The following is a 70970-nucleotide window of genomic DNA, read 5'->3' on the forward strand; positions in this document are numbered from 1 at the left end:
TCATTTCACAAAATGCCACATTGAAATTTCAAAACAATATTCTCCACGTTTGAAGCACAAAATCACAACTTTTTGGCTGGATTTGGCATTTCTTATTTTAAGGACTTATCTCTTTTCTATAGTTAAAAATTCATTATTTATACCGGCATTTTAACTACAAAAAAGAGATAAATCCTTAAAATAAAGAACGCCAAATGCAGCCTTAATATTATAACCTTTAACCACAGAAAAGTTATAAATAGTCTTTCTCGTTCTTCTATAACCTATAGCCACGGAGTTTTGGTTATAGGTCAACTTCAATCTTCTACAACATATAACAATGGATGTTAAAATCCGTGGCTATAAATATGTTTTAGCCACGGGCACAGTGACATTTAGCTACGGAAAAGTGACCGTAGGTAGAAATCAAGTTTTAGCCGCGGGCATTTCATTTCCGTAGCAATAACTTATGCTTTAGCTACGGTTTTTTATGTTCGTAGTTACACTGCAGTAGCTATAGACCCATTTTCTTGTAGTGTTGCATCACAATATTTTATCAATTTCAAATCATTGCATTGCTAGGTTAATTTATAATATTTACTCCTTGGATAATTCTTAGTATCCCTCTAATCACCTTCCAATGCAATTTCCAAGGTTATTTTAATATTAACTAGCAATACCTTTTGCATATGCTCAATTATATCAACATACCATATATAATGCTTTTTTTTTGCTTTTATATATATAATGCATTTGAGCATATGTATTTGTTTTCATTTTCTTTGATTTCTTTTTCATGGAGTCTTTTCCTTGCATAATTTTGTTCCCTTCTTAGTCGGAGTTCTTACCAAATTAAATATTTTCAATCAAAATAATTTTATCCAAGTAGGATTATTGTGAAAGAGAAGAATTCATCCATTTTATTTAATAACTAAGAAAAGAAATTGACATTACACATAATATCTTTCCTTTCAAATCTACAAGCTAACCATAATTTGGTTTTTCTTATGTAAGAACTCCCACTATTCTTATATATACATAATATCATGTGAGAACTCCCATTAATAAGTTTTCATATACATAATTCATTGTGAAAAGTGCAAGACCACTTTCTAGAGGCTCATTTTAATCCATATAATGCTTATTTTAATTTATGCATTACATACTCCTTTTTTTTTCCATCCCAGAATTTGTATTTTTTTAATCACTTTTGTACCATTTGTAACCCTTGGAATCTTCTAGGTACACCTTACCCTTTTATTACCTAGTCTTTTCTATATAAATAGGGTGTAACGTATAAATATTTTGAACCCTATATTTTTATATGTGATAGGTCTTGCTTCCTACCATTTCACCTTTCACAGTCTTAGTGGGTATTTTATTTACTATGTAAATTTCAATACTCAGGACTTCCCCAATATATTTCCCACTAAGGAGTGATTTAGCATATATCCTTTGTTTCATTTTCTCCTTATTTCAATACTTAGTATGGCCCAATTTTCCACAATAGTAATATTGAAACCTTTTCTTGAAGTTCTTTTTTTTTTGAATTATTTCACCATTTATTCTCTCCCTTATATTTTTCCTTGAATTTTTCATTTTGTTGAGGGACATCTTCATTTTCATTTTAGCCTTATTATTATTTGATATTGCCATCATTTCTTGTGATATTTTCTTTTTGTTTTCCCTCTCAGATTCAAGGGCAAATAAAGTATGGAAGTTTTGCATAGTTAGTGTTGTATCAGATAGATTTAATGTTATCCCTACAAGTTCTCAAGATTCTGATGGCTATATAATATGATGGATACTTGCATTTTCTAGGGCATAGGATTTTTGGTAGCAGCTAATTCCTTGGATATACATTCATCTAATTGATATGGTGGATACAACCATCTTACATGCATATCAATTAAAAGTTCTACAATGGTTTCAATCACTTTATCATATGTATCAATTATAGCTTCAAACATTGCTTTTTCATTTTCATGTTCCTCAAAAAATTAATTCTATATCGGGTTCCATAAAAGTTAACATGGCTAATATTGCCTTTTGATTATCTTTTCACAAACTTTTCATATTCTTTATTTGTCTTCGGAGATGTCTCATCTTTAGTTCTATTTAATTTTTCAATTTTGCTCAATTCACTAACTACAACTAATGATCCTCCCATGCTTCCCATTCCTTGTTCTTCCTTAATTAATAAGGATAGTAATTTCTCTATTAGTTTTTATTATTTTTAACTTTAGGAGTATATTTTCTACTCCTAATTCTACAATCATGATGGAGTATATGTATAAATTAGGGATTGAAGTGTGATATTCACTAAATCATCACTTTTATAAATGGATATTTTTGGCTTATCAACAAATTAGGGATTGAAGTGTGATTTTCACTAAATCATCACTTTTATAAATGGATATTTATGGCTTATCAACAATCCAACAACTAAAATTAGGGATTGAAGTGTGATATTCCCTAAATCATCACTTTTATAAATGGATATTTATGGCTTATCAACAATCCAACAACTAAAACGTAGGGTTCATATGCAACATTTTTTTAGTGATCTAAAGGAAATTTTATTTTCCAATCGTGAATCAAATGGGTAACAAAGGACAATTTACTTTGAGGAGAATAATTAGGAAGGATAAAATAAATGGAAAGACTAAACACTCCCAGTCCCTAAGCAATCAAAGTTCTAGCTATTAGTTTAGAAAGACAAAAGAAAACCAAAAATCTTTTATTCCCAATTCGTTGAATAATCAAAATTAGCTATATCACTATATCTGTTTGGAAAGTCAAAGAAGAAATAAGAAAACCTTTAAGATTTTTGTGTAAAATATAGCATAGGAGATTAAATGACGTCAAGTACTTATTGGCCCAAACAACCAAAATGTTCAAACTAAAAAAAGAATAACCATTTTAGAGGTCACCCAAGAACAGCCCAAATTTAAATGGATAGATGATCACACTTTGATTTACCTTTGAGAGTAATTTTATTAAAATAAAAAAAAAATCATTATAGCCACTAAAATTACTCTCATAAATACATTTTCATAATTTTCATAACCAAAGAAACGGACAAATTTAAAAGGTACCAATGCATACAACTCAATTGGGTATGAAATCTCAGTACACGATGCTTTGGCCATTTAAAAAAACAAATCAGGATTTTATTAACGACAATATTTTGGAGAGCCAAAAAAGAACACATGTAACATGTTAGTTATTTCAAAATCAATATCCACACAAAAAGAACATATGCAACATGTAAATTAAATCAATATCCACAAAAAAAATTAAATTCAAATCCTAAAATACAATTATTTCAAGCAATGTGGTTCAACTCTAAAATAGTGAGCATTTTAATTATAAACTCAAAGAAAGAAAAAAAAAATCTTCTCTACAAACCCGGTTGCTTGTGTTTCCTCTCCACCGATGAGCTTTGAAGTAGGCTCTGATACCACTAAAGGTTGTGATGATACAATGTGAAAGTCTAGGAACTCTTGCCAAGTTTGGACACGGGGCCCAAACTTCTACAACAGCCCAAAGTGTAGGCTATTTTCTACCACAACTAGAATTGCTAATAATCAAGAGAGATTAAGAGAGAGTGTTATGCTGAGAGGGAGAAATGTTCTTAGTAGTTCAAGTGCACTCCTCAATATTTTGGGTTCTATTTATAGACCCTTTTATGATTAGCCTCCATTGGGATGAGATCGACACTTGTCCCTGTTTGTCGAGACATTTTCTCAACCAACAACTACTCTAGTGGACCAAGTTTAAAGGAGATAAGTCAAAACAGATTTTATTTTATAGGAAAATAAATAAATAATAATAATAATTGAAAAGAGGTGTTGATTGTGTGTACATGCTGGTCCACATAGAGAAAATACTCCATTGATGTGTGGTTATTCCCGTAGGCCTACGGATAGTCCTACACGTCGAGGATGATATATATCGAGGGCCATAGGCCACTCGATCCAACAGCTTGGTCAAGTTCCAGTGGAATGTTCACCCAAAAAATGTCAATCTTGCAAGGTACATTTATCAAAATGGTACAACTCAGCCCTTCAATTTAAGACTAGAATTACTAAAATAAGAAAACAAATTGAAGAAATTCAAAGCGTTGATGTCAATGATGAAAATTTACAGAAGGAAACAGCTCTCAAAAAAGAACTTGAGTTATGGTATGACAGAGAAGAACTCTGCTGGAAAGAGTGTTCCATAAATAATTGGTTGAAACAGGGAGACCAGAACACCAGATTTTTCCACTTAACTGCCACAACAAGAAGAAAAAATTGCATTTACTGGCTAAAAGATAGAAATGGACAATGGACTTCTAATCTAGGCCAAATTGGGTTCTTAATAGTTCAGTTCTTCAAGAACCTTTTCTTAAACTCCCAGTGTGACTTCTCCAACGTGGATGCAACTCTGTTACCTTCAATCATCTCTTCACATGAAAATGATCTTCTTTGTTATGTTCCTACCAACCAAGAGATTAAATCAATCCTGTTCAATATGGCTCCTCTCAAGGCATTGGAGTAAATTTTGGGGTTAAAAAAAAAAAGTGATAATGGAATTATAAAGCTTCCCAATTCACCCCCTCTTGGGTTTCAAATCAGCCTAACATGTAGTAAGTATGCAAAATTATAAGTGGTGTCTAAGTAAATGACCTTTAAAACTACAAATAGGAGGTAAGAACATTTGAAGATTAAACAATTTTTTTCTTAATGAATGTTTACCAATTAATGTTAAATTTGATTATTAAAATTTAAATACTAATAAATATTAATAGAAATTATATTAATTTTCTAAAAGTTAATACACATTTTTGTTCTTTCATCATTTTTAGATAGTTACCAATTGTGCTCCAATATCTAACAATTTATATAAAATTTTGAAATATGATTTTGTATGTTTAAATAACTTATTTGTAGTCATATAAAATACATATTTATTAGTAATAATATTATTTTAATATTAATTTAAGTTTCCTAGCGTATCTATGCATATCTTGGTTTTTCATCTATATCCATACATATCCAAAGTGTATCCCAAAAATATCTCTTAAAATTGTCTTTTTGATACATAAATTTCCAATACTTAAACTTTACCTTTACATGGTGATGTGGTTGTGTGTGTGGTTTTGAATGGTTGAATGCAAATTTGTTTTTCCTTTACATGGTGATGCGGTTGTGTGTGATTTTGAATGGTTGGATACAATGTTGCAATGATCTCCTCCTCTTCCTCCATCTTTGTTGCCATAATTTCTTTATCTCTCTTGCATACTCTTTTTGGTCTCTACTTTCACCACAAAGTAGAGGACATTGTAGCCATTGCTTGGCTACTATTTGCTGGTGCAAAGTAAGCCATTTTAGATCTAACAATTAGAAAATTGAAGTGACTAGGGTCAAGCCACAGGGATGAGCATAAAGAACCTTGTCATCATTACTGCTACATGCCAATTGGGATCCATTTATCGATATTGCTCAAATGTGACTAATCTTGGTCCTTATATTACAAGGAAAAAAAAAAAGTAAGAAACACACATGCAAAAATCTCTACAGTCTCTCCCAATGTTTGTGAGAGATGATTTTAGGTTCACTTTGATCATCAACAAAATTGGGTTGATGAGAAAATGAATGTATGTTTTTTGAGCTAATTGTCCTGTGTTTGTTTGGAGCTAGATACATAGGAAAATCCATTTTCTGTGTTAGTTTACAGGTAGCATTAATTATTAGTCTTTTTACACATAAAGAATGCAACCTATTTATAGGATGATGTGGCTTGGCTCAAGATGCACGTGGAAGAATCAAAATGGGCATGTGTTTGACATTTTCCATGTGGGAATTTTAATTGACACGTATTTTATACATAATTTCTACGTGGTAATTGTTGGCAATATTATTTACTAGTTTCTATTAAAATCCAAATAATGACCATATTTTAATGGGAAACTCTTTATTGTGCAGTTTTGTTGTCATATGATGCAGCTAAGTAGTTGTAATCAAGGTTATTGCAAAGTATACGGGCCCAAAATAGTCTGATAATACATTTGATCATTTCAGTTCATCGTTAATTTCGTTAATATTTAATACCAAATCTCTCATTAATGTCATTACTCTTGTATTTAAGTCTAATTTTTCTAGTCAATTACTCCAAAGCAAATTTAAATATAAATTTGAATTTTAGCGCCTAATTCAAATTCTCTCATTAATTCCTTTAATTAATGATTCCCTTTCATTAAATTAGTTTTGTTAGTGTAAAAACTTCAAATTTTAGCTATAGCAAAATTTGAACCTTGGTCACTTGATTTTAACAATCACAAGTTCATCAATGAGCTACACATATTTATTTGCTATGAGCATATTTTTTTTTTTTAATTTTAAGTAAATTTTCACTTTTCTTAATGAGTGACAAGTGTTTATTCATAAATGCTAGAATTAATTATTAAAATTTATATACTAATAAATATTAAGATTAATTGTATTGGTTATTTGAAAATTGACATTCACATTTTAGTTTTTTTTTGTTTTTTTACATTTTAGTTATTCCATCATTTTTCAACGGTTACTAATTGTGTTCTGATATGTTACACTTTATATAAGCCATTAAATTATGGTTTTTTACATTTAAATGACTTATTTACAATCATATAAAACTTGTAAATATTGTTACTAATATATTTTTTTGGATTTATTTGAATTTTCTACTATAATTATGCGTATCTTGATTTTTTGTCCATATCCATACGTATCCAAAGCGTATCCTGATACATCTCTTAAAATTGTCTTTCCGGTACACCTTGCATTTTCCATGCTTTAAACCTTGGTTGTAATCCCCAATACAAATAAAGGAATGTAGAGGGGGCATTGGGTCAAATGGTGTCAATTCCTAATGGAGAAAGCCCAAGTTGCACATTTCATCAAGGGCCAAATTCTCAAAACAATTGGTGTCAACAAAATTAATGAGTGAGGTCCTCTGTGATGGGAGGAAGCCTAAGAATTTCAATAGTATTAATGGAGAAAACTTGTTGAGTTTGACTATGAACCTCTTCAATGGGATGATGTGTTCCAAAAGGAATTATTCACTAATGCCTTTGAGATTTGGTCCTCACAAGACCGTCTTCACAGCTACTTGTAGCTATGCAATGAGAATATCTCCCAAAGTATGAAGATGTTCCCAGTACACAATTTTAAAAAAGCTGTAAGGATGATGTAAGGACAATTTTGTGAGGCCCAATCCGGTCTCTCCAAGTATGCAATGGTGATATTGTGGCAAATGATTATGGGAGTATTTTATAGCATCGCAGGGGGATCATTGTAAGGCAAAGGCATTGAAAAAATTAGAGAACCAGAAGCATGGGATGGGTAAACCAATGACACCCAAATCCAATTTCTTCTTTAGAGAATAAACTTGAAGAATGAGAACTCAAAAAATTTTCAATAAAAGAAAAATCAAAAAGTACATCTTAAAGAAGAAAAATCCTAAGTAAGCTAAAAAAAACAAACATTATAATAATGTTTCCATCTAATTAGATTCTTGTTTATAAAAAATTAAGCTTATAATCTAACTTTTGTTTTAACAAAAATAAAGATAAAACAGTATTACTAGGCAGCTGACCATATGACCACTAATAAATAAGCATCCATTGCAATTTGTATTCATACCAATGTCATTTATAAAATGACTTATCCTCAAATATTGGCTGTTGAAGAGTTTGAAGGCACCTAATCAAATAAATTTATTTCAAAATTCATTGTTAAAAAAGCCACTTAACCAAAGAAATTCATTGCCAAAAAATGATATTGCAAATTCTCTAAAGTTGTTCTATGTTTATGACATCGAAGTAACAAGTTACAACTTTTAGTAAGCACACACAAAAAAAAAAAAAACTTCATTTACCAAAAGGGGAACCAGAAAATTATTAAGCCCTACCCAGCAAAATAAAACTATTAAGAAAATTATTAAAAATATGGTTTTAAATAGGACGAATTGGTGAAATAGGATTCATGGAGTCGACCCCATATAGTTGGGATTAAGGCATGGGTGATGATTAAGAAAATTATTAAAATGATAAAAATTGAAGAGATGGACATCATTAAAGTGGCGTTTGATAACACTTTTCAAAACTTGCTTTTTAGACATTGGATGTGTTTGAACGGTCACGTGCCTAACCTCTTATTAGAGGAAAAATGTCTGAATATGGTTAAACATCATCTCGTGTCTAGCCTATTTTAAATGCATTTCAGAGGTGTTAAACCATTAGTGTTATTTATTTATTAATAATAATAACTAATAATATTATTTAATATTTAATAATAGTAAAATTTTATTTAATAATAACATTTTTATTTAATAATAATTAAATAATAAAAATAACTATAATATTTTTTAATATTCTTTTTATTGTTTTTAATATTATCATTCAGTCAACTTCTGGTAAAACAGTAAATTTCACAATTTTAGATGTTGGGGAATTATTCCAACTCAAACAATCTATCTTTTCATAGCCTCTACCTAAAAAGTAAAAAAGCATTTATATTTCTTTTTAGATTTCAGACTTAAATGATAGATTTTTGACTTTCAAACATCAGACTTCAAAATTTCAAACGCCACCTAAATCTTGCAAATATTACCTTTTTACATCAAATGTTTGGGGTCTTTGAAGGTATCAAAAAGTCAAGGTAAAGTTTAATAGATTACTAAAAGGAGTGTTTTACAGCCTGAATGGCTTTGTTTTCATTTGTTTTTGAAATTGTAACATTAATTGTATTTTTGTTAGGAACAACCAAACAAGTTGGCTCTATTTCAAAAAAAAAAAAAAAACAATATAGATTTTTAAAGCAATTAGAATAATGTTTCCTAAAATGAAAACGAACTTTGCAACCATTAAAATTTAAAACCGTTGAAAACAAAAACGAACAATTCCCATAATCCCCATGGTTGGTTTAAACCAGAAATTCAATAATTCAAGAATATTATTTTGGTTTCAGTTTTCGGAAAAAAAAACTTTGAGTAAATTATAAATACCCCCTGTCTTATGGGATCAATTAGTGTCAAATACCCCTGTACTTTAATTTGCGACAAAGACTCTCTTGAACTTTTATCGTTTGATAAATACCCATGAAGTCAGATGATGAAATGCACTAAATTACCAAAATACCTACTTTAAATTTTCTTTTCATTGCACTTTTCTTTTAAACCCTAATCTAACCTACCTTCATTGTAGAGTGCATTTGATCAAAGTAGAATATGTCAGTGTTCGGATAATATTCCTCCTTGATCATACGATCAAAAACCCTAAAAGCAGAATCTATTTCACAGTTTCTGTAATACACAAGTATTAAAGGCGTGTACATGAAAACATCTGGGCCAAATCACACTGAAAAATCCAATTCAAAATCAACTTGGCTTCTTGGACCTTCCCCTTCTTACACAGTAGATTGTGCATTGCATTAAGCGCTAAAAGACTAGGACCCCATTTGGTTCGCAGGAATAGGGGTCTGGAATCGGAATCCGAATGGGCTATTCCGATTCCAGCTGTTTGGTTGGGCAGAATTGGAAACATTTTGTATTCCCCATTTGAGGGAATGACTATTCCTTGTCCCTCCCTTAGGAATGAAATCTCATTCATACTGATTCTAATTCCCATTTCCATTCTTACTGAACTAAACAGACTATCAGAATATGCCATTATGATTCTATTCAGAAAGATTTTGATTTCAATTCCAACTGCAAATCAAATGGATCATAGATTCTATCCAATTGCTCAACATCTGTTTATACGCATCTTGGGCAGCTCCAACCATGTCAAACTTGCCCACCTGATGAATCAGTAGAGTATTATAGGTATATAGTGTAAACCCGAATCCCTTAACACTGATCTTATTCAGAAAATTAATCACCCTAGCCATCTCTTCCTCAAAAATAGGTAATCAGCCATTGGTGTGGTCATTAGAATCCATGGCCATTTGGTGGGTGATGTCTTCTCACCATTCAAATAAATAAGAAATGGTATTTTAGGGATTTAAAAAAATCAAAAAAATAAATATTTTTTTCAAAGTCAAATGACAAAATGCTAATAAAACTATAAAAGGGATGTTTGTGCATGGTAAGAGTTTATGGGGTCTTTACATGGTTTTTAAAATTGACCCAGAGGCTGAACCAGTCAGGGGTCTGGTTATCAGGTCAAACGGTCAGCCCATTCTGACAAAAATATTAAAAAATTTAAAAAAATAAAAAATGGTCAAAACCATTCGAACGATTAACCAACCAGGTCAGCGGTTTGATGACAAAAATCAACGGTTTTTAGAAAAAATCCGATTTTAAGGGAAAACGGAAACCAATTCCTGGTTTTTCTAATCCAACGGTCCGGTTTTGAAAACCGGGTCTTTATCGCAAATTAGGGAGTCTTTGTAATTTGCCCAAAAACACTTCGGTTATCATAACCAAAGCAAGAACATAATTTGGTGTTTTGTTTTGTCGTTTTCAAACCAGCTAGTAGTATTTTGGTTTTAGAATTGGCACAAGAGAAAGTTGAGAAACAGTTGCTGTTGGAAACACCCCCAGAGTGAAGAGGTGTTTCGGATAATAACCCAACAATGAATGCACATTTCATGTGCCAAGAAAGAACGGTTGTTGAATAATTTATTGGGGGTGCTTAGGACTTCAGGTAAACTTGTTACCGACTTACAATCCCATTATTGTAAACTCGGGCTCGGATCGAATGGCGAGACATCCGATTTCGATCTGATTATCAAGCAGATCCCATCATCCTAATTGAAATATCTGAGTTCAATTCATTTATCTGTCTGGACCATCCGAGTCTGAAGTAATCGGATTGGATCTCGGGAGGATCAGCGACGAATGCTCTTGGATTTGGGGAGGAGCAAAAATCTCAGAGTAAATTAAGCAGTGCTCTTGGATCTGGCTTTAGAGGCGTGAACAAATTGGATTGAAACTCTAGGTTTTAGTTCTATTTCCTCTCGGATTGTGGTTGCAGTCAAAGAAGGAGAATTGGATATTGGTCTCTTGCTTTTGGTAATTCCTGCCTCACTTAACTCCTACTTTTGTTGTTTATTTAGGGTTTAACGGAAAACTTAGAATGTTTGTCTTGATAATTATTTTGTTTTTTCGATAGTTAAAAGTGTAAAGCGAAGATCATGAACGGTTTTGGATTTAGATTTGGGTTTATGGTTGTATTTGTTTCGGTGGTGGTGGTTTTGGGTGTTTTGCGCTTGAAATCAAGGTGTTAACCATGATGATAACGGTGGTTGTATTCTGTTCTGGTATTAGATTTTGGTTGTCTGTGTTTCTTCTTGTTGTATCTGTTCTGGCTTTCAATTAGTCGAACCTGTTACTGTTGTCTTACAAGATCAAGCCAAGGCGTCAATCTTGATCCACTCAAGAATCAAGATGCTTGATAATACCTACCGACCTTCGAATTGCATTTCTAAACTCTATGTGTTGCCATTCTCGCAGAAAATCGTTGTTTATACTTTTAGAATAAAATACATTTTATTATTGAAGTGTTATTTTATTACATTAAATGAAACAACTTAGTCAGTTAAGTTATTTAAGTAGTTATGGCTAGAAAACATCATCTACGCCTTATCCAGACTATACATCTACATGAACCCTGATTCACCATCATGTTCTGTTTAGTACTATATCCATTGTTAAATTATGAGTGCTTAAATCATTTCTTACTATTTCAACCCTTTTCCTTTTGGTCTGCCCCTAGCCCTTCTAGCCCCTTCAACTTGTAATAGATCGCCTCTTCTTACAAGTTCTGAAGTGGTCTTCTGTGCACGTGGCTGAACTGTCTTAGTATACCTTCTCTCATTTTATTACCTATTGGAGCTATTCCTATTAAAGTGACTTCGTTTCTGATCCTATCCATACACCCATCTTAGCTATACACATTTCTACCACATTCATTTTTAGGATATGTTCTTTGATTGCCTAACACTTAACTCTATACTAGTTATGATCAGAAGATTGGCAAAAAAAATATTATCTTCTTTTTAATATAAAAGATATACAAAGACTCAAATCTTATTTATATTTCATATTTTCCTACTTTTAAATTAAATTAATACTAAAGTTAACTTTGCTCAAAAAACATTAAACTAATATTAAAAGGCTTATGATTATTAGTATTATATGAAATAGCCATCCAAGTGCTTAGCTCAGGCTTGAACTCTTTAATCTCAAATCAAGTTTAGTTTGGTTTCCTAACTCAAATAAAAGTTCCAACACAAAGGCTCCCAAGACTTTGGGTCCCATGCAAACAAGGACTACATTAATTTAGCTCCCAACCCTTAGATTGGAGAGCTTTTTTCTGATCAATATTAGATTAGAGAGCTTTTATTTCAAACACGTAGCCTTGCACAAGGGGTAAATATATTTTAATTCTAAATAAAAATATAGTTAAAGTATTGTGAGTTCCACTCTAAAATCATATTATTTTCCCAATTCAAATTAAAAAGTTCTTATTCAAGTTAGAAAGTTATCTTATGTCCTCCTAGTTCAAGCAGTTGGGCTCCTTCAGTCCTGTTGAAGGTGGCATTTTTAGCTTGGTCAGCTGCATTCTGTAAATGCCTTTCTGCTGATAACCTTATTAGAAGAGGTATGGTTCTGCACAAACTACAGCGTTTATGTGTGCTACTCACATACAATATAGAAGATTCTAACCTTGGCAACATTGGGTAATGGCCTTTAACTTATAAGTTGGGGACATTAGTTCTGTTATACCGTGGGATGAATGGTTATTTACCAGAATTAGTAGTCTTTATTCCATGGGTGGTACTCGAGTGGCCTAAGAAGGAGTAAACTAGTCTCTGGAAAGAGTCCCAGCAATTTTGTGGTCTATTTAGAGTGAAAGAAATGCCCAATTGTTTGGGGAGCAAAGTCAGGAGGAGGTGGTGCTAAGGGGAAAGGTATTCTACCTATCACCAATCTGTCCGATAATAAAAAAAAGAAAAAGGCTTTACAGTTCTTTTTTTATACTGATACTCTTTCAGGGGGTGCTGGGTGATCAAAAACCATTTCAGGGGTGCTTTACAGTTCCTTTTTTATACTGATACTCCTTTTTTGAAGAACATTTCTAGTTAAGATGTACTTTTATTTATTCCCAGTGCCCAGTGCATTGATGTTCATTGGCTGATGTAATTTTTTGGATAGACCATTGTCAAAAACAGTTATAAAAACCTAGCACAATGGTTTTCAATACATTGCATTGATGTGTCACATTCTTTTAGATGTAGTGGGTTGTTCAATTAAAAATCAAACTTTATTTAGTCTCCTAAGTGAAATAAAACCTAGCCTAAATTTATCAATTAGCTAGTGGGTGCCAAAGAAGATTGGTAGGCATTGTTCACCAATAATTAGTACAGGTGGTAATTAACCAGTAAAACAACTAAAGCTGTGAGTATAACATATAAATATCCATTGTTTCTCACAACCTATTAGCTCTCATTCTCACCCTTCTTGTGTCTAACGGTCAAAGTAGTTTATTTGTCATGAAAGCTTTGGTATTTCTGATATCTATGCCTCTAACTCCCTTTTTTATTTATTACAAAAAAAAAAAAAAAAAACTCACTTGCAAGAGAAGTTCTACAATTATAATTCTTGGAGTGATTTCTAATTGTACAATTAAGGAACAAAAAACGCTGTGAAACATTTCCTACAATTCTAAAACCAAAGGTGACATTTGGGCAGGATTTAACAGGTGCCACATGGACTTTCTAATGGTGAGTGCTACATTAATGTTTCTACTTTAAGGTATAAATCTTTTTTTTTTCCCAATAGGTAAATGAATTATATTAAAATCAGAAAATCATAATACAAACAACCCAGGGAGAGGTGTGAGATTCACCTCATCCAATCAACAAAAAAGAAGCAGAACAATAAATTACAATTGAGCCAGAATAAATGACCCCTATTAACCCCCTGCTTGGCTAGAAAATCAGCCATTCCATTGGCCAATCTCCTCTGCCATTGAAACACCACTGAGAGGTTGGTAATAAAATGAGCCATTTAATCTTCTTAAGCTCATCCCTAAATTCCCATGTAACAGCCTCTGGATTTCGTGGACAGCCCACTGCAACCTTGGAATCTCCTTCCACAATTAATCTGTTAAAATTTAACTCCTTTGCTATCTGTAATCCTTGGACAACTACTGACAGCTCCGGCCTTATTGAATTTCCCACACCTGCTGGTCCAAAAAATAGAGCTACAACCTGTCTGTCTTTGTTCCTAATTACCCCTCCAATCCCGGAAGGGCCTGGGTTAAGTTACTTCCATCAAAGTTGAGCTTTAAGAACTCATTCACAGGAGTTCAAGAAACGACATCCCCCTTCTAGAGGAACTAGCAGCCACCTCACCCCAATTACTCCACAGGTTGTCAAAGGAAAATTGAGAGAGCAAGTCCAAGGTTTTCACCCAATGTATCACCTTTGCCAAAATGCATGCTTTTCAAGGCTCCTACACTCCTTTTTTGATGAATAAAGCGTCTACACTCCTTTCCTTCTCTAGAAAAATCCTTGCATTCCATTCTTCCCAAACAGTTCATAGCACTGCTGTCCTTGCGCATTTCCAAAGGATTTCCCCCCGCTTCTTGGGCCACTAAAAAGTGTTCTGCTCAAATAAATCTCTCACCTCTGTCAGTATAGTCCACCTGCTTCCAAAGAGACAAAGGAAATAATCCCAAAGGAAATTTGAGAGAGCAAGGCCAAGGTTTTCACCCAATGTATCACCTTTGCCAAAATGCACGCTTTTCAAGGCTCCTACACTCCTTTTTTTGATGAACAAAGCTTCTACACTCCTTTCCTTCTCTAGAAAAATCCTTGCATTCCATTCTTCCCAAACAGTTCATAGCATTGTTGTCCTTGTGCATTTCCAAAGGGTTTTCCCCCGCTTCTTGGGCCACTAAAAAGTGTTCTGTTCAAATAAATCTCTCACCTCTGTCAGTATAGTCCACCTGCTTCCAAAGAGACAAAAGAAATAATCTCAAATTTCTGCAACAAAGGGACAAGAAACTAAGAGATGGAAACAATCCTCTCCATTAGCCTTGCACAAGATGCACCGATTAGGGGACAAGCAAAGATAAGGTATAAATTTTTTATTGCAAGTCTTTAGCTTGAACCAAGGTTCGAGGGCTCTTTCTCTCAATCACTGTTGCTCTATCATTCTGACAGCTCTTCTTCATTGATAACATATATCTCTGTTATTGATTAAAAAAAAAAGCATATGCAAGGGAAAAATTGTATAGTCCAAGGTGACCCAACAATTCTACTTATGGAAATTGTTCTAGCTTTCTAGTTACTCTCCTTTTTTGTTTTACGTACAACCTTTCATATTGGAAATAAAATCCTTAGTTTTTGAACTAAAGTCTTTGTTTTTTGCATAATTGCAATGAGAAGCTCATCATCTAATTGATTTTTGCAAAACAAGTGAAAATTTCACAATATTTTGCCAAAAATTGGAATACTTATACATAACAAATTGAAGTTTTCATTACTTTACCTGCTTCAAAAAGAAAGAAAGAAAAAAAGAAAAAAAATAAAAGTTTCATTGATCTGGAAATTTTTTAAATATCAAGGTTAATATGGAGAGATTTTTGGATTTTTTAGGAGGCTTTTGTTTTGTCCCTTGGGGAAATGGGGGAATTTTTCTGTTTCTTTGAAATTGCTTACCACTTCAAATAATATTCATCTGACATGGTGAGCACAGCTATATTATCTGTTAAATAAGAACTTGAGGCATGGTGAACATATACACTCAAGAGGCAAGCGTCCTTCCTGAAGGACACTTTTCAATTGCATTGTATAGCTATTCTTCTAGTATAGTACATATACGTTTATTACAGTATTGTTAGGTTCATTCATCATCCTTCGTTTGATCTGATATACCAAGTTATATTTGTTGTAGTTACAGTTCATGTAAGGCTGGTAACAGCTGTAGTGACCAATTTGAATGACTTATTGCTTTGTCATTGGTAAATAAGTTATCAAAGAGGTTGAGAGAATCTTAATGGATGAAGCTAAAGTTAGGTTGATAACTAAACCCTCAAATACTTTATTTTTAATTATTTTATCCACTGAAAGAGAAAAAAAGTCATCCAGTTCAGCCAATTACACCATTACTAAAAGGCTTCTTAGAATTTTATAATGTTCGTGTCACTGAACAGAACAGAATGGTGAAATAGGATTCGTGCAGTGGACCCCATATTTTAATGATGTTTATATGTTTCTGTTATTCATGTAAGACCAAATTCAGATGTTTTACTAAGATTTTTTTGTCAGGTTCCATAGATGGATAATAACTAGCAGAAGCAGATCAAGTGTGTGAAATACAATCAATGGCGAGTGAAAGGCCTGGACCCCCCACTTACCTAGGAAAACCTACCATCTCACCATTTCCAGCTGCCCCACAGACAACAATGCCCTTTCTGTCCTCTGGGCCTGTGGTTGGATCAGAGGGCACAGGTTATAGAGCTAACACACCTTCTGGATCTAATGGTCCCCCTATGTCTTCTCCACCATCAACTTATGCCTCACCAAATGTAGGAGTTCATCAACGTTTTCCCAGCCAACAATATCCTGCACCAGTTCAACAGATATCCAATTTACGTGGTCCACCTGCTGGGCAGCCTGTTTTACCCCCACCAGTGCTTCCTTCAGCACAGCAAGTTCTACCTCCACCTGGTTCCTTTCGTCCACAGCCTCAGATTCCATCAATGCCTATGGGATCTCCACCTCAAAGTGCCAATCTTCAGCCACCAAGAGGGATTGTTCCCAGTTCACCTTTAGAATCATCATTTTCTGCTCCCAGGTCAGCATTGCAGTCATCTTTGCATGGATATCCAAGTAATCAAGCTAACCTGGTTTCACAAGTTCCACCTGTGCAGTCTCCCTCCTTTCTTGCTCCCCAAGGAGGTTATGTACCACCCCCACCCCTAGCAGCTCCTGTGGGTCTGAGTTCAAGGGAACAAATGCAGCATCCTGGTGTGGGACCTCCTGTTGGTGCCATGCAAAATTTGGTAGAGGAGTTTCAGTCTCTATCAGTTGGGTCAGTTCCAGGGTCAATTGATCCTGGACTTGATCCCAAAGCATTGCCAAGGCCTTTTGAAGGTGATCTTATGCCAAATTCCATTGCCAAAATGTATCCCTTGAATTGCCATTCCAGATATTTACGGCTTACAACAAATGCAATACCAAACTCCCAGTCATTGCTTTCAAGATGGCATTTTCCACTTGGAGCAGTCATCCATCCTCTTGCTGAAGCACCTGATGGGGTCGGTATTTCTACTGCTCAGTATAGCTAGTTCTATCTGTTTAAATGTCCTATATATTGCAGTGCTTTCAAAATTGATATATTCACTGGCCAACTGTTTTTTTTTATCTTTGTCCAGGAGGAAGTGCCTATTGTTAATTTTGGACCAACTGGCATTATTCGGTGTAGAAGATGTCGCACTTATGTTAATCCTTATATTACATTTACTGATGGAGGAAGAAAGTGGCGCTGCAACATCTGTTCTCTGCTTAATGATGGTAAATTTCAAACTAATTCTCTCTCTCTCTCTCTCTCTCTCTCTCTCTCTCTCTCGTTAATGCAAGAAAGAGTTCAACTATTCACCGATATTTGGAATTTTGGACAAGCTAGTGGCTAGAAGCATAATACACCCAGACTGAATAAGGTATATGTTGTGGTAGTTTATGACTCGATCATCTGGTTGTCAAGCTAAAAAATAAAGAAAAAAAATCTGGTGTTCAAGCTAGAATAAAACTACCACTATGTAGAAGTCTGAGTATCATTTTAAATGGTTTATGATTCAAAGTTTTTCTTCATTTTCAGGTAGCATATCATGTCCATCTATAATCTTGTTATCATACATTACACTTCATGTATTCCAAAATAAGTTAGTGATTCCTACATATAGAAAATAGTCACATGAGTTCATTGATGTCAAATTTTAATCTCTCTCTCTCTATCTATCACTGGAATGTATTAATGCCGTTCCCATCTAAAAAGGCCCTAGGCTGGAGGTGTAAATTGGGTCATGCTGGGCCAGCACGGCACGGCTCACATGCGTCCCATGCAAAGTGCGGGCTGTGCCGTGCTGGCCCATGGGCTGAGTTGGGCCATTCTTCTCTCCACTGGGACATTTTGGGGGGTTGGCCCGACACAACCCAAGCTTGTGTGGGCCCGTTCTGTGCCACGGGCTGGGCTGGTTTGTGAGTCTAGCATTGGGCCAGGCTGGACCATAGACTGGGCCAAGCCATGTTTTTAAAATTTTTGGAAAAATAATGAAAATCTTAACATAAATTAAAAAATATATATAAAAATTTAAAAAATATCTTAAAATTTTAATTTATATGAACTTTGATGTATACAATTGCTTATATATGCTATAAAATGAAATAATATAATACAATTGAAAATAAACGCCACGGACTGTAGGAGTCATGGGCTGCTTGGTCGTGCCGTGCTGTGCTGGCCCATGGACCTGAAATCCTAGGCTTGGCACGACCCATATGATTGTGCTGTGCCTGGCACGGCACACAATCCGTTGTGCTGGGCCATGCCTTGCTGGCTCAAAATCGTGCTAGGCCACGGGCGGCACGGTCTGATTTACACCTCTACCATAGACCACAAGCCTTCTCTTCCAGACAAGTGGCATCATATTCTTTTATGAAAGAGTATTAAAAGGGTGGTTATTTCCACTCTCAAATAGAAGCATTTTTTTTTGATAAGTAAAAGAAAAAAAATATTAAAATTGAAAAAAGGAGGAAAGTACAATACAGCCCAACTAAAGACGGGAGTGAGAAATTCCCTCCTACTATAAGGACTAGAACAAAAACACCCAAGGACAGAAAGCAAAAACCCACTAAACAACCTTAACTCTCCACCTCCCACTTTCCACAACCAAGCAAAGAAAAACTAAGCCTAGCCTGACCTTCCTCTACCTACTCTCCCTCTTCCTTTGATAGCCTTTGCTCTCCTCAAATCTAAACTAACCGAAGTGTCCACATTAAAAATCCACTAACCATCTCAGCTTCCTACTTCCTGGTAAACCTCCAAACTTGAAGATTTCATCAGCCTCCTTGAGAGATGTGTTGCTCTCAACCGAAGTGTTCACATAGAAGCATTCTTTTTCAGATATGTGTCTACCCACTCTCAAAAAAAAAGCATGAGCTTCAATTGGTAGTTACCTCCACTAAAAGGGGACAAATAAGAAACTAGTTCAAATGATGTAGGATCCATAAAGTGGGTTATTGTTTACAAATAAAACCTGTTTTGTTTTTTTTTTTTAAATTAAATAAACAAATCTATATGACAAAAAATATCAAATAAAAAAACAAATTGATAATATAAATAATGAGTGCCAAACAAAAATTATCAAAATACAGGCCCCATACTTAGTACGGGGTGGCCATGTTCTTATTTTCTAATGCAATCTAGGTAGATATGATTGAACCTAGTAGATCAGATGTCAGTGTGTCAAATATCTTATTTTGCAGACACAAAAGCTAATATATCTTGATTACCATTTTCAGTTCCTGGTGAATATTTTGCACACTTGGATGCGACTGGTAGAAGAATTGACAATGATCAAAGGCCTGAACTTACAAAGGGTAGTGTAGAGTTTGTTGCTCCAACAGAATATATGGTGCGGCCTCCAATGCCGCCACTATATTTTTTTCTCATTGATGTATCAGTATCTGCTGTTAGAAGTGGTATGCTTGAGGTAACAACTTGAACACAGGAGTAATATTTAGATTTGCTTGAAAACTCATTTTTCTTGCTATTTGCAGACTATACACTTGTGTTATTTGGAGTGAGCTAATGCATGCTATATTATCTTTGACCATTGCTGTTTTGTTTATGAATGTTTTATCCGTTAAGAAATAATGTTTAGGGCAAATCTCTTGGGTGGGCAGATTGGTAAATGTCTTAGCTGATCATCTAGCTAAACGAGGGGCCTCAAGGGAACAATTTATATTGGGCTTCTTTGTAATTTCTTTTGTCTTTGCTTTGATGTAATTTTCATTTCTTAGGAGAGGTCTCACTTCATGCTTCTCCAAGGGCTGCTTGTAATAATTTCACTGATTGATAATAAAATTCTTTTCATCTATCAAAAAACAAACCTCTTAAAGTACCCTTAAGTTTTAGGAAATTGACTAACTCTACCCCTACTGTTCAGAAATTGTCTTGAAGTACCCCTATGTTTTCTGACAATTGACTAAATCCTCCCTTGTCATTAGTGTTTGTTAACGGAAAGATGGGAAAGACTATTTTATCCACCATTCTTTAAAATTTCCAAATGAAACATTTGAATAAAACCTTGATGGTCTTCTCCATCTTCTCAAAGGAGAAAATACCGAAAACCAGAAAAACCTCCGCACTTTTGGCAAGCCATCCACCCTTCTGTCAACACACAACAATCGGGTATGACCCCTCTCTGATCCCATTTTCCCTATAACAAACTTTATTGAGATGGAGAAGAGCAATCAACCTGTAACCTATTTTTTACCACTAATGTCAACTCTCTCAAACTTCTAAACATCAAAAACTTGTAAAGTGGAGTCCTAGAGAGCATCACAGGAGGACTGCCCAATCTATCTTTGACCTCCATTATACAAGAGAAGGGTAAGTGCCATAGAGGTAGATGGAGATTCCGTAACACAAATATTTGTTCTATATGTCACGTGGTGTCACATGTGAATGGATTGTGATGGAACCGCTAACGAACGCTAATGGTAGGGGAGGATTTAGTCAATTGTCAGAGAACTTGGGGGTACTTTTAAGACAATTTCTAAATAGTAGGGGTAGAGTTAGTCAACTTCATAAAACTTAGGGGTACTTAAGAGACTTTCCCTAATGTTTATCATGTTTTGCATGCACTTTATTTGTTTTGGAAGTCTAGACTGTTATGTATTTTTCTTTCTTAGTCATGAATGGGACTATTGTGCTTGGAGTTTAGTTGGTTAGAAAAGTGGTGTAAGTGTCTACTCATTTTTCTTTAAAATTTAGAGGGTATTATAGTCAGTTTTTTCTTGTTATTAAGTGTGGGCATTATTTGTAATCTCACATCATTTAAGAGTTCAACATAAATAGATATCTGGTGAATTGGCTCAAGCAAAGTATTGGCTATGTCCTCAGGGCCTTTACTCCTTTAGGGGAAGGTGATTCTTTAAAAGCTGAACTATTAGCTCTGCTACAAGGGTTAAAAATTGCCAAGCAAGCAGATCTTAAGAACTTGGAGATAGAAGGGGACTCAAAAAATGGTTGATTCTAGCTAAGCAGGGAATTCAAAGGCAACAACTTTTTTGGGCTTTATTGTAGCTATTTCTGGTGCAATGTCTTCTTCTAGCTGCTGTAATTCTGTATTTATTTTTCTTGATTGAATAAAATTCTCATTTTGCTGATCAAAAAGAAAAAAAAAAAGATATCTGGCCAATTGGGATCATAGAACTTTCTCTCCATTTGATAGCCCCTTTTCTTCTTTAAATGTTACTACCTTCTGTTTTCTCTCCCCACCAAAATCAGATCAAATTGATGGTTTCAAAGTGAGAAAAGGTATCTGATTATAGTGTCTGGTTTCTGTATCTATTTTCATGCTTTCTCCTTCTTTTTTCTTGAAGAGATGCTAAAGAAGTAGAGAGGCTGTCATTGAAATCATTATGGTGAGAGTGGTTCAGTGGGTATGATGATATTTGCTGATTTCTCAATAGGTGATGTCATGAACAAATGGAAGGAAGTGGCTAGTTCTGATTGTCATAGGGGAGATAAAGTCAACCCTGACAAAAGAAGGATCAGGGGTTAGAGCAGGGTCATGGGATAAGAAGGAAGAGGGAGATCAAGTTGCTGAGAGTAGCCTTACTTTGTGTCAACAAGGTGACAAGGAGGGGAGAAAATGGAGAGTAAGACCAATGATTTAAAAGGCGTGCCTAGGTGCACAGGCAAGGCGCATTTTAGGGTATGTGCCTCACCTAGGTCCTAGGCGCAACCCTTTCAAAAGGTGCATGCCTGGTGCACCTGATGCACCTTGTGCATCAGCCCAGGCATGCACCTTTTGAAAATTGGTGCTTTTTTTTGCTTTTTTTGAAACTAGCGGTTGGGCTAGGGGCTCCACCCCTGGACCCTATGCCACGCCCCTCGAGCCAAGCTCAAACAAGTCTGTGTTAGGGTCTTAAATTCTTAGTTCTCACACAAAAATAATGATTTTAAAAAGCAATTAAACTTATAAAATCATTATTTTTGTGTGGGAACTAAGAATTTAAGACCTTAACATGGACTTGTTTGGGCTTGCCTCGAGGGGCATGGAACAAAGCGGCTCATAGAATCAATAATATAATATGTTTTACATCACATTAGCTACTTAAAGTAATGCAATTGAAGAAAATGTTTTATATGTTTGATTTTATTTTTAAATTCTCATTTAAATACGCTTTACATGTTATGTTTATGTATTTTAATTTTAGATAATATATTTTTTAAAATTTAAGTTTATATTTTATATTAATATTATGCTTAATATTTTTTGATTTTTTACATTTATTGAATTTTTTGGCCTTTTTTTATTTTTCTAACATTTTTTTTTTATTTTCACGCTTTGCTTCAGAAAGGCATGCGCCTCGCCTTGCTTCTTGGGCACAAATTGGACCCTGCTCTTTGCGCTTTTAAAACACTGATTAAGACCTTGGTGGATAGGGAGGTTAGAATTGGCAAGAGTTTAGGAAGATGATGCAATGGAAAGGAGAAAAAGTTTGGGATGAGGAAGATGATGGGCAGGATGAGTCGTTTGATCCTGATGACTAGCCAATGTATGAAGGGGGGGGTCCCAGTCTTTTTGTTAGTTTTGCGTCTTTGAAAGCCATTCTGTAGGGGGGGGGTCTCAGTCTTTCTTTGGTTAGTCTTGTTTATTGTAAGTCTTGCTGTTGTTGGTAGTGGGTTCGGGTGTTATCTTAACACCCTTGTCAGTGCTATAATCTGCTTCTTGTTTTATCAATAATTTTTTTTCTTTTATTCTTCAAAATGACTTGTTGTTAATGCAAATCAAACTCATCCCAAGGTTGATGAGGTGGCATCACCCATGCCCTTGGATGTAGGTTGGTTGAGGTCTATTCATACATCAAGTCCAACTCAAAGTCCACAAGGGGCCCATGTTGCAAGGGCTTTGAAGATAACCCATTGTACCGAAAACAACCCGCTTGAACCGCAGGATGGGCCAGAGTCAAGTCAGGCCGTTACTTTGTTTAAAGAGGTAAATAACCCCTATTTAGAAGCTAAGGTGGATGATGTCAAGGTTACCTCTCAAGAGAAGCAAATGTCAGGGTTTTGTAGGGGAAGGCTAGGGAGCTTCAGGTGAAGGTGGCAAAATGATAATATCCAGTAAGGAAAAGGTAGGTGCTCACAGGAAGGGAGAAGCAATTCAAGGATGAGAGCTGATTAGTCTAAGTGAGTTCAACAATGAGGTTGGCGAGGAAGATAATTTATAGTTGTTAGTGGTGTTCCCGACAGAGGGGAGCGTAAAGTGGAATGGTTGTACCTAGTTGGCGCATACTAATTGTAGAAGGAACAAAGGATGGGCATCTTGAAGTATCAAGTTGGGTTCTGTCAAAGCTATTGCAAATAAGTGATTTTTGGAGGTACTGATGAAGGGCCTGGAAGGAGTAACCAAGGACTACCTGGTAGCAATGAAAGGGAGAAAAGAGCGAAGAATGGAAGCAAAGCTTTTTAGACTGGCACGGGATTTGAACGAGAAGGTGGGTAGTGTAAGGGAACGAAGGTGAATAAAGGAAGGCAAAGTTGCAGGATTTTGGCTTGGTGGTTGTGCATATTAATTTTTCTTTTTGTATTTTGTGTACATATGTGGAGTCACTTGGGATAGTGCCATGGAATATAAGGGGTTTAAACTCAGGGAGGAGGGTGGTTGCCAATGCTTATATGAAGAAGCGGAATCTTGGTATTCTTTGTCTGTAGTAAATGAAGATGGAGAGTTTGAATCAAGCGGTGATCAAAAGTGTTTGGGAGGAATGCAGCTGTGATTGGGTTGCCCTACCTAGTCACAGAACCTCTGGGGGTATCCTGGTGTTGTAGGATACTGACACTGTCGGTAAGAGACAGGGTGTTAGGTCAGTTTTCTGTTTCTCTATTAATGCAACCTTGGGAGAGTGATTCAGAGTGGGTCCTGTCAGTGGTTTATGGCCCAAATGAAGAAGGGTTGAGAGACTCTTTTCGGGGGGAATTGGATGATATCAGAATGAAGTGGAACTAACTGTGGGTAATTGGGGGCACTTCAATACAATCAGATTCTCCTATGAGAAGGGGCATAGAGAAAACAAAAGGGGAAAGAGGGGGTTTTGTGGAATTTATGAGGAGGTGGGAGCTAGTTGATCTACCATTGCTAGGTGGAAAATACACCTGGACAAATAATCAGGAAGAAGCAACCTTGGTCAAATTGGATAGATTTGTGGTTTCCATAGGATGGGAGGAAAATTTGCCAAACCTGTCGTTGGGAGCTCAACCAATACCCTTGTCTGACCATTCCCCACTTATGCTAGATTGTAGAGGTATAAGAGGAGGTCAGTCTGCTTTTAGATTTGAGCATTATTGGTTCGAAGAGCCGGATTTTATGGATTTAGTGGCTGAATGGTGGGTCGGTTTGTCCTTCGAAGGCACTGCAAGTCATATCTTGAGCATAAAACTAAAGGGTCTAAAGTTAAAAAATTAAAGAATGGAGTAGAGGGCTTCTTAAGGAGGGTAGAATAAGAAGAAAAGTTTCTTGGAAGTGATTGCTGAAATTGGCAGGCTGAGGAAAATGTCAATATTGGTAGGGAGGAATGAAGTAGAGATTTGGCTAAAAGGGAATTTGAATAACTTGTCAAAAGGAAATTAAGTGGAGGCAGAGGTCTAGGTGTTTTTGGTTGAAGGACGGAAATAACAATATAAAATTTTTCCACAAAATGGCAATCACAAGAAGAAGGAAAAACATAATAAAAAAGGTGATCTAGGGGGTGGAAATAGAGGAGGGAAGGCAGATCAGAAAACACATTGCACAGTCCTATGAAAATCTGTACAAGAAAGAATGGAGGTGCTGACCTGTCTTAGATGGTTTCCAGTTTTAATCCTAATCAGTTGAGCAGCTAGCAATTAGGAGAAACCCTTTTCAGAGAAAAAGTGTGGGAGTTGGTAAAAGGTTTAGAAGGAGACAAGGTACCGGGGCAAGATGGGTTCACTCTTCTTTTCTATAAGAAATGTTGGGGAATTGTGAAACTAGATGTAATGGATGTGTTAAAGGAATTCCATGAAAGGGGTGCTCTTGAAGGAAGCTTATATTACACATTCGTTACTTCAACTCCAAAGAAGAAAGGGGCAGTGAAGTTGAGAGACTCTAGACAAATCAGCCTTGTAAGAAGTGTATACAAGATTTTAGCTAAATTATTGGCTAATAGAATGGCAAAAGTGATATCAAACTTGACCCCTGAAACCCAAGGTGCGTTTATTGGGGGAAGACTGATCATGGATACAATCCTCATTGCTAATGAAATGATAGATTCGCAGAGGAGAAGTGGTTGTGTGGGATTGTTATGTAAAGTCAATATGGAGAAAGCCTATGACCATGTAAATTGGATTTTTCTAGACTACATATTGAAGAGAATGAATTTTTGTGAGAAGTGGAGAAACTGGATAAAAGTATATCTATATTCTTCCTTGTTTTCAGTACTTGTAAACAGATCTTTTGGGCTGTTCAAGAGTTCTAGGTGCCTAAGATGTGGGGATCCTCTTTCCCCTCTTTTGTTCATCTGTGTGACAAAAGCCCTTTTCAGGATGGTAGAGAGAGCTAGGGTGAGAAGACTGGTGGAAGGCTTCCAAGTAGGTAATGGGGAAGTAGAGATAACTCTCATGCAATTTGTAGATGACCTTTTTTTTTCTACAATGCCTCATGGAAAAAAATCTGGAATGCGAAGCAATGATTTTAAAGGCGTGTCTAGGCACACAGGCAAGGCGCACTTTAGGGTATGCACCTCACCTAGGTCTTGGGCACAACTCTTTCATAAGGCCCATGCTTGGTGCCTTGCACCTCAGCCCAGGCATGCACCTTTTTAAAATTCTACACTTTTTTGCTTTTTAAAAATTCTACCCTATTTGCTAATGTTGTTTATTCATTCATTCTAATAAAATATCTTCTTAAAAGGCAATTAAAGTTATATAGTCATTTTTTTGTGAGAATTAAGAATTTAAGACCCTAACATGGACTTGTTTGGGCTTGCCTCGAGGGGCATGGTACAAAAGTGGCTTGTAGAATTAGGAATGCAATACATTACATTAGCTACTTGAAATAATGCAACTGAGGAAAAAAGAGATTGTGGTTTTTACATGCTTGAAAATACTTATATGTTTGATTTTAGTTTTTATATTTTCATTTGAATATGCTTTACATGTTACATTTATGTATTTAAATTTTAGATGATAGGTTTTTAGAACATTTATTTTAAAATTGAAGTTTATATTTTTTTAATAATATTATGTTCAATATATTTTGATTTTTTTAGCTTTTTTTTTTTGTATTTTTGCGCCTTGCTTTGCGCATGCCTCGCCTTGCGCCTTGCATTTTGGGCACAAATTGACCCTTGCGCTTTTTTTGCACCTAGCACTTTTAAAACACTGATGTGAAGGCAATTTTAAGATGGTTTGATGCGGTATCTGGCTTACTCATCAATATTCAAATGAGTGAAATAATGGCTGTTGGGAAGTGTCAAATCTGGAAAGATGGGTAGATGCAGACTGGGTAAGCTCCATCAAAATACCTCAGTATGCCTTTGAGTGAAAATTGTAGATCCAGATCCATTTGGGAGCCCATAATTGAGAAAGTTGATAGAAAGATGGCTTCTTGGAAGACCAAATATTTGTCAAAAGGGGGTAAAGTCACCTTAATCAAGTGTTTTATCCCCCTTCCCTGTATACTACCTGTCTTTGTTCCCAATTCCAGCTAGATGGGCTGAAGTGTTAGAAAAAAAGATGATAGACTTCGTATGGAGGGGATGGAAGGAGGAAACAAAATGTCATCTGTTGAACTGGAAGAAAATCTGTAGTTCCAGACTCTCTAGTCTGGTGAACTGGAACTTCTAGCTGCTATCCAGGAAGTACAACTATCAGTGCAGATAGGTGTGGAATAGTTGCTAATAGAAGAGGACTCCAAGGTGGTAGTGGATTGGCTACAAAACCCGGACTCTTTAGTTTGGTGCTTTAAGAATGAAATTAAAAAAAATTGAATTGGATGACAAGGAGTTTGACAATGGGAATACAATGGGTGGGGAGATCGACAAACATTATGGCTGATGATCTTGCAAAGCAAGGGGTAAACAGGGAAAGATTGTATTGGGCTCAACTGTAGACTAAATCTGTTTTCTATCTTTTGCTTTATTCGTGCTGTTAGTAGAGGATGCAGCTTGGGCCTCTCCATGGTGAGCTTGTAACTGCATTATTCTTCTATTAATGAAATCTTATTTTATTTATCAAAAAAGAAAATCTGCAGTCCCAGGGCCAAGGGGGGTCTAGGGATAAGATCAGTGAAAGATGTCAACACAGCCTTGATAGGGAAATGGCTATGGAGATACAATAAACATGCGGATAGTCTGTGGAGAAGATTAGTTGTGTCCAAGTATGGCTCCAATAGCAGGAAGTGGGAGACAGAAGAGGTATGATCCTCCTATGGGTGTTCAGTTTGGAAGGCAATTCAGAAAATCCATCCACAGTTTTTGAAGGCCATAAAATATAAAGTAGGAAATGGTCATAGGGTATTTTTGGAAGGACTACTGGTGTGGAGATGCCCCCTAGTGATCTTATTCCCTGATCTGTTCGAGATTGCTGTAAACTAGGATGCAACAGTGGCTGATTACTTGGAGAGGCAAAATGGACATTGTATTTGGAACCCTCATTTCAGGAGGGAATTTCAATGATTGGGAGGTGAATTCTTTGATCAATTTTCCACAGATTCTGTATGACTCCAAGATATCTGGAATAGGGGAGGACAAAAGGAAATGGCTTTTTGAGAAGTCGGGTTCCTTCTCAATGAAATCCTTTTTTAACTGCTTGTCAAAGAAGGATGCCTTGCACTTTCCAGGTGACAGGATTTGGATCAGGTCTGTACCATCAATGCTGGATTTTTTTGTTTGGTAACAAGATCCCAACTAGCATAAAGGTAGCGGATTTGGCTTGCACATTATGTAATGAAAGTGTGGAGACTTCTAGCCATATGTTATTACATAGGGACTTTACTTGTTGGGTTTGGGTAAATTTGTTGGACTTATTTGGAGTCAAAATGTGCTTCCTGGCACCAGGGTTGGGAGGTTAAGGGAGGGGGATGGGCTACCCCCCCTGTTATGTTGCCCATGAATAAGATGACATGGCACAATTCTAGAAGATTCTCTTTATAAATATAACATATGAATAAGATGAACCTAAGGAACTTGGGGGGATCCAAGACCTAAGACCTGACTCATTCTCTTTCTCTCTCTCTGAAAGGCTTTCCCTACCTATTTCTCCACTACCAAAGGAACTTCGGTGGCCTAATCCTTGTCCACAGGGTATGTAGTGCAGCCCCTCTGGGGTCCAGCCACTTCCCTTTTCTCTAACCCAATTCTCCTTAGACATTCAGAGCCAATCATTGCTACCAAATGCATGGTCTTCCAAGAAGCTTGTATTTGATGAAGGGGAATTAGTTGATGATCTGGGCCACTACCATAGATAGGTTAGGAAATTAAATTATTTGATTATCACTCACCTTGATATGCCATTTGTTGTTAATGTTATTAGTGAGTTTTTGGATTCTCCTAGGTTTCTTACCTATATGCTTTGTTTAATATCTCTCTATGCCTTGGGAATATATGCAAGGTTCATGGCATAGTTGTCAAGGTGACTAGGCGATTTTTAGAAGTCGCCTCACCCAATGCCAAGGAGTTTTTGTGTTAGGCGCTCACCCACATATATATATATATATATTTTTTGAATGTGCATATGTATTATATCATTTTATTGGTTTGTTTTATTTTATTAGAATACACCCTGTTGTATGTTACCATTTTTTATTAAAGTATTTCTCTTTTACATTAAAACTACGGAAGTTTCTTTGGGTTTGAGACTTTGAGTTTTGAACTGAGAGCTGAGAAGAGAAAGCGAGGACTGAGAAGTTTCCATTGTTCAGTCCAAGTAGTCCAAGAAGTTTCCAGAGTTTCTTCTTCTTCTTCTTCTTCTTCTTCTTCTTCTTCTTCTTCTTCTTCTTCTTCCTAAAATCACATTGGTACTCCTTCTTTCTTACTTTTAACAATCCTCCTCCATTTTTTTAGCCTGAAACAGGGTCTCCACCCCCTTAAACATAGTCCGTATCGTCCTCTTGGACAACTTATGTTGGGAACGAAACAGGGGCTTTGCCCCCTTATTTTTCTCTATTTTTTTAGCTGCACTCCCCCATTTTTGTTGGCTTGGATGCTAGCTATGGCATTTTATGTTTTATTCGAATGATTTTATTGCTAATAGCTAGCATACATGTATGTTGGTTAGTATAAAAAACCAATAAAGCAGCTTAAGAGGGGTAGAAATATTTATTTTGTACTTAATTCCATCGCCTAGGTGCCCGCCTAGTCTCCTAGGCGACTGAGAGCCTTGTGGTCGCCTAGGCTCACCTAGGCACCTTGACAACTATGGTTCATGGTCATTTGACTGACTATATTTGGTTACATCAATGCAAATTGGGCTGGCTTACCTTTGGGCCCTTGATCTACTCTAGCTTATTGTACATTCTTTGGTGGCAATTTGCTTTCCTGGAAGAATAAGAAGCAAAGTATAGTTGCAAAGTTCAAATCAAAATTGATTTCTGGACATTGAGTCATGTTACAGTTTATTGTACATTCTTTGGTGGCAATTTGCTTTCCTGGAAGGATAAGAAGCAAAGTATAGTTGCAAAGTTCAAATCAAAATTGATTTCTGAACATTGAGTCATGTTATAGGTAACCTTATATTTCTGAGGGATTTACTTCAAAAGATGGGATTTCTAGTATCTCTTTTTATGCCTATGCATGCCTCCCATAGCCTACTTAGGCTATGTCTGTTTTCCTGATATGAATGGACATTTTACCTTGTAGAGATGGGGAAATTTGGATCTATTTAGATAATTTTGCTAAGATATTGGGAAATTAAAAAAATTAAAGATTTCTATCAGAAATACGAAATTACTTAATAAACTTTCAAGAGTATAATTACACATATAAAGCTCAAAAGTCATAGCAAAGAACTGTATAATCAAATAGGAAAAATTAAGATACTTTACTAGGTATATTTCTCTTTCTCTTCTAGTCTTTTAGCCATCTTCTTTTCATTAAATATGCCATTTACTTGCCATTTTGACTTTTGTCTCTTTTTTGTTACTATATGTTTTAATTAGATTGAGAATTCTCTTTTTTGATTGTATGCATTTTCCTTTTTCTTTTGAACCATAGACTTATATTGATTTAGTAATCATATCAAAATTTTAATCCAATTATCCAATCATCAATTCTGCATTGGTTCATTTATCAAAAAAAAAATAATCATTCTGCATTGGTTCTTGTATGAAAAGACTTAAAAAATTATAATGATTTTAATGAAATTTTGGCCCTCGGAGAGAGAGGCTTATGACACAAAGTGGTGGAAAGTATTCATGACTGTTCAGAGAATGGATGGGATGCTGGTGGCGTGCTAATTTGGTAAAGGCCATTCATAGTATTCTTCCTTGGTTTCTCAAGTATGTCAGGTATGGTGTTTGTTTTGGGAACTTTGTTCAGTTCTGGGAGGATATTTGGGTCGGAGATACTCCATAAAGGATCTTTTTCCTTATTCTTTATCTTTTTGTATAAAAAAGAGGTTGCCTCAAAATTTCTCCCCTTTGGAAACTCCTTTGGCTCTGAATTGGGACTTTGACTTCCGTAAGGGGAGTTAAGGGATGGGGAAATTAAATGCCTACCTAATTTGCTTTGTCTCCTCAATAAGGTTTGCTAGGATCCTTCTAAGCCAGGCAAAAGGGTTTGGGTTCCTAGGTCCAAAGGGACTTTATCTTGTGCTTCGTTTTTAAAGTCCCTTTTCCAGTGTTCCTGTCGACAGGTTTTCCCTTCTAAGGAAGTTTGGTGCTAACTGGCTCCCCCTAAGATTATGGATTTTTTGTTGGGAAGTGTTCCATGGGAAAGTAAACAATTCAACTAACCTACAAAAGAAAAGACCTTTCCTTTGTATTTAACCTAACTGGTGTATACTTTGCAGATCTCATGGTGAGGATTGTTACCACTTAATAATTTCTTGTTCTTTTACTGCAAAGTTATGGGAGGCTCTTTTCAATGTTTGGGTGCAGGTGGAATTCGCCAGCAGAAGTAATCATGACCGTTAACCCTTATACCTTCACTTGGCCTAAAATAGAGGAAGAATTATGTGGAGATGTGCCAGAGCAGCTTTGATTTGGACAATATGAGAAGAGAAGAATGCTAGATTCTTCCAAGAGGAAAGGAGCAGCTAATATTTGAAGGAATGTGTGTTGAATAGGGCAATACATTGGTTAAAGACTTTGGAACTTTTCCACCAATTCTCCTTTAATGATTTAGGGAGGAATTGGTTAACAGTAGCCAAAGTGCTCTGCCATTAAGAATAGGGTAGCTACAAGGTGGGCCCCCCCTTTTAAAGGTTCATTGAAGCTGAATTTTAATGGGATCAGTCAAGGCAACCCAGGGCTCTATCAAATGGGAAGGTCTTCGAGAATGAGTTTGGAGAGGTTGTATTTCTTTACTTGGGCCCATTGGGATTTGTGCATGTTAGGGCAAAACTACTAGTTTCCTTACAAGGAATGCAATTTGCAAATCAATTGGGTGTGGTTCAACTATTAATTGAAGGGGATCCCAAGGTGGTGGTGGGGTGGTTGAAGAACTCTGAGGAATGCTGTGTGATGCTATAAGAATGAAATTAAGAAATTTAAATGGCTAATGAGGAATATGTCTATAACAATACAGTGGGTGAGGAGATCAGCAAATGCTTTGGATGATGGCTCAGCCAAGCAAGGGGCAAATAGAGAAGCTATGTTTTGAGCTTAGCTGTAATGTGTTTTTAGCCTCTATGTATCCAGTTTTTACTTTCTTTATAATCTGTTGGGAGAGGCTGCATCTTGCACCTCTTATAGGGCTGTTGTATCAGTTTCAAGTTCTGAATTTATAATTTTTTTACTAAAAATATATACAGTTTATGAATGAAATCTGAAATATTGCTGATATATTGGCAAAATATTGGAGATATTTGGAAAAAAAGATTCCCAAAAGATTTTGTATCACCAGCTCTTAAAATTGGGAATATTTTTGACTTCGAACATTCATTTTTCAGGTTGTGGCAAAGACCATCAAGTCTTCTTTGGATGAACTGCCTGGATTCCCCAGAACACAGATTGGATTCTTGACTTTCGACAGCACATTACATTTCTATAATATGAAGGCAAGTGATTTTGTTTTAATTTTTTTCTGGAACTGATTACTTTGGAGCATTGTTTAGTTAGTCTTGCAAGTATTGATTATTGAAATATGTAGGGCCTGTTAATCCATTTTCATGGTTAATTTGGGTGCACAAATGTTTATGTATCAGCTTCTTGATGATGCATGCTCAGGTGTATGATTGAGCAGATCACACTACAGAAAAATTTTGGTGGGGTGTGACTTGAAGGTGTTGTTAGGTTAGTTCAAACACATTGGGAGTTCGGAAATAAGATACACTATGAGGGAAGTTAGAAATTGGTTGCTATATTAAGAATGACCTTTATTTGATGATTTTGATCGCTTAGATCTGTCAAAAGCATGACATGTATTGGCAACCAAGGTAGGAGATGAATATGGAAAAACAATTTTTGGGGTGGTCCCTTGAGGAACTAATTGTGTCAAAAAAGTGATATATAGTTTGCAGCATAGGTCCTAGGGATGAACTCATCAAAAGGATTGCTTGGAACAATTTTTTGTACATCATTCCTTTTAACATAATAAGTAATTAAATTCTTGTTTGTTACTGATAAAAAAATGCTAAGTTGAAGCCCACATTAATGTGTGTTTTTGCCTAGTCCAGTCATCTTTGTCGCAGCCTCAGATGATGGTGGTGTCAGATTTGGATGATATATTTGTACCATTGCCAGATGATCTTCTTGTCAACTTATCTGAATCAAGAAATGTGGTGGATGCCTTTCTAGATAGCTTGCCATCCATGTTTCAGGAAAATTTAAATGTGGAATCTGCTTTTGGTCCAGCTCTTAAAGCAGCCTTCATGGTTATGGTACAGTACCTTATGAACACATGTTTTATTCCAAATGTTTTATCTTCTATCTATGACTAGTATCTATCTTGACCTTTGGAGGACATTATGATCATTGAATGACCTAACATCAATTTGCACTGCACTTTCACAACAGAGTCAACTTGGGGGGAAATTGTTGATCTTTCAGAGTACACTACCATCTCTTGGTATTGGCCGCTTAAAGTTACGTGGAGATGATCCTCGTGCATATGGAACAGATAAAGAACATGCATTAAGAATTCCAGAAGATCCTCTCTATAAGCAAATGGCCGCTGATTTTTCAAAGTATCAGATTGGAGTAAATGTCTATGCTTTCAGTGATAAGTACACTGATATAGCTTCCCTAGGTGCATATTATATTGATATTGAGTAATTTAAAATGCATGTTTGTTTATGTTTTCAAGATATATATTTTTTGGTTACAGGAACTCTAGCAAAATATACTGGTGGCCAGGTGTGCTATTATCCAGGTTTCCAATCGAGCATTCATGGTGAGAAGTTAAAATATGAGCTGGCAAGAGACCTTACAAGGGAGACTGCCTGGGAAGCTGTAATGCGCATAAGATGTGGAAAAGGTATTCCATTGCTACTCTGCCTCTTGCGAGCTTGTAGTCTAGCTTTATTTAGCAGAGTAATCTGTTGGTTAGCATTTCTATAATGAAAGATACATCTTTCTTGCTTATCAGGGGTGCGATTTACCACTTATCATGGACACTTCATGCTAAGGTCCACAGATTTATTGGCACTTCCGGCTGTAGACTGTGATAAAGCCTTTGCAATGCAGTTGTCTCTGGAAGATACATTACTGACAACTCAGACCGTGTATTTCCAAGTTGCTCTTCTGTATCCTTCAATTCTTTAATTAACTAGCTTCCACCATAGACAGTGTATACATGTATTAGATATAAAATCCAGTTTGTTTATGATTACCCATAATGTGTTGTTTTCTCATACAGCTAAGTACTATCTTGAAAAAAAAACCTAGAATTTATGTCTTGGCTATTAATTTGATTGTGATCTATGAATTTCTTATCCATGTATGGAATATCCCATGTTGTGCTATAAATTTAAGCATCTGGAATATTCATTAAAGTGGTAGTACTTGGTTTCTTATTAAGCATTTTTATTTCTTATTTGGTCATCTACTGTTGGAAATATTTATCTAGCAGTGAAGTGAGATGTATTTATTCCACTGATATTCTTGGTTTGAGGACAGTGGTTAGTGATCAAGTCCAGAATGATGTTATTAGAGTGGAAAAGATACTAGTGGTTGGAGCTTCCTTAATTTGCAACAGATACACATCATCTTCTGGTGAAAGACGTATCAGAGTCCACACAGCAGCAGCACCTGTTGTAACAGATCTTGGAGAGATGTATCGCCAGGCTGATACTGGTGCCATAGTTTCTTTGTTTAGTAGGCTAGGTAAGATCCATTGAATCCATTTGAGCTTTTTTTTTTTGGTTTGTTGATTTGTAACGTATCAAAGAACTTCACAGATAGTAATTAGTAGAGTAGTTCACTTAAACTTCCACAAAACTGTCTATTTTTTGATAAGTAAAGTTCACTTTTATTATCAATAAAAGTAAGCATTACAAGCAACCCATAAGTGGCATGAGGTGCTACAAGAAAGAAAAATCATTACATTTTAACCCAATACAAGAAATCCCTACTCACCCCTTGCTTAGCTGAAGTGTCCCACCACCACATTATCCAATCTTCTAGTGATCCATTTAGACTTTTTCATCTCATCACTAAAATACCATATTATGGATTCTAGTTCCTTAAACCACCCCACTACCAGTTTTGACTCCCCTTCTATAACCACATCTAGCATATTCAAAATTCAAATCGTGTTCTTAGACCCAGCTAAGGAAGACTCCAGAATTTGGACCCCCACCCCTATTGGTTCCTTCTCCTGTGCCTTCTTCTTTAAAGTGTTAAGCCAGTCCACCAATCCTGTAACCCCCCCCCCCCCCTTTCCCTGTTAATGAGGTTTGGTGCATACCAATTCCTCTTAGGGTTGGTAGTTTTTGCTGGGAAGCATTTCTGGAAAGAATCAACACTGGTGATCTGCTCCAAAAGAAGAGACCCAATTCTTGTTTGTCCCCTCATTGGTGTGTTCTCTGTAAGGCTGATGGGGAGACCGGTTTCCATCTACTGGTGTCTCTCTGTTTGGGTGTATTTGGAATCCTTCATCAAATATGCAAAGTCTTTTTGCTCCTTTTTTCAGTTGGCGTATGAAAAGGGAAAGGACTATGTGGCAAGGACTGAGGGCAGCAGTCTGCTGGTCTTTATGGGAAGAAAAAAACTTCAGAATCTTCTCTGAAGAAGAAAGAAGTGCTGAAGATCTAAGGGCCCTGATCTATATAAGGGCTGTACAGTGGATGAAACCCTTAGAGTGGATGACATGCTGAGGAAGTGGGGTGAGATTGCTAGCTGTACCCAGACTAAATCAGTAATGAGTCTGTCTTGGACTCCCCCACCTGCAAGCTTCATAAAACTAAACTTTGATGGAAGTAGCAAAGGGGACCCTGGACAATCAGGGATTGGGAGTGTTTTTGGGGATGAGAAAGGGGTTGTTTTTGCCATGTTCTCAGGTCCCATTGGAGTGGGTGACTCCCTTAGAGTTGAGATCCATGCAGTCTTGGAAAGAGTCCAGAAAGCTAGGGAGATGAATCTCAGAAAACTCATAATTGAAGGGGACTTGGAGGTGGTGGTATGGTGGCTGAAGAAAGACGGTAGTGGTTTATGGAAATATAGCAATATGAGAAGGAAATTCATATGGCTGGTTCGAGAAATGGAAGTTAAAATCAGTTGGGTAAAAGGATCAGCTAATTCTTTTGCTGATGGGTTAGCTAAACAAGGGGTGGATAGGGAGTCAATGTTCTGGGCACAGTTGTAATTTAAATCTGGTTTTTTTCCTTTTTCCTTTTTCCTTTTCTCTTTCTCTCTTGTTCATTTCTTGGGGCTTAAGTTGAAGTTGGAAGATAAGAAAGTTTGTCTTCCTTTTTGTAATTCTAATTGTTGATAATTAATGAACTGTGTTATTGATCAAAAAAATATTCAAAATTCAAATCACTTGCAATTTTGACTCCTTGTAGTACAGCAAGTAATTCAGCTCTAGTCAAATCTCCCATTCCCATTGATCCTAAGAACAAAGCAACATGTCCTGTGTTTCTCAACACCCCTCCTATTCCAAAGGGGCCTAGGTTACCTTGACTGCTTCCAGCAAAATTCAGCTTGGCAAATCCATCAAGAAGGGGTTGCCAAGCCTGCTGCACCTTTTCCTTCTTAGAGGATCTACTAGCCACTACCTTCCAGTTTCTTCATATTATCATTGAATGAGAACTGCAAGAACTTGTCCAAGGTTCTAATCCAATGTATCACCTTGGCCATCACACAATCTCTTATCTCTTCTTTGCTTCTCTCCTTTTCTGTCAAAATTCTTGCATTTTCTCTCTTCCCAAATTGTCTAATACAAAGCCAGCCCTCACACACCTCCACATGATTATCCCCCTTCTCTTAGGCCAAGAAAAAGTAGAAGGATCAAATAGCATATTTACTTCTATTGGTTGATTCCACCTACACTCGAAGAAAAAGAAAAACCAATCCCAAATATCAACAACGAAAGGAGGTTAGTAGGTGGCAACAACTCTCACAATTGGATTTACAATGAATGTACCAGTTAGGGGGAGTACAAAGAAAGGGTATTCTTTTTTGTAGTATTACCCATTATGCTAATCTTCCCATGATCTCCTTCCCAACAAAATTTTAAACTTTATGTGGAATGGGTTTAAACCATATTTTGAAAACCGGACTAGACTGGATGGTCGAACCATTTGACCCAAGAACCAGTCATATCTCTGGGTCCGGTTTTAGTCTAAACTGCTTTTTTGAAAAAAAAATGTTGATTTGGTCAGAGAATTGCTGACCCGGATGGTTGAACCGCTGAACCGTTCAACCCAGATGGTGGTTCACATTTTAATAAAAATTTATTTATTTTTTTTTTTTCTGGCAGGATTGAAGAGAGAAAAGATGAGAAACAGAGAAGGGGGAGGGACTGAGATGAGATCTCAGATCTGAGATCACTGAGAGAGAGAGAGAGAGAGAGAGAGATCAGATATGAGATTAAAGAGAGAAAGAGAGAGATCAGATATGAGATTAAAGAGAAAAAGAGAGAGAGATCTCAGATTGTCATCGTCCTTGCCGTCGTTTGTCGCTGCCATCATCGTGATTGCGGCCGTTGCCGATGAGCATTACCTCTTCTTCTTCTTCCCTCCTTCCTTCTTTCCTTTTCTTTCTTTCTTTCTTTCTTTCTTTCATTTCCTTTCCTTTCCTTTCTTCCTTCCTTTCTCAGCCAACAACCAACTCCCTCTCTTTTCTCAAAAAAGACTATGATACATATATATGTAATACATTTTACCCTAATATTGCAATCTAAGGGTTCAATTCTTCAAACCATCCGAACAGTTCAGCCTGAATGGTCGAACTGTTGGCTCAGAAACTAGTGGCCAAAACGGTTCCATCTTGAGGTCGGTTTTTAAAACCTTGGTTTAAACCATACCTCTTTGAATGGAAAAGAAACAAGAGGAATAGAGGTACACAGAGACTTAAACAAGGAGGCACAAGAAAAAAAAAACTTTGGATGAGGGGATCTAAATGTGTTTATTTGGTTTAGAGGGGTCCAAACACATTATCAAGAATCCGTAATAGACCAATTATGACCCTTAGGAAGTAGAGGAGGAAAAATAAATTTCAAGACCAAATCATTTTTGTACAGACATCAAGTACAAGGAAAAGGTCTTTCAAAGGAGCACCCCAACCCAAACATCCTCCTAGAAATGTACAAAGTCCCCAGACCAAACATATACATGATAAAACTGAGAAAATGATGGCGAATTCCATTAATAACCTTCAATAGTGATGTCAAAGTAGCTTGATAAGATACATCTGCATCCCAACCATTACCCAACCTACCATGAATGATGGCCACCACTTTGTACCAAAGTCTTTCCTTCTCTTACGGCCACCTCCATAGCCATTTCCCCGACAAAGCTACATTCTTCTTTTCTACATTGGCCACCCCCAAACCATGGTAACCAAACCTCCCACAAGAAATCTCTCATAACTTTTTCTTTTTTGCCTCCTTTTGTGGAACCCTGAAAACTGAAAGGTAATAAACTGGAAAATTTGCAAGCATAGATTTTATCATGGTTTAAAATTTCCCTAATGAAAACTACCCAAAAACTGACATAAATTTTACCAGAATTGGCATATTCCCCAATGAAAACTACTGGTACTATGTGGAGTACAAGAAGTAGTTTCAACAACATATTTCCATTTTCACTTCCATGGATAGTGACATGAAATTTTACCGGAATCAACATATTCCCCAATGAACACTACCAACACTTTGTAGAGTACAAGAGAAGGTATAATAACATAAGTTGGTGACAATATTGTAGATATGTGGAGTAACAATGTTATTGCCCGCCTAACTTGCATGATTACTTTGACCTAACACAATATTCATTTCAAACATGAAGTTAATTATTAGTTTTTGTTGTGTATTATATTATTTGGTTGATCTATTACAGCAATATACATTTTCTATGAGTTTAAAATTTTCTTTGACTCATTCTATCACAAAGCTCTAAATCTTAAGGTTTACAGGACAACTTCAAAACACATTCTTTTGTCTATAACCTTCCTTTCTTAGCTTTGTTTAATGATTTAGAACAAAATAATTATTTAAAAAACATGTGCCTATGTTTATTATTTTTATAATATTTCCATATGATATTTCCGACATCTTTCTTATATTTGGTTGACCAACATTTCCACCGACATGGACATTTTAAACCTTGGATTTTAATAGCGTGATTCTACCCCTAGTGAAATATAATTCGCTTTCCAAACTGCCAACCTCTTTGCACACCTCTCTAAGATTAGGTGCCAAAACCTACTTTCTTTGGGATTTACTCCTCGGTGGAGACCCGGGTAAGTCAAGGGCCGACTGGTGGTGGAACACTCTAGGGTAGTCACTAGAGTCTAGTTCCCCCACCAAATTGAGCCCTGCAATAAAGATCATCTCAAGATTGATTTTCAAATTAGACACCATTGCAAACTTTTTTTATTAGCAAAGTGAAAATTTGTTATAAGATTAAGGATTAAAGTTGATACAAAGAAGAAAGACTGCCATCCTAAAATGCCAGATTCAATATTGCTTAGCAGCCCAAAATAAATGCTGTCTTATAACTCCTTGCTTAATAAGGGAATCAGCTAACCCGTTTGCAGTCCTTACCCATTTAAACTCAGCAATTATATCCTTAGCAATACTTTCCACCTCCCTAGAAGCATGTGGAGATAACCATTTCAAACTTCTTTACAAACTCCTTTAATTCATACACCATTCTAAGATCTCCTTCACAAAAAATAAAAAATAAAAATAAAAATATTGTCATATGCAAACTAAAGGTGGGTAACTGGAATGTTATCTCTACCTACCCTCCAACCTCTAATCTTCTCCTCCCTATCAGCCTTGGATATTAGTTCGCTAAAAACATCATCTATTAGGGTGAACAGAAAAGGTGAAAGGGGATCCCAATTTAGACCAGGGTTGATTGGGGAAATAAAGATGTTATCAGATTTAAAGCAAGAAATAGCAAGAAAAGGTCAGGAAAACAATCTTTTAGACATTGGTTGCTATGCCAGCGCCAAACATAGTTCATATCTGATGTGATTAAGAAAAAACTTGTAACCCTTCCACAATGGCTTTCCAAGGACAAGAGGTTAGATCTCTCATTTAAACCCACATACATCCATTAGAATTTGCTCCATGAATGCTGAATGTTTTGGATCACTCAGTGCCATAATTGTTCTTTTCTTTTTTTGAAGAAAAGGTTTAAGTACTGATTTTTGTATTCATTCAAAAAGATCATGTACAAGTATGACATGCACAGCAAATCTTTACAAAAAAGTATCCTGTTAGCTCCTGTCCTGCCAGCCTTACAAAAACAAAATGGCAGGACCCAAATAACTTTGATGGGTTTTGAATTGCTCTATTACAGCCAACCAAGAATGGATGTGCTCAAAATCTTCCTAATTTGGTTCTCCATTGATCTGCTTCTATTCTGAAATATTCTCTGGCTCCTCTCCTTCCAAATGCACCAAGACACTGCAGCTGGAATAGTGCTCCATAGTTTTCTACCCTTCTCATTTAAGCCTCACTTTCCAAGAGAATAAATATTCTAATAAACTCTCTGGCATGCACCAAGAGATATTCAGCAGACTACAAGAGTAAGTAGATCTTGGACCTCTGTACAATGCAAGAATAAATGTCTTGGACCTCTGGACTCCAGGCAGGTACCCCTTCAAGGATCTCATAATAATCAATAACTCTTGCTTCTCTGTTCTTTGCTAGTAAATACAAAGAAGGAAACCTGTCCATCTTTCCAGAGTTTGATCTTCTTCCCCCACTTTCAGCTTGATTCCTTGAATAAAATTTTTCAAAGCCTCTCTAGATTGAGCAACCATAAGGACCCTCCACAGTACCTGGGTCCCAGTTGAAGTTCCTGACTCCAAATTCCTCTGCAATTATCTGTCTCCAAAGAATCTGAGGATGAGAGCTGAATCTCCAAAACCACCTAGCAATTAGAGCCGCATTTATTTCCTTCATCTTCTTGACCCCTAAGTGCCCTTTAGATTCAGGAAAACAAATTTGTTCCCACTGAACCAAATGAATTTTACTTTTCTCCTGCCAACCTTTCCACAGAAAATCACTTTGTACTTTTTCCAACTTCTCTGCTATTTCTGCTTGTAAAGGATATAGGTAAAAGGTTGGTAATTGTGAAAGGGTACTCTTCAAAAGAGCTTTTCTGGCCCTGGCTAAGAGGTATTTGCATTTCCAGGTGGTGGCAATTTTCCTGGACAACCTTTCTAAAACTAGGTCCTAAATGTTCTTAGTTGTACCTTCGCCCCTAAAGGGAGACCCAAGTAAGTGGTAGGAAGTTTACCCACTTTACATCCAAGGATTCCTGCCAATTCACTTGTATTCTGCACAATTCCTACTGGGATTGGTTCACTTTTACTTAAATTCACTTTCAGTCTGGAGACTACTTCAAACCAGATTAAAACCTCCTTGAGGTGCTGTAACTGGTTTAGATCTGCTGGGAGGAAGAAGAGTGTGTCATCAACATATTGCAATAAAGCCACCGAAGTATCTTGCTCTCTCACCTTGAAACCTTGTTAGACACCCCATCCACTGCCCTTTTTATCAACAAAGCTAGCGCTTCAATTACACAAATGAAGAGCAGAGGAGATAACGAGTCCCCTTGTCTCTGAGTCCCCTGGAGCTTTCAAAGACACCCTGAAGAAACTCCATTTTCCAAAATGGAAGAGTGTGTCATCGACATATTGCAATAAAGCCACCAAAGTACATTTCTCTATCACCTTGAAACCTTGTTAGACACCCCCATCCACTGCCCTTTTTATCAACAGAGCTAGCACTTTACTTACACAAATGAAGAGCAGAGGGGATAATGGGTCCCCTTGTCTGAGTCCCCTGGAGCTTTCAAAGAACCCTGAAGAAACTCCATTTTCCAAAATGGAAAGTTCTACAGTTGAGACACAGACCCTCATCCAATTCCTCCATTTCCTGCCAAAATTCATTTTTTTGTAGAATGCATAGTTTTCAAGGCGCCAAGGCGAGTCTGGGCGTCAGGGGGGGCGCCTAAGCGGGCGCCTAGGTGATGGACTTTTTTATATAGAAAATATAGATCCTAGGGTAGTTCCCTAGGTACTATAGCCATATTTCCTTAATAATTATTCATAATTTTCATAATAAAAGTATAGAGTTCTTGTTAAAGTATAGAAAATCAACATATTCATGAGAAGCAAAAAAAAAGAAGGAAAAGAAAATTAAAAAAATATAGGGTCTGAACCCTTATTTTTGTTATAGAAAAAGAAGAAAAGAACAAGTAGTAGTAGTAGCAGTGGTAGTAGTAGTAGACAAAATTTGAAGTTCTTCCTTATTGGTTCATGTTTTAAAGTCTTTGAGGGTTCAATACAGCATTTAGCAATGTTTGTATTGATTAAATCCTAACAAATAAGAAAATAATAAAAACAAATTAGTATATAAACACATAAAATGAGTATTTTAGTTTAATAGTGCCTATTTTATAATTATAATGTCAAAAAATAAAGAATAAAAAAGTATTTTACAATACATAGTACAAAACTGCTAGGCGATTAGGCGAGGTGAGCCTCAAAGGGCGCCTTGACAACTATGGTAGAATGTAGTCCAGAAAAGTCCAACAAACATGATCATAAGCCTTTTCCAGGTTGACTTTGCAAAGCAGCCCTTCCACCCTTCTCTTTAGCCTAAAATCAATAAGCTCATTAGCAATTAAAATTTCATCCAGTAATTGTCTATTTGGAAAAAAGGCTCCTTCAAAGGGGGAGGTGATATGAGCAATGACCTTCCTTTTTGATTGGCCAATAATTTTGCTAAGATTTTGTAGAAGCTGCTCATCAGACTTATTGGCTTATAATCATTAGTTATGATGCATCCCTGACCTTTGGAATAAAAATTGAGGGCGCGTTCCAGTGTGGCCTTTTTATGAAATTCTCTTCTAAAGCCTTCATCATATCTTCCTTCACAAAACCCTAAGCCTTTTTGTAGAAGAGAATTGTGAAGCCATCATGCCTGGGGGCTTTATCTCCTTCTAAGCTGGACACCATTTCCCACACTTCTTGAGTGAAAGGTTTGTCAAGCTCTTCTTTCTGCTCTTCAGATGAACTTGCAAACTGTAGGCCATCCAGACAAGGCCTTCTGTGAAAGGGTCTTTGTAGAAGTTCTTAATATGTGCTTTAATGGAATCTTTATCCACTCTTTGTTCTTCCATCAGTAAACTTTTGATTGAATGCACTCTCTTTCTAGCATTTTCCATTTGGTGAAAAAATGCTGTGTTTTTGCCTCCAGCTCTCAACCAATTAATACAAGCCCTTTGCCTCCATTTTGTTTCTTTTTGATAATCTATCCTATCATAAACCTTTTTTTTTTTTTGCTTCCATTTGAAAGGATTCTCACCACTGTTTCAATTTATCCAAAAAGTGCTCAACTTGCCTCATCATTATGCCCACGGACACTTGTTACGATGCTTCTAAATCCACCCCTCCAAGTGGCTTCGATAGAAACCGAGAACCTTCCAACCCACTGATCTGAAACTTGTTTGGATTCTGTGTTCTAGATAATCAGAATTCCCCCTGCTGTACCTATGGCCTCCACGCAGAGTGGCACCAACTCCTTGTAATTGTCTCTTGTAACAGTAAAACATCTGGCTTTTTTTTTCCATTGTTGAGCAAATCACCACCCTCCTCCTACCTGAGCACAGACCACTGACATTCACAAAACTATCTTCATGTTAACCAAGTTTGTGCTTATCACCCCTTCCTTCTTTCCCTCCCCCTGCCTCTGCTCTTCTTGCATTGTCATTTAGATCCCACACGAGTCTCAAGATCTCCCTACTTGTGTTCCTGAGGTTCCTCTTCACATGAACATTTTCTTTTCCTTGCTCTTCTAGGGTTCTTTGCTCCATGGCCATAAGTAGTCTATTCATTTCTTCTTGTAAGCCTTCGAAGGAAACCCCCCAAAACTCACCAACTTAAGTTACATACTACTTGGACAACACCCAATGCAACATCACCTCTGTTTCTTGTCTGGTTGGAAGAGGGTCTACCCCCTTTTTTTGTTTCTGTGGGCATGCTATCTGCCTATGGCCCCTGGATTTCCTCCCCTAACTGTTCACCAACCTGAATCTCCGCATCTTCCATAGGAACAGCCTCCACCAAGTGCCTGTCTTCCACCTGGTTCTCAGGAAGCTCAAGTGCACAACCTATAGTGGTGTCATGTCGTCACCGTGGAGAGTGGAGACCTTGGAATATTTGCTGTTGTTGGTGTTCCTACCTCTCTCCTTTCAACCAGAACATCATCTCCCTTTGCAGATGGTTGACTGGGACTGCCCTTAAACTCTGGTCTACCATACAAACCTGCTAGACATGAGATTCCCGAGGAACTTGCATCATCCTCTACTATCACCTTGCCTTTCACCTCCATTACTGCTGCTTTAGATCTCCACTGCCAATCTTCTTCTTTCTTTCTCCTCAAACTTGATCCCCCTGAGTACTGGGTTATGCCTTCTTTGCTCGGGTAGGTTAGATGGTCTAATATTTTTTAGGGTCTTCACCAGTTTGGGTCTGGTTTTTCTGGTTGACCCTCCGATTCCTCCTGACTCTTTTTCTCGAGTATACCCACGTCTGGTCATTCTTGGCAACTAGGCCCAACGACACGCACCGCAGACTCCCCCACCTCTGCCAGACACTCCTTTATTAACTTTTTAACTGTTGTATAGAACCCTGCCATGTATCAGCCCTCTTTGAATTTGAAACTTGAGTTACAGACTCATCTATTTGATCAAGTAAGACCACCTTTGCAATCAGATGACCATCAACTGATCCCTTTTTTATCCCTGTTAAGATCTGACAGCTGTCATTCATCTTCCTCAATCAGCCTGTTGGAATTCTCTCTGAAATATCTGCAACTGTAGATTTTGGCAGGTTCGTCCCCTGCAGTTTAGCTTCCTTTTGCAAACTCTCCAGTTTACTTTTCAATGCTGCCAACCCATTTGTAAACTCATCCATTTCTCCTACTTCATAACTTTTTATAATCTCTTCCCTTGTGGTTGTCTTGGCATTCTTTAACCTCAACAAAAGAGGACAAGCTGCAGCAATGAGTTCGGGCCAGATTGTGAGTTTGTGACTATATATAATACCCTCACTGCTATACCAACTGTTGCCAGAATGATCCGTTTCCACTGCACCTAGATTCTCACCCACTCGCATGTGGCAACTCTGAAACTGAGTCATCCGTTTGCATAAACCACCACAGTAATCTCCGATAGCTTCTATTACTCCTGGCAGCACAACTACAAACAGGAGACCAAAGATTTGGATCCAAACATTATCCTCCCTTTCCATCTTGGCTGTGGGTTCATTAGTATAGCAGCCTATTGTAAGCCCTCCACCAATCCAGCAGAATGGTTTTCTGCCCAGTAATCCTTCTTTTCAAGTATACGCTTAGCCTCATCTTCACAAGAAAAAATGAAAAGGAAAAGCCCTCGAATCAACTTCTTTATCTTCAGTCCCCCCAATGGATTCCATTCTGCCTCCGACCATCTGACCACCTTTCCACCAACTCCAATGGAGGAGTTTCTTTGGTGTATCTGCCTACTAGACATTCTCCCAAAAACCTTTTCCTGTCATCGACCTCCTTTGCAGAGGTTTCTATCCAGAATGTCCTTTCACCTTTTTTGAAGCTGTAACTCTCATATTCCTGCCAGCTTCTTTGAACTACAACATCCTTGAACGAGATGAGATATTCTCCCCCCCCACACACACACACTCTGAAACGAGGACTTTCCCTCAAACCCTCTCTTTCCACATGCCATAACCATAATGCTTTTTGTCTAAAGGGAATCTCTAGAGCCTTTTTTTATAGCAAATGAAAAAGAGATTCCCCAATAGAAGAATTTTTTAAGGAAAAAGCAGAGATATAAAGAGATTTTAGGAGGTGCATCTAGGCAGACAGGCAGGTGCATTTCATGGCATGTGCCTCACTCGAAGCCAGGTATGCATCTTCACCTGTGTGTTTTTTTTCTAATTTGTCATTTTTGTTTTATTTTTTATTTTTTGTGTGTGTTCACAACTTTGTAACGGTTTATTAACTTATAAACTATCTTTTTATTGTTGTTACATTAATAATGGTCTTTTTGAAGGGATGATCCATCATATGGATAGCCGAACCCTGCAGGTAGGTAGGGCGAAATTTCAAAAATTTCTCTCTCCCATGTGGGAATCACATTCCCTATTTTAGAAAATCTGCATTTTCAATGATCAATCTTAAACCTAAACCGGACTAGATCTGAAACCAAAAGGTAGGAGAGGGATATACCTGATACAGAGTAGCAGTAACTCCCAACGAAGGTGTTCACGCCCAAGGAAAACGCCAAAGACTGCTCCCACTGAAGATGATACAGCGTAGGGTGGAGCAGAATCAGTAGGTGGTTCTTCAGCAAGAACCGAACTCTTCAGCAAGAATTCGATGGAGGGTGAGTGAGCATGACTTCAGATCAGTTTTTCACCAAAAATTGATATCAAGAACACTTCTTGATTGCTTCTACAGGTGGAGAACAAACTGGCAATGGTAGCAACAATAGAGGGAGGCAAGAGCAAAAGATGGCGTCAGTCTTACTGGAGTTGTCTTCTCTCTTGGATCTGTAATCAGCTTGGGGTGAATTGGGGTTCACCCTCCTCCTCTATTTATAGCCTTAAAGAAAGGTCCTCCTAATCCCATTAGGAGTTTCCTAATCCAAATCTTGTATTTGGATCTGAATTCTCTTTAAAAGATAAGGATAATCCCTTATCTTATCTGCAGATAAAGATCAGCCCTTCTAATTTTATTAGGAGTTTTCTAATTCGAACCAGTTCGAATTGGGCTTTAGGCCCATTAAGTCTATGTGCTCATTCAGCCTCCAAATTGTTGCCCAGTTGGGTTTCCTTGTATGGTGTGGGACCCAAACATTGATTTACACATCAGCCACATGGGTTCAGCCCAACCTCTATTACAAGGCCTGGTTGAATCCACTATAAGAGATAATGAACCTTGAGCCCATCACCATGGGCTCTTAATAGGCCCAACACTTACACTAAGTGGTCCTTGGGTCAAGCCACTTTATAAAAACCCAAGGACTGTGGGCAGATGCAAGATTAGCCCATCAGGTATTACTCTCAATGGTCTTACACTTAACCTCTTAGCCCATAATGATCAAACACTGCCCAACAAGAGAGGACCCCCCCTCGGCTGCAAGGAATAGTGCTACACTCTCTACTAACATGGATCCTGGGAATTAAAATCTTTTGCAAACATTTTGAAACCATAATATATATGTATATTTTTATATAAATATATTTTGCAAAACAAATTTCAACGGTTGAAATCGGCTACCGGCAGCTTTGGTTTCCATCAGAGAGACTGCATCCCCGATCATTACCTTTGTCTAACAAAGGGGTTGATCCTGTCACAATGATCACCCACTCAGATGAATTCTCGGACTGTCCCAACATACCCAGGTTTTGACCCCCCTCTAAGGATCTCACTGATCGGCACATCAAAAACAGCCCAATCCGACACCTAGTGCAGTATCATAATCGAGTCTAGGGGTCAGGTGTAACATTCCAATTTTTCCCATCAATCTCCAAGGTCCAGGGCAATACTAGAATTCTGGTCCGGCTCAGGGTTTCAAGAAAACCCACACTGCATGTACCTCAGGTCTCACCCTGGTAGCTGAGACAAGCCACCCCAACCAACTTGGCGGCACATCAGTGTCAGCCTTGGCAGGATAAATCTCCCCAGATCTATCCAACGGTTGTGAACATTCTAAACTAACATGAGTCTCATATGTGTCTAGTTTAAGGGTATTACACAGAAACACACCACAATAACATGAATCAAATATGTACTTTATTCATTTACATTAAATGTCATAAGGTACATCATTCTGATTGGAGCTAAGGGCATACACTGTCTAACACTTTTAACTTTTAAACTAAGCAAAAAAAAAAAAAAAAACTTTTCAAATACCTAAAGCCTTAGTGTGTATGAATGTTCATGGATCTAGAAGAAAGAGACTGACCTAGAGACATTGATTTGTCATTAATTAAATTGAGCAAGGGTGATGGTTGGATAAATTCTATTAGATTGGGGGATGTTAAATAGTAGCTTCTGATACTAAATCTCTATGCTGTGCAGCATAGAGATCCTGGGTGTAGCAACTAGCAAGGATAGAGCTTGATGAGGGTGCTGCTGCTGTTTGAATGCAAATGTTGGTGCTGGCCTCTTTGATGAGGATTTTGTTGAATGATTTTGATATTAGGGTTTAGAACCCTTTGTTGAGATGTGGTTGTTTCATTTTCCTCCTATCCCTATTGGTGATAACTTATCACCTATCTTTGTACCTTGATGTTTTAGTGCTTTATTCCCTTTGCTATAAAAAAGGAGTTATACTGAGTCATCGGCTTAACCACCTAAAATTGTCATGCAAGTCATCCTACAGTGTTCTCTCTGGGGCAGGCCCTGAACATCGATTAGCTTTAATAACCCCTTCCTTCACCCAGGAATTTACTAGCTCGTTAACTGGCATGGAGAAGCTAAAGTGCAATCCTTTTAAAAGCTACAACAGCTCATTTCATATTAAGACTTCTCTAGATTGTTCCTAAGAGCTCCTATCTCCTATCTCCCTGATCTCCCATCCGTGTTTCCTGGATACCTGTACAACAGTGCTGTGTTGTGTCAGATACTTCAATTTTTAGTGTGAATTCCATATCCAACACTATGTCTAGTAATTTCCTTTCTGTATCTAGGTAATATAGTCTCCTGTGGTATTATTTTCCCCCATTTTGGTAATTATATATAACTTGATCTTGAGTTTATTTTTAAGCTTCTAATATGAACTAATCAAATCTGCAGCAATTGAGAGAACTTTGTCTTATAAGCTGGAAGATGCCCGCAACTCTATTCAGCAGAGGATTGTGAAAGCCCTTAGAGAATATCGAAATCTCTATGCTGTGCAGCATCGCTTGGGTGGCAGGATGATATACCCAGGATCACTGCAATTCTTGCTTTTGTATGGATTAGTGCTATGCAAATCCATACCTCTCCGTGGGGGATTTGCTGATGTTCAGCTTGATGAACGCTGTGCAGCTGGTTACACTATGATGACTCTACCTATTTCAGGGCTATTGAAGCTTCTTTATCCCAGGTTAATTCGTATCGATGAATATCTCCAAAATGTAAGGAATCTGACCTTGTTTTATTTTCTCTTGTGATTCTGTTAAATGTTAAATTCTGTAGATAATAACTATGTTTTATATGTGCAGGCATCTGCAAAGATTGATGATTTTGGGAAATTTTTAAAATCATTACCGTTAACCATGCAAAGTTTAGATTCCAGAGGTCTATATATTTATGATGATGGGTTTCGCTTTATTATGTGGTTTGGAAAAATGCTTTCATCTGATATTGCTGTTAATTTACTTGGTGTGGACTTGTCTACTTTTCCTGACCTATCCAAGGTATGCTTTTTGATTTCTGTGAGCTATAGTGCTTCAAAGTTATTGAGTTCAAATCATATCATTAGTGATTTAAGTAAGTTGTTTTTAACCTTTTTATATCATATTTATCAGAAGTTATTGAATTCTTATCATATTCATTATCTATGCTAATGGTTAGGAATGAATCTTGTGGTCCCCAACATGCTGGACTCTCCCCTCATTGAATATAAACAAGAAATGAAACTTAACTCTTTACTTTTTAGGTGTTGATTTGCACATATCCCATTTTATAAACAAAGGGACATCCCTGTCAACAAATTCTTGTTTTACAAAACAAATACCATTTTTTTTTAATTTATATCACTATAAATTGGTGCATCTTTTTTCTTTTCACCTAGGCTCTACCTGATTTGTGGAAAATGAGATTTGCCTGACAATAGCTTCCTCTTCTTCGGCTAGAACTTTGGTTTCTTGCTTGCTAATAGCATTCACCTACTGCTAACCTAAATAAACTAAATTTTGATGACTGCAGTTTGGGCAACCGAGGGCCACCAGATATTTGAGGGATTTTTAGAGATTTCCCGTGAATAAAATTTAGGCATGTACCCAGGACCTATAGGTCATGGAAGCTCCATAAAGGCATAACTGTTTGTGGTGTCTCAAGGGCTGCTATTGGCAAGATCTCTCAAGATTAGCTCTTTGATGGTGGAAGGGAATTCAAGATTAATAGTGTATTGTCTAAAGCAAAATTGTAGAGGTTCATGGTATTTCAAGAACATATTCATGTCAATGCTCTTGGCCAAAAAGAAGAGAACAAGAATAATCTTAGAGATGTAACACTCTTGGCCAAAAAGAAGAGAACAAGAATAATCTTAGAGGTGTAACACTCTTGGCCAAAAGGATGAGAACAAGAATAATCTTAGAGATGTCTAGAATGGTCGACCCGCACCTCAAAGAGTCTCTTATATATTAAAAGATATGTACAATTACAAGAATGCTCATGTAGGGCTGAAAGAGAGAAAAGAATAAAGAATACAAATAATGTAATATACAATAGGGACTATACTAATAAGATACATCAAGTCACAGAATCTCCACACTCCCCCCCTCAAACTAATGCATAGACATAAGCATCAATTTGCCTATAAGAAAGAGGTGCCGAACTCTAGCCATAGCCTTGGTGGTGAAGATATCAGCAATTTGCATGTCCGAGGCTACATGAGGAAGCGATATAGACCCAACAATGTAAAGATCTCGTATAAAGTGGCTGTCAATCTCGATGTGCTTGGTCCTCAAATGGAAGAGAGGGTTAGATGCAATCTTGATAGCTCTCGTATTGTTTGCATAAAGAGGAATAGGAGTAGGAAGCTAAATACCAAGATCCATAAAGAGAGATTGTAACCAAATAATCTCATTGCAAACAAAGATATTGCCCTATACTCTGCTTCAATGGAAGACTTGGGGACTGTTTGTTGTTTCTTACACTTCCAAGGGATGAGTGAATCACCCATAAAGGCACACCACCCAAAAGTAGACCCACGGGTGTCAAGAAAACTAGTCCAATTTGCATCGGCATATTGTCACGAGTGCCAAGGTTGAGGCTGTGACTCGACCCTAATGTGGGAAGGGCTGATGGAAGAGAGGTTTCAAGAACACTCTAGAAACTTTCAGAAGCCCCAAGACACTTCAAGAGAGTTCAAGGAGATTTCAAAAGCATTCTAATAGCCACATGAACACCCTTGAATCTTGTACATACTTCTAGAACTATTCTAGAGCATTCATGTACCTAAGGGAACTAAGATAAGTCTAGAAGGAGGAGTCTAGAAGCAAGTCTAGAACATTCATGCTCTAGAGAAATCCTTTAAGGAGGTGGAAGTGTCTATAAAAGGGGATCCCCTCCCTCATTTGCATTCACCAAGCAAACAAGTGTCGTATTCCTCTCTTGAGCAATACAAGGAGTTCCTTTGAGTTCTCTATCTCTCTTTCCTTGTGTGCATTATGCCTTTGTTGCTTAAGTGTGTGCCTTAGTGTGAGGGACGAGTTGGTAAGCTACTTGGTCTAAAGAACCAGGAGAGTGCTCTAAGTGGGGAAGGCTGACTTGGGAGCGACGGACCGCTACCCAGGTGCTGCACGAGACGCTAGAGGAATCTAGGTCCGAGTTGGCCCCATTACAAAGATTAGTGGCCATGAGTGGTTCAAAGAACCATATCCTAGATCACATACGAGAAAGGTTGGAGCAAGATGTGCTATCCAAAGAGCTGATCAAGGCAGCCCAAGAAGGCAAGACAAGGCGATTTTTGGTGCAAGATGGATTACTTTATACTAAGGGGAATAGGTCCTGTGTGCCCAAGTGGGGTAATCTACGGAAGGAGATATTACGAAAGTGTTATGACACTCCATGGGCTGAGCATCCAAGCCAGCGCCACACCTTAGCCTTGGTTGAAGCAGCTTATTATTGGCCTCACATGACAGATGATGTAGAGGCCTATGTTCAGATATGCCTTGTGTGCTAATAGGACAAGGTGGAGCAATAGGCACTACGTAGTTTGTTGGAACCTTTACCCACACCTAAGTGCCCATGGGAGAGTGTCTCCATGGACTTCATCTCAGCCTTTCCAAAGTCAGAAGGGTGCCCACTTATTAGCACACAAGGCATATCTGGACAAATTTTCCAAGTATGCCACATTCATAGCTGCCCCGACCAATTGCACAACAAAAGAGGTTGCATGCTTATTCATGAAGAACATAGTGAAATACTGGGTTGTACCTAAGAGCATCATTAGTGATTGGGACCCCAGGTTCATAGGCAAGTTCCGCACAGAGTTGTTCAAACTCTTAGGATCGGAGTTGTGCTTCTCCACCAACTTTCACCCTCAGACAGATGGTCAGACAAAGTAGGTTCAAACTCTTAGGATCGGAGTTGTGCTTCTCCCAGCTTTCATGAACATTATGTGAGTGCCAACCAACGGATTGGACTAAGAGGTTGGAGGTAGCCCAGTTCTAACTTACAGAAGCATGAGTTAACCAACCAAAGCCCCTTTAAACTTGCCATAGGACAATAACCGATAGCGCTTGTGGTTGGCTATACAAGAAAGAATCCAGAAGCCTATTGTGCTGCCTAGAGTTGGGAGGAACAGGCAGACTTGGCTCAAGCCTACTTGGCCAAAGCCACCAAAAAGATGAAAAAGTGGGCTGACCAAAAGAGGTGGCACGTGGAATTCAACATTGGGGACTTGCTTGCCAAGCTACTCCTTCAACAGTTCAAGTTCCTAAGGAAGGTGCACAAGGGGTTGGTCGGAGATATGAAGGGCCATTCCCCATTGTCAAGAGGGTGGGCAAGGTGTCATACCAAGTCCAACTACCCTCCTGGCTAATGATACATCTTGTTTTCCATGTGAGCTACCTCAAACCATATCACAAAGACATGGAGGACCTAGCCTAAGTGACTCATAGAGGGCACCCACGATTGTGGTCACATCGTTTGACAAAGAAGAAAAGTGCATCCTAACAGATCGGACAATGAGAAGGTGTGGCGTGCCACCCTACAAGGAATACTTCATCAAGTGGAAAGACTTTCCAAACAAAGTGAGTTGGGATTGCACAGAAGATCTTTGGCACTTCAAACACTTGATTCATCACTACCATAATGAAGAAGCAATGAGGACGTCGCCAAATTAAGTGGGGGAGGATGTCACGAGGTGCCAAGAATGAGGCTATGTGACTCGACCCTACTGTGGGAAGGACTGATGGAAGAGAGGTTTCACGAACACTCTAGAAGCTTTCAGAAGCCCCAAGACACTTCAAGAGAGTTCAAGGAGATTCCAGAAGCATTCTAAAAGCCTCATGAACATCCTTAAACCTTGTACATACTTGTACATACTTCTAGAACTATTCTAGAGCATTCATGTACTTAAGGGAACAAAGTTAAGTCTAGAAGGAGTCTAGAAGCAAGTCTAGAACATTCATGTTCTAGAGAAATCCTTTAAGGAGGTGAAAGTGCCTATAAAAGGGGACCCCCTCCCTTATTTGCATTCACCAAGCAAACAAGTGTTGTATTCCTCTCTTGAGCAATACAAGGAGTTCCTTTGAGTTCTCTGTCTCTCTTTCCTTGTGTGCACTGTGCCTTTGTTGCCTAAGTGTGCGCCTTAGTGTGAGGGACGAGTTGGTAAGCTACTTGGAGTACTCTATGTGGGGAAGGATGACTTGCGGAGCGACGGACTGCTGCCCAAGTGCTGCACGAGACGCTAGAGGAGTCTAGGTCCGTGATAACATGCTCTCAACTGAATAGGAGAGGAGAAGAACAATAACTGGATAACTCACCTAATAAGCCAATAGTAGAAAAGGTGGAAAATATAGCCAGATGTTACCAATTATCAATTTTCTTTTTTCTTTTTTTTTTTTTTGATAAATGATATTAGCTTTATTAGAACATAGTTAAGTATCACAGAGTACAACCAGCAGAGGCACGAGATACAGCCCTTGCCATATAACCAGATTACAACTGAGTCCAGAATAATTCAGACTTATGCACCCCCTGTTTTGCAAAGAAATCAGCTATCCCGTTAGCTGACCTCCTTTCCCATTGGACTGAAATTGTCATATCTCTGACCAGCCACTTAAACCACCCTATTACCAGTTTATGAGTCACCTTCACTTAACAATCTATCATAATTTAAAATCTCTAGGAAACTTTACTCCTTGCAGGACAGCTTGGAACTCTGCAAAAACCGAGTCCCGTACTCCAACTGAACCTGAGAACATAGCAATAATATGACCATAGTTTCTAAAAACTCCCCCTATACCAGCCGGCTTAGGTTCCCTAGGCTGTAGCCACCAAAGTTCCATTTGATAAATCCTTCATCCGGTGGTTTCCAGCCCACAACAGGTTTACTCCTTGTAGCAGAACTACTAGCTACAGCTTCCAAATTTCTCCACATATCATCAAAGGAGAAATCAGAAAATAACTTTAGAGACTAGGCCCACATTAAAGCTCTATATAAGATGCAATCCAGAACTGCTTCCTTTTTTCTTTCATTATCATTGAACACTGCCATTCCTTTCCTCCCACACCGTCCAAATCAATGCAGTCCTGGTACATCTCCACAGAATTTTACCCCTTCTATTTGGCCAACTGAAAGTCGTTGGTTCAAAGAGACTTCTAATCCTGAGTAGGCAAGCTCCACCTTTGACCAAGAAGCTCAAAAATCTTTTCCCAGAGACTATCAACAAACAGGCAGGATATCAGAAGTTGGTAGCAGTTTTCTCCATTTGCTTTACACATGGTACACCGGTTGGGGGACACCGGGACAGGCACATAAAGGATCTTCTTTTTTGCAAAACATCCAGAGTGTTTATTTTCCCATGGAAAACTTCGCAACACAAAGCCCCAACCTTGGGAGGAATAGGTTTAGACCAGATTTCATCAGCAGGGCAAGGAAGACAGTTTGGGTCTGAACACAAGAAAGAAAAAAAGGAGGCACAAGAAAAACGACCTTTGGGATGTGGAATCGAAATCCGGCCATCTGATTTAGAGAAATCCAGGGCAACTGAATCAAGAATTTGTAACAAGAAGGTTGCCCTTTCTGATTCATGGTCCCTTAAATTTCTTAACCCTTTCTGATACAAGCCATAACCTTTGCTCAATTATGAGTTTAATCCCAAAATTATTCTTATAGCTTTGTATGGCACATGTTTTTAAATGTAGGCACCATAGTGTTTTTCTCCATTCATCTAGCACCATCTTTGTCTTCATTATCTTAATAAATAGTTTAATTAGCCATAATAAGCCTACCTCTTCCATACCTTTCCACCTAACACCTTTTTCTTCAACCTGTTTAGCATCTTATTCACTTCAGTAATTCTAATTTTACAAGTAATGTAATTTTGTTGGGGGAGGGGGTCTATACCAGATAAATAATAGAAAGGGTCATTTACTCAAATGCCCTTATAGTATCATGCATTTACTAAAATCATCCCTATAGTTAGCATTTTACTAAAACACCACTTATAATTTGCAACGGATTTAATCAATCTTCTATTAGATGATAGTGGAAAATGATAGTGTTGACCCTAATGTTCATTTAAATAAATTTAATCAAAAGAAAATAGAAATAAAAATAGCATTTTTGCCCTTAATAAGACACAGGCAACCGCTTTATTGGCTATATTTGGCCAATTTTGTTTTCTGTATAAAAAAGTGTTAAGGGTATTTTTGGAATAAAAAATCATGGGCCTAATGACAAATATAATTGTTTTATATTTTTAACTTTTTAAATAATTAATAATTATTCATATTTTATATACTACTTTCAATAATTTTTTTATAATACAAAAATAACAATAATTAATTTTAGTTAGGTTTATTCATCAAACTTATGAAACCGAGCAACCCGATCAACTCGACCCGCATTGGTCGGTTTTCTAGTATTTTTTGTCAGCTTTGGTTCAAAAAATTCCCAATTCAACCAATTTGGATCAGTTTCACTTTGGCCATTTGTAAAATGACCAAAATCAAACGACATAACCATATATATTTATTATGAAAAAGTGAGAGAAACTTCTCATATTTCTTAGTCTAAAATGTTTTGTTTCATAAATCTAATTTTTTAATTTATTTTTTATTAATTGTATTGTGATTTTTAAAATTAAATTTAACTTTTAAGTTTAAATCTATTGAACCAACTGACCTTTGGTGAAAACTGACCCAAACCAATACAACTTGAGTGGGTTGGTTTTCACAAAAGGTCACTCGGTTTCAGTTGACCAACTCCTCAACCTGACTAGGTCAATTTGGTTGTCCAAATAGCCTACAACCGGACCGAACCAACTCATAAACACTCATAATTTTAGCTAAATTAGTAGTCTTATCTCCGATAAATAACAATAGTTTAATCTCCAATAATTATTGAAAATTTATAGTGAAAATACACAATTATTGAAAATATATTGATAATGAAAAAATACAATAATTACAAAAATACAATAAGTACTAAAAATATATTAATTTAGTCAATAAATAGTATAATCTCTAATAAATATTAATTAGGCAATAAGTTATAACAAAAATGCAATTAATACAATAAGTACAATAAATGAAATTCAATAGTAGTAGTTTATTCTCCAATAGTTATTGAAAGTTTTCTGTTAAATAACAAAACAAAATAAATTTATACATAATCATTGAAAATACATTTATCACAAAAACAATAGATAATTACTGAAATACAATAAATATTAATTTTAGTATATATAATTATATAATAAATACAGATTAAGAGTTTAAAATTATTATTAATAAATATTATTTTTTTGAAAGTTATTTTCTCGAATTATTATTTGATATAAGTGAAATTAGTTATTTACAATATTATGTAAAAATATTAAATTATTATTTATTTCAATATTATGTTAGAATTATATTTCTAATTTTCAGATTTTTTTAAATTTATTACATAATTTCTTTATTTTAACTAATAAAAATCTAGTTATGTTAAATATTTAGTTATTTAAATACTTAATTAATAGTAAAATATTTAAATTTTAAGATATTAATTATTTATTGAATTTAATTATCCATAAAATCATAATTTATACTATTATCACATAATTTCATTATTAATTTTGTAATATATTAAATTATTAATAATTTCAATATTATGTTATAATTATTTTTCTACTTTGACTTTTTAATTTATTTCATGATTCCGTTATTTTAACTATTTAAAATCTAGTTATGTTAAATACTTAAATAATCTATAAATTATTTAAAGCTATTACATATTATTAAATATTTGAGAAACATTTAAATTGATAATTCGGAAAAACATAATTTTGATTGTTAGTACATAATTTCGTGATATATTTTGTAAAAATACAAAATTATTGTTTGTGTTTTTAATAAATATTTTAAAGTTATTATATAATTTTGTTAGAATATTTAAATAATTCTTAAATTTTTTAATCCAAATTTATTTAGATAGATATAGATAAAAAGTAGGGGAGAGGATAAATAGGAATTAGAGATAATATAGAGAAACTCTCTATAAATTAGAGATAATTTTGGAGATAAATAGGAACTAAAGATAATTTAGAAGATAAATAGGAATTAGAGATAATTTTGGAGAAAGTGGGGGATAGAGAGGAGGTAATTTAGGAGAAGTTTTAGAAGAAGAGATTATTTAGGTTCTGGGAAAGTGCATCTCATTGGTTGTTTCAAAAATGACATAGAATAAAAAAATCAAGAAAAGATGTAATTTTGTTGTGGGGGGGGGGGGGGGTTCTACACCAGAATAATGTAATTATGGTGGGCACTTGGGATAACTAATGTACTTCAATGGAACTCTATGTTGTACTATGCTTTCCAATGATAGATTTGGATCCGGCTACTTCTCTCTTGAGGAGCTAGTGGATTGTATACATCTCATCATGTTGCATTTAATAAAGTTTGATCTGGTTACTGATAAAATAGGTTCAGAATCATTTTTATCTTGTAAAATGTAAACATCTTCGCAAGCTGTTTTGATCTTTTATGACTCATATTGTCTCTTGATAACATGTCTTGATGGCTTATTTAGTTGTTTAATGCCTCTCAAATATTCCTTTTATTTACTTATTTGATGTTGTCAGTGAGTAGGGCATTTCCCTCAGAAATTGTAACGGGATCATCCAATAATAATTGTTTTCTCTCTTTTGCTTAGCTTTCGTGCCTGAATCATTTTCTCTCTTTTGCTTCTATATTCCCCTTTTGGCTTGTCTTTTTTAGTGCCTTTGAGATACTTGAGCTTCTACAACACAGTTTTGTTCTTTTTGTTTTTGCAATTCAGGTTAGCCTTTGTGAGCTAGATAATGAGATGTCAAGAAAGTTAATGGCAATACTAAAGAGATTTAGGGCAAGCAACCCTTCCTATTATCAGCTGCCCCAGCTTTTAAGACAAGGGGAGCAGCTAAGAGAAGCTTTCTTGCTGTTTGCAAACCTTTTGGAAGACCAGAATTGTGGAACCTGTGGGTATGTTGATTGGATGCTGCAAATACATCGGCAAATTCAGCAAAGTGCATGATATGGAGGTACACTGAATTTTAAATTTAATGATTTCATTCATGGTTTGTAAATAGGTCTTGTTTTATACATGCAATAGAAAAAAGAAAATTTGATCAATGATTTATATTCAGTCTATGAAGGATTATAACAAGCACTTTTCTCAGGCAACTAAATATTCTATTGAGAGAAGGAAAAGATGTCATGGTACCGGAAAATGTTTTCAAAAAGATATATGTTATCACGGAAGACATGTGAGAAAAAAACTGGCATGATAGGGAGGTTATATTTGAGGTTGTCCTTGAATGTACATTTCCTTGCCCTTAGTGTCCGGGAAGAGGTTCTTTAGAGGTTTCCAGTTTTAGATGTGGAGGTTGCTGGGTACAAGGAAGCAAGTTCACCAGCAATATTTCGTTTTTTCCTTTTTTTTCTTTGTTTTCTCACAATGATTTAAACCAGCATGTAAAATTAACTTCTTGATTTTTGTGTTAAAAGTTTACACTGGAAAAAAAGGCTTTAATTTGGAATATTTATTGTATTCTTTTAAAGACTTGTTAAAAAAGTTTAAAACCATCAATGACAATAGAATTATTTTTCTTATCAGCTCCTGATTTAATGGTTTTAACTTTTTGGGTTCTAATGGGTTCCGATGATTTAATTGTTCAACTGATTGGTCAGTAAGATCATCATATTAAATTATTATTATCATATGTTAGGCAACCATCTTTATGGTGTGCAGGCACAGTGAAGTAATACAACTAGGTTTTTCTTGATGCATCTGATACTTTTACCCCCATCTATAAAGGACTCTAGAGAAACAAGAAAACGGCTTTCCCTTCCCTTTATTTTTTTTTCTTTTGCTTTTTCGTGGAGGAGAAATGGGTAAGTCACTCAAACATTGGCATTTCTCTTTTACCTCCTCAATAGATAAGTCAATCGCTCCCTCCCGAAATCTTGGAGGCTGTGGTAGCAGGACCATTTAGATGGTAGTGATGGGTTTGGGTGGGAAGTCTACAAAAGCAAGCTATGCTAGAGGTGGGGTGGTGGATGCGATAATATCTACAAGAATAAGCTGTTGAGCCCTCATTGAAGGTGGACATTATGATATTGGGGTTTGTTGAAACCAAAATTTTCAAGGCCATTCATACTATCTTCATCTAAAATTCCCTTGTTTCCTCTTCATCTCCTCGGGTATTTTAATGTCACGAGATTTTGGATTTAGGAGAGGTTTTAGAGATCATGAAGCACTCAAACCTTTGTGCTTATTCTCTTGAGAGTGTCTCTTTGAATCTCATGAAAAATGGATGGGAGAGGTTTTGGAACGTGGATCACTTAGGACAGCTTTCTCTTTCTCTTTTGTCAGATCAATGGGAGAGGTTTTCCTGTTCGTTATTTGGATTTTGGGAGGGGAGAAATTGGTCAATGAGATTTTGGTTCCATTGACCAAGAAACCCATATTCTTTTTTCAGATTTGTGTTAAGCTCATGGAAAAATTTATTTCCCTGGATATCGGGTAAATGATACCCATCTCCCAGTCCCACCTGGAGGAAAGTTGTCAACACTTGGATGAGACAAAATTGTCCTTTTTAATAACGGCTTTTTATGAATAAATCAATAAAATGGTCATTATTTTATTTACTTGAGATATAAAAGAACATGGTTAAATGCACTTGGGTAAATGTTACCTGGGAAATATTTACCCAGGAAAGTGCATTTTCCTGGATAAGTAATTACCAAAATAAGAGAACAGGGTTTATTACCCATTTCCTCAACTTGATTTGACATTTTGGCTAAATTCTGGATAAAGCCAATGTTTAGAAAACCAGTCCAGATCGGAACATGGTCGGTTTGGTTATACCCCAATAACCACGCTTGATCAAAAATTGGGGTAAATCAGCTGATTGGTTTGTTTAACCGGAAAACTGGTAAACCAATAACAGTTTTATGAAACCGCCTGGGTCCTTAACAATTGAAATTATAAAATGTATTTAAAAAGACTTGAACTCATGACCTCTAATTTCAATATATTGCTTAATTATCATTAATCTACCTCTTTATTTATGTTAATTAATGATTTTTTTATTATACATATTAATTTATTATACACGTATTTTAAAGAAAAAGTAAATTAAAAGACTTGAACCCTAATCATTTGCTTTAAAATAATCTACTTATCATATATAAATATATTACAAATTATAAAATATATTATATTTAGTATTTATATAGCCTATGGTGTATATCCGTATATGCCATGTCATCACGATTTGACCCCAGTTGAACCTGACCTGTGAACTTCTCCCTTCTCTGGTTCTATACCCGGTCCAGATTTCTGAACATTGGGTAAAACAATATAGTCAAACCCAACCCTTCAAAGATGAGGGCATTTTCTTGGAAAGTTTCTTCATTTCAACAAGCCAATACTTGTGAAATCGTTTAGAGAAGGTTCCACTGGACACTTCCACCTCACATTTGTCTTCTTTGTAAGGCAAGTTCTGAAACCAGCATCCGTCTACTAATTTATTGGCAATTTGTATGCAGCACTTGGAAATGTTGTTTTTGTTCTCTTTTTTTCTTTTTTTTTTTTTGTTTTTGATATTTTAGAAAATGCATTACAAAGAAAAGTGACGTTTGAAACAAGCATCCCAGAAACAAATATTACACAGTAGGATCAGACGGGTATGAGTTGGAAATCTCCATCGAGTGTCCGAGAGCCGCCAATCTATCAGTGACAAAGTTTCCTTCCCTCAACACATGCTCATAAGAAACTTGGAGATCATTCCTGGTGCTAATATCCTTATAAAAACTGATTAGGTTGCTGATATTCCAAGTGGGGTCTAACTGACCACGTAAATGGGATTAGGAGTCTTGACTTTCCTCGTTGATTTTCCATTTTCTAATGGGACTATCTCCAACCCAAATATCATCGCAGAACCTTATTGATTTTCCATTTTCTAATTTCTAGCCTATTAAGGATATCCCTAATTTCAAGGACACCCCTCCAAGCCCACAAGGCATTCTTCTTCGGTTTAGCCACCCAAAAAGATTCTCTCTTGAGGTATTTTTGTTTTATAACTTTTACCCATAAATTATTCGGTTGAGGATTTTCCATCCTAATTTGGTGATGCTAACACCTAACAGCATTAACCCATTTAAGTCTTTTAATCCCCCAACCCCCATTCGTGGATGCCTTTGTAGTCATTAATGTTTACAAGAAAACCTTTCTGTTTTTTCTCCATATTTTCAGTCATTGTTTTTGGAATTTTAAAAGAATTCATTAAAAATTGGGGCATTATTCCAATCGAAGATATTTTCAATCATTGTTTTTGGAATTTTGAAAGCCCTCATTAAAAATTGGGGCATCATTCCAATCGAAGATTTAATTAAAGTAACTCTACCAGCTAGGGAAAGAATATTTTAAAAGCCCTCATTAACGGATTTTCAATCATTGTTTTTAAGTGTCTTTACTGCCTTGACTGAAGTGGGGATAGGGATGATTTTCCTCCCACAAGGACGGATGGGGAAATTTTCATCCTCATTAGAAAGGAAGAGCCGGGGACGGGAAGATCAGCCCTCGCCTCGTGGGAATCCTGACTCCTACCCCATGGGATCCCCACTAATATATATATATTTTTTTTTAAGAATATGGTTGAATATGTTTGAATCTTTTCTAATAGGATTGTAAATTTTAATTATTTTATTTTTATTTTTTAAATAAAATAAAAATACAAAATGTCTAACATTATAAAAAAATCACAGGGAATGGGGATTCCCGTGGGGACGGGGATTTTTGCGGGGACAGGGATGGGGACAGGCTCCCCGTCCTCGCCCCACCCGGTTGTCATTCCTAGGGATAGGCTTTTTTTCTTTTCGATGGGAATCTTAAGGATACCAGAGATGAGCCTCTTAACACGTCTATGAATATTTTGGGAAAAATAGATACTCGGTTTTGAGAGGTTTGGTTATTGTTCTGAAGCACCTGCAGAAAAAGTTCCATGATTTTTTTTAATTTTCTCTATGTTTTCCAATTTTGCTTTAGCAAAAATGAAACAATCATCAACAAATTGAAGAAATGGGAAGTTAGGCCCATATTTTGAGGGTTTAAATGCTAAAACCTCCTTGCATCCAGAATTTTCTTCGCAAACCATTCTACAAAGAACTTCACTACAAAGAACAAATATATATAGGGAGACAAAGGGTCTCCTTGCCTAATGCCCCTTGGTGGAGTAAAAGGAGTTAAAGGTGACCCAATTATAAGTATTTGATAAGTCAGAAAGGTTATATGTTGCATTATCCAATTGACCCATTTGTTACAAAAACATAGTTTAATTAAAGTATTTTCAATGAATTTTCACTCTAATCTTTCATACGTTGTCAATTTTGCAAGTCATAACCCCTTGCTTTCTCTTTTTCATTATCATGGAATTCACCATTTCATGGGCCACCAAAATATTGTCGGTGATTTGTCTTCCTAGCACAAAAGCACTTTGGTAGGGAGCAATAATATCTCCTATTAAAGGTTTCAACCTATTAACTAGAACTTTAGCTATTATTTTATAGATAATGTTACAAAGGCTTATTGGCCTAAAATTCTTCACTTTTCTTGGGTTATCATTCTTTGGAATTAGGTAATAAAGGTTTTATTTATACCTTTTGTCATTTTACTAGAATGGGAAAAGCCTTCACAACTTCCTCAACATATCTTCCAATAATTGATTTGCACTTTAAAAAAAATAATAATAATAAAATAAACATTTAAACCATCAAATCTAGGGGCTTTATTCTCATTCATTGAATTAATTGCATCCCATATTTCTTGTGATGAAACTCTTTGGCTAATTCCTTGTTTTGGTACTCATTAATCATTGGTTGTATTTCCTCTAGCATCAAGTCCATATTGGATATATTTCCCCATGTGAATCTTTCATTGTCTTTCCTCACAAAAAAAAAAAAAACACTTTAATTTCATAAACTCCTATCGAAGAACCATTATCATCCTTGATTTTTAATATGTGGTTTCTGCTCCTTAGTATGAGGGTGAAGGTGTAGAAAAATTTTGTATCTCTGTCCCCAAGTTTAATTCACTCCACTCTGGATTTTTGAGCCCAAAATATCTCTTTCCTTTGTATGATATTATTCAGTTGTTTTTGCAGGGCTCTTTCCTTGTTTAGGAATTCTCTTTGACTTGGATTATTCACCAAATATCCCTGAGTTTGTTTTTGTTGGTCCATTATCCATTTTTTCTCTTGAATATTACCAAATTTGATTTTTGTTCCATCTTTTTATGTGATCCCTTTTCTATACACTTTGATCCCATATCCCTCTGGTTCCAACCCACATTGATTAAATGTTCCAAATCAGTCATCTCTCCCCGAGCTCGCATCCTGTGAACCCCGCGGGTTCATGGAAAGCGTGAACCTGCAAATGAAAAGCAAACATGTCACCTTAGTGAATTAACAGATATTTAACAGGATTGCTCTGTTAACAATGGATGAACTGACCACTAAACCCAAATCAATCGATGATTGGCAACCAGCGGCGAACAATAAGTTTATCTCTTATTCTCTTCCTCCTCCTCTCTTTGTTCTTCTCCTTTTTTTCTTTGTTTGTAGTATAGATTTTTAATGCCCCTCCCCTACTCTCTCGTCATAGCCCTAGGCCCTAGCTTTACCCACTGACCAGACCACCAGCAAAACCTGTGGTCGTAAAATAGATTTCAGCTAACGTCTATTGATTTTTAACACCCTTCCCATGCTCTCTCATCAGAGCCCTAGCCTTACCTAGTGACCAAACCATGGGTGGAACCCCTGTGCATTGGACGTCTGACGAAAGAGGAAGAATAAAGAGAGGAGGAGGGAGAGAATAAGAGATAAACTTATCACTCGCCGCTGGTTGCCGGTCGTTGGTTGATTTTTAACGCCAAACATCGCCGGTGGTATGGTCACATAATGGTGAGAGACGATGGGAGGAGAGATCAAATAGTGAGATGAAGTCCAAATTTTGGTTTAGTGGTCGGCTCAACCATCGTTAACAGCAAGTAGAATTTCCTGTTAACCTTTTTCTCCTCTCCTCTCTACTAATCGACTCAAATCAGGCCACCTGTCCCTATCTCTCCAACCTCCCAACAAATGTTCAACAACCTCCTTTAACTGATAATTAACAGCGGTAATTAATTACTTATAATTAATAAATAATATAATATATTAGTATAATTAATTAAATTTTAAACCGTTTTAATTAATTAATACTAACAGCGGTAATTAATTATTGATAATCAATAAATAATATAACATATTAATATAATTAATTAAATTCTAAACCATTTTAATTAATAGCGATAATTAATTACCGATAATAATTACTTACGATTAACAACGATTTTAGTAATGATAATTATTAATTCCGATATAATCACTTAATATTTATATTAATTCAGTATTAATTATTTGGTTTACTGAATGTTAAATCAGTAATAATTATTATTAAGTATATATTATTATTTATAAAATCAATAATAATAATAGCACTATTATTATTATTATTATTAAGTAATAATATATTCTTATTATGTATGTACTTATTTTGTGTATATTAAGTAATAAATTTTTTATAATTATTTTGTTAGTTAATTAATGAAATAATAATTGCTTTTATAATTAATTTAGTTAGCAATATTGAATAATTGAAAGTTTTATAATTTAACATTCAGTCAATCAAATAATTGATGGATAATAATAATACTATTAATTATAATTGCTGATAATAATTTATGTAATAATTATTATGAATTAATATAAATATTAAATGATTATATCGGAATTAATAATTGGCATTATTAAAATCGTTGTTAATTATAAGTAATTAATTATCGCTGTTAATTATCAGTTATTAATTAATAGTAATTAATTAAGACGGTTTAGAATTTAATTAATTATATTAATATATTATGATATTTACTAATTATCCGTAATTATTTATAAGTAATCATTATCAGTAATTAATAACCGCTGTTAATTATCAGTTCGGTTTAAATTCTAAACCGTTTTAACGGCGATAATTATTAATAACTGATAATTAAAGTTAAAGGAGATCGTTGGACATTTGTTGGAAGGTTGGATAGATAAAGACAGGTGGCGTGATTTGACCGGGTTAGTAGAGAGGAGAGGAGAGGAGGAAAGGGTTAGTAGCGTTAACAGAGAAATCACGTTAAATGCTTGTTAATTCATTAGGGTGACGTGGTTGTTTTTCATTTGCAGGTTCACGCTTTCCATGAACCCACGGGTTCATAGGATGCAACATGCAAGCTCTCTCTCCCCACATTTGTTCAAACCTAAACAGCTTAGGACCAAAATCCATTCTCTGCCCCATTCGAAGTAAGATAGGAGTGCGGGCAAAGGGATAGAGAGAGATCCATTAATCATTTATCAGAGTTCGATCCAATTTTTCAAAAATCCATAATTTTTTAATGTAAATTTCGTACCCCTTGTTTTTCTAGCTCAAAGAAGTTACTATCATCAATAAAATTATTGAAAATGTTTAGTTGAGTTGGGCTAACAAATCTTCCCCCAACTTTTTCGTCTCAGGATTATATAGCTATTAAAAAATAATAATACACTTTCTAGAAGCTCAAACTTGTAGAAACCAATGAGCCAATATGGCTCTAGAAACACAAATTATCTCAGGTTTTCTAGATTATGTAAAGAATTTAAAATAAAAGAAGGGGTTTAGAATGTCGGTTTGCTTTGTTTCACCAATTTGGCTCTACTATATGTTGGAGAAATGGGGTCACTGTAACTTTGGAGGAGAAGCTCTAAGGCGCGTCTTAAGACATTGTCTTAAGAACGTTATTTGCCCCCATTCAGTATTACTAAATTTGTTGTTGGGTTACAGGCAAATTCGTTCCTAGGATACAACAGAGCCTTGGGCAAGAATCTGCAACCAGCAAAGTTGAAGAGTCTCCAAAGAAACTTTCTGTGAGACTGTAGCAGACCGGACTGTGAGAGAGAGAGAGAGAGAGAGAGAGAGAGAGTAAATTTCGAAATTGTGTGTTTTTGGAGTCTGATTCATGCTCCTTAAATAGTTTACGAAGAGGTATGAAGAAAATGTAGGTGTTGGTTTAGAGAATGCACCTTGAACAATTAAAATTTCAAACATTGTGACTATTTAAAAAGTAGTTAACAGAGTTAATGACTGTTAACTTTGAATTGTGCCTCTTGATCACACCCGATTGAATCGTGACCGTTGACCTCATCAACGGTGATCAACGGTCAGCATCGCACCACCGCGAGCCACGTGGGTGCACGCGAAGTGCAAGCAAAGTACGCCTCTAAAGTACCTCATTGCGCCGCACACGCGTGCGTGCGCGTTGCATAGTATCAAACCCCCATACTCTCCTCTACTATTTCTAAGGAGTATAATTCAACTCCTATTAAAATACTGAAAACAAAGCTCATAATTTTCCAATATGGGACAAGTTCAAAACTAGGTTTTATAAGAGAAAAAACTAATTTTTCAATCAAGTGTGTAGGTGCAATTTCTCATGTAATTGACAAATCAAACCCATTGGATTTAATCTCTTATGAGATTAAAATCCAACAGTATAAATAGGTGGTGATGGCATGTATGTTTCAACACACAAGTAATTCAAGTGCCCATACCCAAAGCCATGAGCTAGCCTTCACCATTGACTTTACCTATTTGCCTAACTATATACTCTTACAAAGTCCGTGCTTTCCTGGTAGAGCGATAGAAGAAACGGGGATACTCATACAGCTTTATCTCCATCATCTTTTCTTTCCTTGTCTTTGGGAGTAGAAGATTTGTGGTTTTTTTCTGAAACTGATCAGGCTTGAAAGGGAAGAAGTGCGAGAGGTTTAAGGAAAGAGATTTTATTAGGGACTCTTTGCCAAAGTAGTGGCGGACAAACCAATTAATACAAAAGGGATCCTTGACATGATTTAATCTGTTTGGAGCCAAAAGTTCAAGTATGAAATCGAATGGCTAATGGAGGATGTTCTCTGGATTTCATTTCGGAAAACACCGCATCTTGAATGGGTGCTGGAGAGTCAGTCATGGATGGTGAAGGATTATCCCCTGCTATTCCGACGATGGGAACCTGATCTAGTATCCAGATTTCTCATTTTTCTTGAAATAGTTTTCACCGCTCGGATTTTGGATGTACCAGTAGAAATGAAGTCGATGGCATGGACTAGGAGACTAGCAAGAGAGGCCGGTACGATAGAAAAGGTAATCACTAAAGAAGATGATGAGGATATCCCCTGTTTGGGGCATTTCCTGAGAGCTAGAGTGTGAATTGACATCTCTAGAGCCCTAGTGATTGCTATACAAGAAACTACTCCTACAGGTATACAAATGTAGTTTCCCTACTAGTATGAGCGACTGATTTTCTGCTATAGGTGTGGAGTTCTGGGTCATGGTGAATCAAAGTGCAATAGAGTTACGGAGGAGCAGTTTCTAGATGAGCTCACATCCAAACTAGCGAACCAACGCATGGGTATGGAAAGTAATAGGACTGTTTATGGGCATTGGCTACGAGCGACAGATCTCCCCTCAGAGTTCAAGTTTACAAACAATACAGTTAGCACAGTAAGTGTGAGTTCCTCCAAGGAGTTTAGCGTAAAGGGGGAGCCCTCCGAGAGTGGAGGAAGAAAGAGGTTTGACTTTCTTACTAGAACCCAGAATGATGAAGGGGCGGGAGTGAAGACTCAGAGAGATGTTCCAACCCAAAATAATTTCTTGGCAAATGCTCTTTCAACTTCCAAAACTGAACTCAGATATGAGGTTCCCGGAGATACGCTCAACGTGCTGTTATCTCCGGTAAAGGGTGACCGGAGTAGGGGTAGGAGGGAGGACTGGCAGGGCGGTGGGCTCAAGGATCTGCATGAGATGGAGAACACAGTTGCCATTTTTGGGAAAATCTCTGCTACCAACCCAAAAGAGACTAGGTTCAGAAAGGGGTTCCAAGAAAGGTCAAAAAGGAGATATTTTTGAATAAGCTTGTTAAAGGAAAAAATAAGGTAAGTGCGTCAAATCCAGATCTTGCCTTTCAAAGAAAGAAAAAGCACATGGGTATTTGCATTTTAGAACAGGTAGAGACAGAATCACAAACCACAACAAAAAAGAGTAAATCTGAACTCGGATAGGACCCGTTGAATGGGTTGGGTTTGGAGCCAAATCCAAAACCAATACTGGGTCTGGAAGTTAATGATCTTCTGGGTTTGAATCTTTTAGAAAAGCAGAGGTTTACTATAAGTCCCAACCTGCCAGACCAGAATCCCTTTTCAAAATTGGGGAAGCAAGAAACTTTGCCTACTGAAGCAAGCTCTTCTCTGTCTAGCAAGGAAAGGCTGGCTCTTCCGAAAGACATCACCATTGACGACTTGACTAAGAAAACTGTGGAGGTGCCAACCTCTGAAGCTACCCAAGAAGCAGAGCTCATTGATATTGACATCAGTGGCGAGGTATGTCTCCCATCATCTTGTTATATTGAATCATTGCATGACTGTTATACTTTGAATGGGGAATCTTTTCACTTTAATAGAGAGTACCACCCTTTTAAACCCATGGATGATTGCATGGAAATGTTCTCACATGAAAGAAACTAAGGTATGGTTATGCCCTACTATTAGGAAAGAAGCTTGGCGCCTATCCTTTGATCTTGAATAAGTGGGTTAGGGAGATTGTCTCGCAACAACCCCTAAGATGCCAATGAAAATATATAGTTGGAATTGTCAAGGGATGGGTTCCCCTTGACAACTTCGAATTGCCTTAAGACCCTTCAAGAGGAAAAAATAAACATTTGCTTCCTAATTGAAATGAAGACTTCCCTCTTGAATTGTAGGAGAAAACTTCAGAGGTTATGGGATTGGAACTGTTGGGGGGTAGATTCTATTGGGAAAAAGGAGGTTTGGCTCTTTCTTGGGAAAAGGACATAAATCTTACAATACTTGCAGTTGACCCTTATTACACATTCACAACAAAATTCAGGATGATATAATTGGAGATTGGTTCTGCTCTTTCCTCTATGGAGAACCAAAATCCAGTAGGAGAAATCTCTTCATTGAGAAATGGAGAAAACTCTTTTACTTTTCCCAAGGGTCGTGGCTGTGTGTTGGGGACTTAAATATGTATTTTAGTGCTTCAAACAAAGAAAGATGCAAACCAGTAAGAATGTTTGCAATTTTCAAAAACAAAATTTGCTTAATGGAGTGCGGTCTTGAGATAGTGGACAGTAGTGGATCGGGTTTTACCTGGTCAAACAAAAGGCATGGAAACCTCAATATCATGGAAAAATTGGATTGGACAGTTTCAAATGCAAGATGGAGGCTTGTTTTTAGTAAAGTAAATGTCCAAATATTGTTGTCCCTAGGTTCTGATCACTTCCCTCTAGTTGTAGATATAGATTTTACACCCCCAAAGAGACAGAAGCCTTTCCGGTTTATAGAAGCATGGTCTACCCATAGTGATTGTGAGTCTTTTGTTAGGAGTAATTGGAATTCAGTTTTCTCAGGATCCAATCAATTTAAATTGAGAGAAAAATGCAGACTTCTAAGGCATAATCTTAAAAAATGGAACAAAGAGGTTTTTGGGTGCATCCACACCAAAATAAATGATTGTAGGAAAGCCTTGGAAGATGAGATGAATGTTAAAAATGTGAAATTCAATGTTGTAACTGGAGAATCTAGAACATAAGTTGGAGAAGTGGCAAAAAAGAAAGGAGATGCTATGGGCTCAAAGATCAAGACAGAATTGGGTTCAGTTGGGGGATAGAAATACCAAATTTTTTCACCTAAACACACTAAAGAGAAGATCTAAAAACGGAATTAAAAAGATCAAAGATGGTGAAGGAAATTGGGTAGAAGGGGATGACAGGATATCGACAGTCCTAATGGAGCATTTCGGGGATATTTTTAAATCTACAAACCCCCAAATTGCAAATATGAGTAGAGTCTTGGAAGTCTGTACCAACCCAATTACAAAGGAAATTAGGAATAATCTAGAAAGAGAGGTAAGTGAAGAAGAGATTGAAGTTGCCTTATTTCAAATGGAGCCTAGGAAAAGCCTCGGGGCTGGATGGTCTCCCTAACTTTTTCTATCAAAATTATTGGGGAATTGTTAAGGAAGATGTAATCAATGCGGTTAAAGGTTGCTTCCGATCCGAGTATCTCTTAAGAGAATCGAACTCCACCTACATTACCCTAGCCCCTAAGATCAAAAACCCAGAATGTGCATCCTATACGATCATAGCAAAAGTGTTGGTAAATAGGTTGAAGCCCTTTCTTGACTCAATCAAGTTGGTAAGGAGCCCATCTAAATATCTTGGACTACCTACTTCCTTTGGCAGAACCAAAGCCAATATTTTTACTCAGCCGGTAGAGAGAGCATAATGCAAAATGAATGCATGGAATGAGA

The 70970-nt window shown here is 36.7% G+C and overlaps 1 protein-coding gene across 1 annotated transcript; it reads left to right on the forward strand.

The window, feature by feature from the left end:
- The first annotated feature begins 10472 nt into the window (after positions 1-10472).
- Positions 10473-59141, forward strand: LOC148852608 (protein transport protein SEC24 A-like). Its single transcript, XM_088945641.1, has 14 exons — positions 10473-11022; positions 16290-17281; positions 17399-17537; positions 19545-19735; positions 32386-32493; positions 33112-33315; positions 33452-33683; positions 33762-33911; positions 34023-34179; positions 34632-34759; positions 48921-49243; positions 49331-49525; positions 58327-58567; positions 58706-59141. The coding sequence occupies exons 2-13, from the start codon at positions 16346-16348 to the stop codon at positions 58558-58560; spliced, it is 2997 nt and encodes a 998-aa protein (XP_088801767.1). The 5' UTR covers positions 10473-11022; positions 16290-16345; the 3' UTR covers positions 58561-58567; positions 58706-59141.
- The last annotated feature ends 11829 nt before the right edge of the window (positions 59142-70970 follow it).

Source organism: Nelumbo lutea, chromosome 5 (assembly GCF_056320005.1).
Source record: "Nelumbo lutea isolate HS-2025 chromosome 5, American lotus-T2T, whole genome shotgun sequence".
In the NCBI taxonomy this organism is placed as follows: Eukaryota; Viridiplantae; Streptophyta; class Magnoliopsida; order Proteales; family Nelumbonaceae; genus Nelumbo; species Nelumbo lutea.

Excerpts from the sequence above, each read along its gene's own strand:
- LOC148852608 (XM_088945641.1), top strand. The coding sequence starts at position 16,346 with ATGGCGAGTGAAAGGCCTGGACCCCCCACTTACCTAGGAAAACCTACC. Across the intron at positions 19,736-32,385 it reads TTAGAAGTGGTATGCTTGAG|GTTGTGGCAAAGACCATCAA; the intron begins GTAACAACTTGA and ends TTCATTTTTCAG. Across the intron at positions 49,526-58,326 it reads CTTTTCCTGACCTATCCAAG|GTTAGCCTTTGTGAGCTAGA; the intron begins GTATGCTTTTTG and ends TTTGCAATTCAG.